Genomic DNA, 72,089 nt, shown 5'->3' on the forward strand with positions numbered 1-72,089 from the left:
ATCTTCCCAGGAGACTAATTAGCATGGGAAGAAAAATAAGCAGTGACATTGTTCATACAGTGGATCCAAACTCTGAAGTCAGTGAGGTGCTGCCAGTGTTTTTGACAGAGGAGTCCTATAAGATCTTGTGCAAAAGTTGCAGAGATGAGAGGTGAAGAGAGGTGTAAGGTGTTGCAGCAGAGCTGACCTGCTCTCAGGAGACAATGCTCATCGATGACACCTGCTGAGCAAGACAGTGATAACTGAAAGTATGAAGCGCCTAAATCACATAACATGATATGCTGATAGGAGATTAATAAGTATTACAACTTAGATCTGTTCCCTGTCCCCTTTATATTAGTAAAAAGTACAAATTCCTTTAAATTGGAACAATGGTGCAGTGATCGATATTCTGAGGTGTTTTCAAAATTAAATATTTATTTCAGACACTTTCCTACCTCCCCTGAACAGGGGTACTGGTTCCCTGGTCCTCTTTAGAAATTGGATTAACGCCATCCCAAGCGAAGAACCTACCCCCAAACCTTTATTTAATCTCATAGGAAAATATTAATCAGTGTCTTCCATAAGCTCATTCTGTTATCTCTCTAGTAGCCTTCTAGAAAATATTGGAAAGCACATCTACACATACCCTTCAAAACTCAAACCTAATGGTTGATTTAAAAAAAGAAAAAAAGAGGAGTTTGCAGAGAAAGAAAGAACATCTTTGTTTGTTGACAGCAATAAAATGTAACTTGTCACCAGAGTTGATATGCTGTATTAATGGCTCTTTTGTGAAAACACAGAGCTGAATGTTATAAATATTGATGTGAGCACACTGTTTTTGGAAGTGTGTGATAGATGAAACTTTTTAAGGTGAATACAAAACTGTCTTCAGTGTGTCTCCAACTTGAATTTCAAATATCCCCTTTTAATTGAAAGCCATTACTTTTACCACCAGGAACAATTTTTGCTGCTGCCACAGTAGATAGAGCAGGGAAAAATATTCCTACCTACATGTGATAGCCACAGCTGTCAATATCCATAAGGAACAAAACCGAGGGACAGATCCCCAGATGAGCTGGAGTGTTAATGTATGTTGTACTGTATTTGGGCTTTTTTATTTTTTCGTATGTAAATGTCTTGATGCTCACAGTGACAGCTTGGTTGCCATGGTTACTTGTGAGCCAGTCTCTACCTCAATCTGAGGAGCCAGAGTACGTTTTCTCCTCTATACTGGATGTGTCCACATGGGCATTGCCTTAAAACAACTCAGCAGAGGCTGTGGGATCAAGTGTCACAAGTCAGCATCCAGCACTCGGTACGTGTTTACAGGGAAAAGGATGTAACAGCATTCCTGATACTTCTACAGAAATAAAAAAAGGTATCACCTCACCCTAACCGGCCTTTAAGAGTTGCTCAAAATGTCCTTCTACATAGCAAATGTTAAATAAATTCTTTTGAGGAAGGTGAGGCTAGATAGACTCTCTTTGATGTAAACACTGAAGTCTCCCTCAAGAGCTCCCGAGCCTACATGCCACTTTCTGTGCCCAGCAGATGGCTGCTCCCCTATTCAGGGAGCTGAACCTGGTCCATTCCAGCACATGCTCTGGGATGACAGGTAAATAGGGCTTGCTGAAAAATATGCAAGTGCCAAAGAAAGAGAAGTCAATTTAAATCCAGGAGAGAGTGAGCTAAAAAGGTAATGCACGGCCACAAATAGCACCAGCTGCTGCCATAAAGGGGCTAAATTAAAAACAAATAAAATTAGTTTTAGATAGGATATAAAGCAGTGAGGGGTTTTCAACCACCCATTGTGCAGGGACTGCATTAAGACAGAGTGAGGGAGTCTTCCTCCTACAGTCCTGCATGGGCACAAGCCTCTCTATGAAACCATCACAAGCAAACACATCCCTGCCCAAATCTCAAACATTTGCAATTCTATCAAAGAATAGGGGGAAGAAACAATTTTCTACTCACTTTTCAGATGGGAACTATGGCACAGATAGCTGGTCATGACTTACCTCTCTTTCTGACAAAACCACGTTCTGTTCAGCACACCTGTGAATACTCTGAATTGAACGGTGGGGAGCAGAGACGTACAGCACTGTCCAGTGAAGCTGCAGAGTGGTGGCAGTAGCAGCAATACTGACCCACAGAACGCCCGGATATGATTTCCATTAGTTCTATCATTCATGAAAAACAAAGAAAAGAAAATAAAAAATAACCCAAGGAAGTAAATGTGGGAGTTAAATTTACAGGGAATTCTGCAAAAACAATGAGCAGTTTTGACCTGTCCCACTGCACTGTATTATAGCAGAATTTGAAGGTCACAACCACGGCTACTGTTTTTAAACAGATAAACTCCAGCTTATAATTTAGCAAAGGTAACACATGCTGTTTTGAAAAGGTAAAAAGCACAATGATAAAAAAGAGTCTTCCATTTGTCAGATGCCATTTCACAGCTTATAAATGGGACACTGAAAGATGAAGTCATTTGGCCAAGTTCACAGAGGACTTTGTAACAGAGCTGGAGACTGAGGCCACAGCATATGACTGCTTTGCTGATATTGGAGCTGCGAGAGCAAAAGCTCCACCTGAAGTGACTTGGAGAACAGGGCAAATAGCAGATCTGCAGTGGAACAAGCACATAGGGAAAATAAATGGCAAAATAGCTTTAAAAAGTATTTATAACTGTCATGGTTTAACCCCAGCCAGCAACTAAGCACCACGCAGCCGCTCGCTCACCGCCGTCGTCCTCCCCCCCCCCCCAGTGGGAAGGGGGAGAGAATCAGGGGGAAAAAAAGTAAAACTCATGGCTTGAGATAAAGACAGGTCAATAGGAGAGAAAAGGAAGGGAAAATACTACTGCTGCTGCTACTACTACTAGTATATACAAAACAAGTGATGCGTAATACACCCGCTGACCGATGCCTAGCCAATCCCTGAGCCACAGTGCCCCCCGGCCAACACCCCCCATTTTACATACTGGGCATGACATCATGCGGTATGGAATACACCTTTGGCCAGTTGGGGTCAGCTGTCCTGGCTGCGTCCCCTCCCAACTTCTTGCGCACCCCCGGCCTCCTCACTGGCAGGGCAGCATGAGAAACTGAAAAGTCCTTGACTTAGTGTAAGCACTGCTCAGCAGTGACTAAAACATCTGTGTGTTATCAACAGTGTTCTCATCCGAAATCCAAAACACAGCACTATACCAGCTACTAGGAAGAAAATTAACTCTATCCCAGCCAAAACCAGGACGATGACTCAAGAAAGAAGGGCAACACGTTTCAGGTGTTGATGGGCATCAGCTTTATACAGGGCATTGCTCGAGAATTTCTGAGAAATCTATATTAGGGAGTACAGCTAGCAGAAACAACAGATCATACAGATTGAACAGGCTTGGCATGTAAAGGGGATTCAACACCCAAACAGAAGGAAAAATGCAGAACCTAAGCCAAAAGTACTTGACAGACAGGGAAAGATAGTGTACAAAAGGTTTTAGCTTTTCTACATTTAGGACAGAGGAATGTGAAGAAGTTAAATACCAGCTACTCCTTGTCATGCTTTAGCTATAGTAACTTGCCATAGTTTATGCTCAAAACTAATATAATGCTATACATTATACAGCATATATATGGCATGGGAGAGACATGAACAAATAAACACTCACGCTTACATCACAGAAGAATTTGGAGATGGTGACCAAGATCAGGAGCCATGGTCTAGACTGTTCCAAATTAGCGAAAAGAAAGACTATAAACTGGTGTCAAACAGGTTTGAAAGAGCCAGTGTCATAATTTCACTGAAATCTAGAACATAGCATCCCTCTGAGGAAAATATATTTGGAATACTGGGAGGCAAAATCCAACCCTAGCGTATAAATAGGAAGATCCAGTTATTTTATCCTCTCCGTGAGCATCACAAAACATTTGTTAGCAAAATTAGGTGAATTTGCCTAAGAATCTGCTATTACTAGTATAAATGTTAACGTTTTGTTTAACTGCAAGACAAAAGTAAAAAACCAGCATTTACGGAACAGCAGCAGTAAAGAAAAAGGCATTCCAGGTCCAGAAAAACATGAGTTTTCTGAAGTTTGCCTTCAAGTGACATTATTGAAATATATATTCAGGACTTAATCCCCAAACCCTGTTTTCCAAATGTTGGTGTAGTATAAAAACAAAAGACCTGAATTTTTAATTGGCGTGTACTTTAAAGAAGAGTTTGACTGCAAAGATATAACAGATAGATACAGAGGGGGAAATGCCAGAAAACAAACTCCTTGACCTACTTCTGTAACAGAGAGAACAGGTACAACACAGTATTTTAAAAATGCAGGAATATTCCAACAAGGACTTACTCCTACCTGCAACTGTCCTCAATTCAGCTGTTGAGCCAGGTGCTGTAAATCTTGGCAGGGTTGTATTGTACAATTCTACAGTACTCAGATAAAGAAATCAATACATTTTATTCAGACAAAAGCCACGCCACACATTTATAGGACTGTTGCAGATTTGAGAATTGGACCCAGAGGTGAATAAATAACATAGCCCATGACGTTACTTGTGCAGCATATCTCCACTAGACCTGTACATTTAGCCAGTGGCAGTAAGGAAAGGAAGCCAGACAGAGATAAGCAAATCTTTATTTCATAATTTGCTCTGCCTTGCAGGTTGAAACAGCACCCAGGAGCTACAGTTAACTTTACAAGTCAATCCCTATTGCCCCAGGATTTTATCACTTGGTTCGTCAGACTCCAGGACATGGATTTTGATCTGACTCATGATGGGCAAGGACCAAGCTTACTGAGTGGTAAAGTAAAACAGCAGCTTTCAGAGTCAGAACCACTAAATTAGCTGTGCCAAATTATTTAAAACATAAATGTTTGCTTCCCCTAGGTTTAAGAGTTTGGGGGACAGGATGATCCCTGTAAATGTTCATTAGGAGACAGGAGGCTCAGTCCAGCAAGGCCCCCTCCCTTGTCCTGACTTTCAGTCCCTGATCCAAGAATTATTTCTTGAAACCTCCGCACAATTCTTCTTTCAGCGATCATTTCCTTAGTTCTTCCTGGTCCATGAAACTTTGATTTCTTTAACAGCCCTGCTCCCCAGCACTTTCCTGGGCATGTGAGTCCAAACCACATGGGCCCAAGAGGAAGCCAAATCCTGCCTTTCTGTGGCTTGAGTGGTTGCTCTAACCACTGCTCGCTGCAGAGAAAGCTGGGCACCCATCAACTTCCTCCCCCCTTTAAAAACTAAACCCCAAACAATTATACAAGTTTTTAAAAAGTGAGGTGGAATACCTTTCATGTAACACTGAGGAAACTGGCAGAAGTGAGCGAGTGTGCGAACTACGTGGTGAGGAGAGCTCAGACGGTTAATGGTTCAGCCTCTTCAGCTTTGACATTTATGGCTATAGACCTCATAAGGATCCTTGTGGCCATCACTCTGCAAACTTCTTATTCAGCTCTGATTTATAGGTTGAGTAAATCCAAGCAAAACAGAGCAGTAAAAGGAATCTGTGGGATAATTTACTGCTTCAGTTTAGGTTAGGGGTTTTAATAGTTATTTACCTTTGTACTTTAGATAAAGATTTGTGAGTAGCCAATTACCCAAGGCAGCATGAGTAGCTTTGACAGCCAACTTCAGTGCATGAGATACCCTTAGAAAGTACTGCCTTATTTTCTGATAGAAAATGCTACAGTTAAATATAGAGGCCAGAGCCTATATCTTAAAATGGGGAGAAAATGGTCAAGATAATCTGCGTGAAACATAGCTTTTGAGGATAAAAGCTTCCCAACAGAAGAGGGAGAGATCATTATTGTATATTTATATAAAGCCATGGCTAGGTTTTTTGTGGGTCCATTGACGCTGTGCCAATTTACACCAGCTGAAAAACCACCTCTAAAGAGTTCATTATACTGCCGTCTCGCTGGCGTATTGCTCCAGGATTTGAACGTTTGTTCATCCGAAAGATTCATCGTTCTCTTAATCCAAAATGGTACTGCAGATTTTAAGACTGGGTGCGAAGCATTGATGTTACCCGCACTAGCTCTTTTCCCCACATTTAAATACACTGCCGTATTCCCTGCAGAGCCCAGAAAATTGCAAACATCTAGCAGGAAGGTGGCTAGAACAAAGGGACCTGAGACACAAACTGGAAGAGGCTGCTCAGCAGTGCTTTCTACAGCACTGTTTGGTTTCTGGGGTCCTGAGCTGGGCGCTGCTGCCCCTCAGAACGAAGGGTCTTTTATAGCTGCCAGGTTGGGTTTTTTGCTAAACTCATAGTAAAGTCAGATGAATAATTTACACCAAGCTTTGATTGATTTTGTGTCTTTTTCAGTTTGCCAGGGAAGAAGGAACCAATTGCAGTTCCCCGTTACAAATCACTTCTGCTTAATTCCTGCAACTACTTTGAAAGCAACCCAAATTCTAGATGCTAAATCTCAAACATAAGCCTTGTTGATCAGATGCTCCTGTCACAAGATATACATCCAGCTGGGTGAGCGTAACTTTGCATTTTCCTTGTGGCTGGGGCTTGAGCAGTTACGAACTAGGAAGCAAGTGTCTAAATAATCTGCAATACTCAAACATTTGTTGTTTTAGGCCAGTGATGAAAAAGGGTTTAGTGTTACAATATAATAGACCTCACAAGGCAACCAGAAAAGGGACATGAACCCTTAGCCCTAGAAAGGGTCATGAATTTCCTCGTCTCTAGTCATTACCTTTCTCCAGCCCGTTTGTCTCCTTAGACCAGTGCCTAATACTCTCCCCGTTGCAGCCACAGTGTTTCTTGTCAGCCTGCAGTAGCTATAGAAAATAAAAGCTTTAAAATCTTTTAGGATTAAAGCATTAGGCATTTTATATGTTAGCATATGTTAGAATTAGTCACCAAGCATATGTGGCTGATGACGCGGAAGCTCCCAGAAGTTATACTGAAATTAGGCTCAATTATTTTGCAGATTACTGTTGTGACAATACACGTTTGCTGAGCAGACAGTCACAGTTTGTCAGGAACAGCATAGTCTAGCGCTTACATTTGCACATCTTGGTTGAAGATCCACAGCCACGCAAATGCTTTACTGGTGGATATTTAATATCACAGTCATAGATAAGGTTATTCTATATCCACACCCACAGTCTGAGTTTTCTTCCACACTCGAAAGGAATTTTTCTACTTTTGGTTTCACATATGGGCCAAATCCAGACATAACATTATGATAAAGTTAGGGAGGCTTTGGAGATTAGGGGCATAGTAAAACAACACATAAATATTAAGCCTGCATTTATAAAATACAGGTAACTATTACAGTAATGCTTTCTAGTCTTAAACTCTCCTATTTCTTCCAAGAGATTTAAATATATATTTCAAGTCAGAGTAATTAAAGGTTGAATATTCTTTGCCATATTTTTCTCTCCACATTTAGAAAAGGCTAACCTGCAAGTAAGTTGGATGAGATCTTTTGCCACACTTCTGTACCCTCCCTGATCTCAGCATGCGCTGCAGGAAATCCGCATCTTTGTACATTTTGAAATCTGGATTTACATTTTGTCTTCTATGTTGCTGGAAGTGGATCTCCCACCCCTGTGACAAAATGCAGTGCCATGCTTCAAAAGCAATGCCAGTGTTGCCACCACTGCAGTGCAGCTACCCCACCACGTTCTTCCTTCAACTTCACTTAAGAGTTCAGCCCGGGGATCAAAGGGGGTTGTACGTCTGCTCTGTCCTAGAGGAAGTTTCCTCCCAAACACTTGAAGTTCAGAGTTAAAGTTCAAGCTGATATGATACATTTTTTGTCTCTGTCAGTCAACTGTGGAAAGTATCTTCTGATCACCTGCTACAAAGATTAATACATTAATGACACGTTGTCTTCCCCCGAAGATGCCAAACTGACTTTCAAGTATTTATGACATATTATATGCAATATCGTCCAGTCTCAGAAATCAAGAATTTGTGCTACTGTAGAGTAAGCTATTGAATTCCACTTGGGGAAAGTTCTGCTGTACTGAAGTACAGAGAGGAAAAAGGGGAAAAAACACCCAAACCAAACACACTTTTCAAACAAGAAAGAATTTGATAGATATCCGCCAGAAAGCTTTTAGTCTTTCATATATATTATGACTTGGTATTTTGCTTGGCTTTTCTGTCATTATCTACAATATATTATTCAGGCAAAGGCTGTTCATTTTGGAAAAGCGAAATGCAATATTGAAAAGGTTAGAGACTTCTTCTAACTGTGCTATCCCCATTAGCTTACTATCTGAGTGCTAAGCATATGTTATAAATAATGCATAACTTAATCCCTCTGCATTTTTTGAAAAAAAAACCAAACCCAACGTACTACAAAATAACAGAAGGGAAAAGAAACACATTTCCGTAAATACATCCAACTACTATAAACTACCTAATCAATAACTTTTGTAATACACTGAGCTGAACAAATGATGGTTAGTGAATAATTTAATGAGTTTTGGCAGTTCTACTCCAGAACTGACCGTGAATAGTTTACATTTTCTCCAGCACATTTGTTCAACAAAATTTCTTCTAAATAATTTGTATGAACAATTATTGCTCTTTAGAGCATTTGTGAGCACTTCACTGTGTCTATGATTAAATTTGAGCCCTTTCAGACAGTTTTAATTGGGTGCATCAATCAAATAGCATAATTTCCTTTTCTTGACATAACCCTACCAACCAAGTATCTTTTTTTCTAATTTGTAATCCATCGCCTAATCCAGAGTGACAATTACTAATCTCTATGATTCGTACACTCTGATTTAGAAGAACATTTAGGGACATGTTAATCTCTAAACTGGTTAATTGCTTTCCTGAATAAAGATAGGTGTACTATTAGCTTTAATGAATCTCTGAATTAGTTTTTTTAGGTCATTAGAAAGTTACAGTGTTAATTTAAAAAGTTACTGCCCCCATCTGTCCACTTTCTTTACTCCAGTTAAAAAACAAGGGAGTCAGTGCAAACCAGCATTGATCATTGGTTTAAGGTAATATATGCATAAGTAAAGCTACTGATAATATAGGCACGTATCTGAATCTACCATCCAATTATAGCGCATACAATAACTGCTTTGTTACCATTCATAGTAGCAGGAACAGCAGGAATGCAGAGTTTTAACTTTACAGCTGAAGAGGCGAGAAGTCTCTCATACAAGTAACCCCTCTGAAATATTCAACCCGATTCAAAACCTCCCTCTCTTATTTCACTGTTACTCTAGTAAGGTCCCATTTGTAAGGGACAACAGCAGGTCAACAGCTTTTCAAGTGGGTGGGAAGTGCTCAAACCCCCTTAAATCAGGTTTTAGGAATGTAACAGGTTTTTTGCCTGTCCATAGTGTACTAAATCCCTTTTAAATCTGATCAAACCCTCTGTGGCAAGAGGCTCAGCAGCTGAGAAGCCAGTTGAGCATTGCTCACTGCCATATTACTTTTTCATCAAGTTGCCTTCTAGAGCTCTCCCAGAGATACCACGACAATCTAGTTCAAAATGTGACAGTATGATAGGTTGAAAGACTGCAAGATAACACAGAACTCAGCTTTTATCAATACAAGTAACGCAAGATGTAAAAACGTTCCTTTCCTAACACAAATGGAAATTCAATTTGATAGAGTGTTGGGTCACAGGTCAAGGAAAATGGTTCAGGAAAGGAAAGAACAAATCTTATATTACGGATAAAATCTGAAATTCTCTCCAGATGAATATTCGGAAAACGTGGCATTGAAACTCTGAATATGAGAATGGATGTTGTAATAGCGGCTTTTTGGAGGAGGAGAAATATTTGTTTATATTGTCAATGTGTATTTCACAAAAATATGCTACACTCCAACTGGCGAATTCAAAATAAAGCTACATTTTTAAAACTAGGCATTTTTTTGGCCAGCTATTACAGCACTTCTAATCTTCCCCCAGATTCACCATTAATAAATCGAGAATATTTGGAGTACACAGAACGATAGTGGTAGCTGGAAAGGAAAACTATGTCAAGTTTTCATTTGACTTTGGAAATCTTGTGCTCTTTAATTCAATAACATTCTGAGTCAACATCGAACGCATGAAATTCAGAACAGAGCTAAAAAGTAGCAAGATACTGAGTTTTCTCCTTTTATGTATGAATTCTGTTAAGGTCAGCAATGATGAAAAATTCTTCAAAGTGTTGCTTAAGTGCGGTAGGCACAGAGAAATGAGGCAGCAAGTGGATACCCACACGAATATTGACTTCTTTGTTGGCAGGCTCAGCAATGCGACAGCCCTTGAGACTGAACTAAGACAGCAGAGATATATATACACATACACACATATACATTTGCATTACTTTGCAAGTTTCTTGAAGCCAAAGTTAACATCAATTGATGGGCCAGCACAGGTCAGCTTGCAATACCCTCCTCTGATCTGTGAGAAGAACAAATATTTCTTGACCTGTGACCCTGGATATTTTACTGAATAAAGCACTCGCATTCAAGACATTCTCATCTAAACAGATTTACAGATCCTTTTCTCAGTTCTACAGAAGATGAACAAGTCGAGTGATGTTAATGATGTTACACAGGTATAAAACAATATAAACAAAACAGTGCAAAAAAAGGAATAAAGACTGTTTTGAGAGTGGGCCCTCTTGAAAAATCCCATTATATTTAAATTTTAATGTCTTAATGGTAATAGAAATTTATAGATTACTATTGCCCATTATCAACAGCTAAGAATATATTACTCAGACCTGCACATTAATAGGATCTCAATTTTAGTTTACTATAGACAATTGTCTCATTGCTCCTTTCAGCTTACATTTTAGTGCATTAGTACATCAAGTGTTTCTTATCTGCTACATTTGTTATTGTTTCCAATGATGTGTGAAATTGGAGACTGAAATTTTCTTCAGTAAACTTGCATTGTTGGAGGATCAAAATATTGACAGCCTGATTTTATAATTGTAACTCAATCTTGTTTCGTGCCTTAGGGCTGTCACTTAAATTTTACTTCTGGATTACAGTATACCATTTATGGCTTTTCTTCAGTAATACATTGACTGAAGTTGCCTTTGGACCCTGTTCACTAGAGCTGGCTGAAACTTTTCAGATTTAACGTTTTCCAACTTAATGTTTTTCACTGAAGAATGTCCCTGTCTCTAAATCTAAACTTTCCCCAGATTTATGCTTTTTTTTTAATGTACTCTTGCAGGAGACAAAACTTACACTCAAGTGTTTTGTTTAGGAAAAAAAATTCCTGTTTCTGTCTTACGGGAATGACAATGTAATGGTTCAATTATTCATTCCAAAGCAGCTCTTCCTTCTACAATTTGTAAACTACATTTCAGTGGAGAAGAAAAAAAACGGAATATATTTCTTGAACTAAAGTAACTGGAAGAAATTAGTATTATAGGGAGGAGTTTTGTTTGTTTTATCCCCATTTCAGGGCAGACACAATTTTTCAACGTGCTTTGCTGTTCATGCACCAGATGACTTTATTTTTCCAATACTTTATTTTCCTCACATACATTTGCACTGCAAGTATTTTGCACATGGAAGCAGGATGTGTATGCTTTTTATTAATCTGCAAGATATTCAACTATACACTAACTCATCCTGGCATCTGATCAAAATTTAGTGAACCAGATGATTCCATGTATATTCCTAGGAGGGAATTGCAGGAACAGCCAGATTATCCCTAGTCAGTAATTATCATTGCTACAAAAAGATCTGTTTGCCAGCTAAATACTTGCAAGAGAATTAAGTTCAATTAATCAATTAAAAATGGGTATCAGCATCATGCTGAATTCCTGGAGCAATTCCCATTTAGCGAGCAGTTCATTTTCATACTTTTAAGAATGCAGTGAGTTTGTAGGTTAGACAGATCAGTTTGGCTGAATTAAGCATTGCAGATAAACTATTCAGCTTTTACAATGGAGACAGATATATGCTAGTAAAAGTATAATATCCATACATGTTTGTGTATTTAGTTACCATTTGCAGAACTGCCTTCATTCTCAAACTTTATATGGAGAAACCATTTGAAAATAGCTCCAGGAAATCAAATGTTCTTAAGGTCTTGAAGGTATTCTTAATATTTATAATATACGAAGTTATGAGAAACCATCATGTATACATGCATCTGTTCATGTATACTGTGTTTGTTTAAAATCTGTTGAATCCCATTTTAAATTAGAGAGCAATGCAGCATATGTAGTGAAACTCATGGCACTCACCTAGGAAAATATTTTCTAAGACATAGCCTATCAGTTTTAAAAATACTTTGCAGCCTTTATTATCTATTATTTACATTTTGCTTTATAGCCTGGTTTTAAGAAGAGTTTATCTTCTTCCAGTTTGTTATAAAGAGAATGCTTCATTTCTCTCTCTCATACTTTCCCTCCCTTCTCTCTTTTTTGTACCTTTGAACTAAGATTTCTGCATGTGCAGACTCCTCTTGTCCTGACAGGGAAGCTCGGACGCGCAGCTACATGAGCTGCCACTCTGTCCGATAAAACTGCTACCAGGGAAGTCAAGAACCCCATTCCCAAAAGAGTCAACAAGAAATGGATAAAAGCAGATCTAGCAAGAAAGATCAATATGACTCTATGCAACGGGAGAAAAACCAAAGGGAAGCCACTCCAAGAAGCACGTGTGCCTGTCTGCTGCTTTTTGGGGAGTGATCCTCCAGGCTCAGGCGCAGCTTGGTGCCTCTTCAGGAGTGTCACCGTACTGCTGTGAGGGTGGCTGAAGCGAAGGGCTGGTGAGGGCTACCTCAAACATGAACAAGAGCTGGGGCTGGATGGAGTGGCTGAGGGCATCTTATCTCACAGCCTTTCGGTTTTAGGATTTCAGACTCCAAAGCAGGGAGACTGGACTGCCAACAACAGCAAATGTATTCTGTTTTCTGCACACAGTTTTAACAAAATCTACTTGAACCAGTTAGATTTTCAATAGTATTTGGGACAACTTCCTAGCTTGAAAATATCAAACGCTCACGATTCTTTTTTCCCCAGAAGGCTGGAGCTTTCAGAGATCACATCCCTCTGCTGCTTCTGTTATTTCACCCCATTCTGAGACTCCAATAGATGGTATCTTTCTATTTCAATCTCATTTCTAAAGGATGTTTTGTTTTGAAGAGTTGTTCCTTAAACCACTGTAGAGGGGAAACTAAAGAAACATCGTTGTTATTTTTCCAAGCTATGTTTACTACAGTCTGGCCAATTGTTTTATGAGTCATCTAAAATTATCCTCTTGATTAAACCAATATATTACCTACTCTCCACTTAAAATTGTTTCTACATCCTACTTGCAGGATACATTTCAGGATAGATTTTTACAAGAGAAGTAACTATTAGCACAATATATTGGAAGACCAAATTATGTTCATAACCACAGAAGTTAAGTAATGTTCTTCCTTTGAGGATTTTTCATTGAAATGTTTTGGAGGGAAGTTACAGTTCTGTCAATTTCCCATAAGAAGTTTTAATTTCCTCTAAATATTTCTGTCTAATAGGGAAAATAATAATAAAAAAAATAATTTTGGTAGTGTTCAATAGAATCACTTCATTTTAACTTGCCAGATCTCCCCTTGACACAGCTTTGGTCAGTCTGGTGTGCCACAGCATGGTCAGGCTGTGAACTACCTCTGGTTTCTTTGACATAGTCTAGCAGTGGACCTTATTTACATTGTGAGAAGATTTTTGACTCCTTTTAAAAAAATATTTTTGCTTAGGTTTTCATAACATGCCTTCAATATCCTTATTTCTTTAACATGTTAACCTTTCAAAAAATAATCCTATTTAAGGGAAAAAAGATAATTTTTTTTTTCCTCCTGGAATGGAAAAAAAAAACAACAAAAAAACAGTAGTCAAATGCTTGTACATTTCCAGAGACAAATTCTAATTCTGTGTGGTTGTTACATAAGAACTAAATAACTTCTAATTCTTTAGTAATGAAGACATAGCCTTTAAACTGATTACAAGCAAGTTTTCTTCCTTTACATCTGTTATCTTTGCGTTACCATAATGATGATTATGTGGAGCCCTAGTCATGGACTTAAGGCCCACCGTATTTCACATAAAAGAGCAAGATGATTTTTTTCACATTGAAGAGCAAAGGGTTTTCAGCAGAAGGAAATATTCTAATTGCTCACCTAATCCCAAAATCCACATCCCTGGACTTGCCTCTAGCTTTGCAGAAAAGTTGCATACTGCTATTGATCTTCTCCAGCCTCTTTCTCAGCTGACTACGGCAAAAGATCTCTCTCCTCATATTTTCACTTGATATATCGAGTTTTAACACAAACCCACAAGCTATAATGCTAGTCATAAACAAAGTCTTGTGGAAAGGAGATCAGTTAGAGTAACCTACTGATAACTGATTTTCAGAAAACTTTAGGGTTGCAACACAGTCCTGTGAAAAAACTCCCCAGCTGCAGAAATTAAGACAGCTTTTCCAGACATCTCCATTAGTGTAGGCAAAATTTGCTGTGCCTCAGCTTTCCATGCTTAGAAGAACTATTTTCCATCTTCCCTCTACCCAACACGGTCTAAGCCATTTAAGGTGCAGTTTTTTCTAGACACAAGTACCTCTTCCTTAAGCCAGTTGCCTGTCCGCTCCTGGTACAAACAAGTCCTGACCTTTGACAGAGCCTTTTGAGCACTACTTCAGCTCAAATTGAATTAAGACAAGACATGGCATCTCCCATCCCATTACTGGATACGGGCTTGGTTTCCTCAAGCCCTTACAGAATTGCCACATCAGTTAAATACAGACCTGGGGAACAGTGTGGTTTTGAAAAAGGAGACTCAGATCTTGCTGCCTCAGCGTTTCTAACCCTGCTTGCCATAAACAAGGGAGAACCTGACTTTAATGAGAACACTTAATGCCAAAATTGTCACAAGTGCTAATGTTTAATTATGTGATTACATTATTAAGAATTTATTCTATTTTGGATCCACAGTTTGACATTCTCAGAAGATATATCTGATATGATTACCTTCATTATGAGGCAGAGAAAGGCAGAAACTGAGCTTACAAATGAAATTTAATTTGTCACTGATATGTTAATATAGTAGCACATATTTAAATTGTGTCATCTGCCTGCTTGCTCTATGACTTCGAGGAGGTACAGCTTTTTAATGCATGGGAGCCATGTTTTGCTTTAGTCTTCCCTTGGCTTGTGGTTGTCCTGGTTTCAGCTGGGATAGAGTTAACCGTCTTCCTAGTAGCTGGTACAGTGCTATGTTTTGAGTTCAGTATGAGAAGAACGTTGATAACACTGATGTTTTCAGTTGTTGCTCAGTAGTGTTTAGACTAAAGTCAAGGATTTTTCAACTTTTCATGCCCAGCCAGCGAAAAAGCTGGAGGGGCACAAGAAGTTGGCACAGGACACAGCCAGGGCACCTGGATCGGGGGGGGGGGGGGGGGGAGTGAGCAGCTGCATGGTGCTTAGTGGCTGGCTGGGGCTAAACCACGACAGTGGTACATGAGTTTGTTGCTGTAGTAGCCAAATAACATCAGCATAAAACAGTATAGTGAAACAGAAGGAGAGCTGGATTTAAAAAAAAATAAAATAAAAAAATCATAAAAGCAGAATTGGCCCTTCCTACATTAGCAAGGGTATTTATACACTGAGCATAAAAACCACCATAGTGAACCAAATATTTCTCTATTGAATGCCCAGTAAAAAGGGATCACTTTTGCTCTCATTTTTAAGGTCTCTGGTTTCTAGTTTCTTGTTTTGAACAGGTATCGCACATGACTACGTCACAGGACAAAAATGTGCCTCAAGTCTCATTTTAATTTTGTGGTCACTCTTTTTCACTTTTTTTAATATGTTCTCCGTCTCACAGAACTCATTTCCCCAGCCTGGTGCTGGAGATTGCTTGTCTATAATGAGGCTCAGCCTTCAAAATGTCAAACATAATGAAAAAGAAAAAAGCCATAATGAAATCAGCAGTAGGGACTTCAGAGGGCCTTCTGGTTAAACTTCAGCAAGTCTGCCAGTGTTCCAGCTACAAAGACAAATAGGATCTCTGCCTACATCAGAAGGGCAGTTCAGCACTACCACAGGATGTGAATAACCCGAGCTGACAGCACGTACGCGGCGGAGTGGGCCGTATCTCCAGGTTACTGTCACTCAAGCAAAACGAGCAATGCCAGCTTGTCAGACTCCGCACCAAAAAAGAGTAAGAACCCAAGCTGTGAAAATCATGCTATACAACAAGGCCATGCATTTCCGATTTGGGCATTACAGACTACCTATTTAAAAAAAGGAAGAAAAACCAGAGTTCTCACGCGTAAGCTTGCAGAAATGCTCTAAGTTTTCTTCCTATTATTTTCTCTCTCTCTCCACAGACACCCGTCAAAGAGAGTTCAAAACAACCCCCCCCCCATCCCAGTCCTTTGCTGGTGTTAGGCTTCCCACTCCTGGGGCAGAGCAGCTCAGGGAGCTCAGAGCTGGCACAGATGATGGGGAAGCCGAGTGACACCAGCTGGCCCTTGCGCCCGCTGCTTCAGCTTCAGGACTGGCAGCCCACCCCCCAGGCGCCCTGAGGGATGGTGCTGCCATCCAGCTGGAAAGCAGGCTATATAGACCCAATTTACAAGTTCCTCGGGACATTTAGCACAGATAACGAATGGGTAATAATCTCTTGTGAGAGACACTAAGAGCTTGACAATTAACACTGGCGGTATGTAGGCTGATTGCAGAACCTCCCACTTTCCCAGTTGTACGGAACAGGAACAAGTCCAGTGTAAATTCTTACACTTCTTAGCCTTAGCAGGCAGTTTTGAAGAAAACTGAAACAAGCAGTCCGGTGTGGTTACTTTTCTTTCCATCATTTCCTTCGTACCTGTGCGCCATGAACAAAAATGCAAATGGCAAGTAAATGGCTCATTAATGAGCACGCTTGTGTTTGGGGCAGAATACAAAGATTATCTGACAATACAATCAGCTTTAAATATCTTATCACCTCCAGTACACAATGTCCTTGTTTGAGTGCCATGCTATTTAATACATAAGGATTCATTTGCTAAGACGTGAATGGGTACTGAGTGAAATAAAAGCCTTTGAGAGAGGAGATGCTCAAGAGCTGTGTGGTTGCAAGACACTTAGGTGTGGGCGTGGAAGTGGCTCTGGCTGGTGACTGTGGCTCAGAAGGATGAAAACACAGCGAACACAACAAAACGCAGGCTGATGGAAGAGAAGCCCAGTGATTAATGGGATGTGATGTACATTTGAATGATTTTAGTTCATATTTGGTACACTTTTCACAAATTATCTTAATTTTAAATTAATCATCAATACATTCAGCTTGACCAGAAAAGTATTTGTATTACTTATCACGACGGAGGAATTTTTCCAAAGGAAAGCTAATTTTACATATAATCCATCATTTGCAATTAGCCCCGTGTCCCTCCACCTTTTGCAGATATAATTAGTGGTAAACTGCAAGGAAAGTCTCCTCTTACAACCCCTAGTATCAGCTGCAAATGCTCAGCAACACTGAATTCCTAACTCTTTGCTGGCTACCTAGCTGCTGACTGCTCACTTGCTGAAAGTCAGTATGTGCTTAAGAATTAGCAAATGAAAACAATATTTTGAACTTAGTTTCAAGTACTGCGGTCAGACTCTACAAGAAAAATAATTTAACTGGGACTTGAGAAAGGATCCACTGATACAAAAACTCCCTTGAAAGCCAGTATCTATTAGCACTGTCTAAAATACCCCTGTTTCCCTCCTGATGTTCCTGTACTCAGTTAATGACCTCGATCAATGATTTATAAGAGGCTGAACTGGACTAGCACACATGGCAAGTGCTAAAACTGCTCTAGGGAAAGAAAGTGATCTTCCTGTTTGTCTAATTGTCAAAAGAGAAGAACTACAGAAGTGCAGAGAAGTTCCTGGAATGATTCACTTCAACAACCTCCGCCCTCCCCCCAAAAAAGGGAAAAAGGAAAAAAAAACCCACCCAAACAAACCACAAAGAAAAAGAAAGCTAATATCACAGAAAAAGGGGGAAAAAGTTGAATGCGTCAATTATACTGATGTTAAGATGGTCAATACTGTAACTGACAGCTTATCTGTCTAAACAAAAATTGAAAACATGCTGTGGTGGAAAAAGATGATCATTATTTTTAGCCACGGTGTCCTTCTATAGCCTTGCTGTAATCACATCTTCGATTTGGATAGATGAAGACTGTAAAATACAGCATGAATGGAAATGACTCCACATCCAGATGAAAGGAGTGTTCCCCCAGACAGACCTGCGGCACGTACGAACACAACCAAAGTGCTGGCGGCCCTGCCAGGTGAGGGCTTGACAGCCAAACGGGTGGTGGAGAAGGGACAGCCCCACCACCAAGCCCTGTGGGTCTGCTGCACTGTGACCCACTCAGGGGATCGTAGGGCAGTGCAAGATACCTGTCGTGGCTGAACTCTGCCATTTAAACGGAAAGAAAAAGTGCCAATCTAATGGTAGTGAGCGTGCAAGAAACTGATTCCTGGATTCAGCGAGGCCAACATTTCATGGCCTTTTCCCCATTAGAGAGTAAATGTGCTCCAAGCTCTAGCATTTTCTGGGTATGCTGATAATTTTCTGGGTACTCTGCTATTTTAAACACCGCCTTCTAGCTGAGGTAATCTAGATGACAATAAAAGTACACCTATTCATGCCAGCTGAAGAGCTACTCCCATAAACAAGCTAGATTACTGCTTGTAGTGAATTATGTATTCAGTGGATACATTTAAAGTATTAAGAATGAAATGTTGATTTTTTTAAATAATTAAAATTATGTAAACGATATTTTTGCTGCCATTGCTTGCATTTGTTCCTGGAACAAGTAAACAGATAGTGTTTGATCCTCCACTAAGGAGCAAAACAAGAGACTAGAAAGCTTTTCAAGCTGTAGCACAAGAGTTTCAAGCAGTTTTTTAACATTAAAAATTATTCAGTTCAATATGCAACGTTTCCCTCCCACAGTAATTAAGCCCACAGAGACTGCCGATAGCTTCTAATGCAATTAAGTATTAGTAACTGTACAAAATTGAAAGATAAAAGGTGATCTTACTCTTTATGAGATACACTGTGGTTTATTAATAATGTCAAAGGTGACCAAGTTCAGGCAATGTCACACTCTACTAATAGTCACACATCTCCACTTTACGGAGTTGGAAACCTTACTTTAAAATAACATGCCCCTGGAATATTTAACATGTTTATACTGTAAAACGATAACAGGTAACTCTTCAGGTGATTTGCTAGTGTCTTCAATGCTGCCTTGCAGTAACCTTGAACATCAGCTCATCAAAGCTTTTCCTGAACAAAGTGTTGATGTATTGATCTCAGTATGGTTTTACCTGAATCCAGTTCAATGGCTTTAATTTCATTTAGCAGATGATGTTAATATACCTTAATACTCAGAAGTGAACAAATTTGTTACTTCTAGGGGAAAAAAATTCTTTTAAATGGAGAAAACAGTAAGCAGGAAAATAACTTTCCTGTTTGACAATACTTATTTCCAGAGGGGGAAAAGGCAAATAGATATGTCTGTATGCAAATTTTAAAAAGGTTCTCAGAGAAGAATGAGGTTCAGGTTAAAAATAGGTGAAACACTTGGAGAAGGTTCCTATTTTCAGAGGAATATTTATTATTTTTTACTCATGAATCACCAGAATCATGGCCTGTCAAACTGGCCTTTAATTTTGAGAAACCAACCTTCATATTAATGATTTTCCTGCTGTAATGGGAATCTCTCCCGATTCTCACCTGTTAAAGAGCACCACAACTCCTGTTGGTGACTATTATTGTGCAATGGCAGCAATTAAATGAGTAACTATTCATCACAGGATATGAACATTTTAACTTTAAAAATTATTTGCTGCTCAGGAGTATTAAACAAATATGAATGACAGAGTGACAGCAAAAGGAATGGAACAAAAGTTGAAGTGAAAAATGGCTGAGAAGGAACTTTTCAAGACTTGAGGTTTTCAAACTGATGTTACTTTCTTTTTTTTAACCTCTGAAACAACCTAGCAATAACTCACGCTCAATAAAGATGCCCCAAAGGACTTCACTGCTCTTGTGCATGATGAAATACATTTTACCATACTTCTGAAGACCAAAACTAATTTCTTTCATGTCATATAGTCACAATGAAGAAAGAAAATAGAAACGAGAAGTTATTTTATGTGTAACTGCATGTGTCATACATACCAACACTGGCAATTTCACTGGCAACAGTGAAACTTCAGATCGGAGGGACTGCAGAATCCTTTTATCTACTTAAAATACGGATGGTTAAATTAAACCCTCAACTTCCAGTAACTGTGCCTCCATCTCAAATAACAGCTGTAGTACTCCCACAGTAAACTTTTCCAACAGTCAGCTAGCTATGTCCTGACTACACAACGTACAGTTTCACCCTGGGAATAGGTTTTTGTGGCTTCAACTTCTAGGCAGGCCTTTCCTTGTTAGACAAAGGAGCATTCTAGTATGAGTTATCTCCTGCGCAGGTGCTCCTATATCTAGGTTAAGGTATCTCTTAATCCACTTTTTGATAACATACACTGAGATATTAAATTGATTTTTAGGTATGTATTTCCTAAGTCAGCAAGGTATATCCTGACCACTGGTTTTAGTTTGCAATTTTTTCCCTGTATTTTTAGATGAAAACTCGTTCACCTACCATTGCATTTATTGTAAATTGCTGTAGAGTTTGTTGGCATCATAAAATCAACAGCAACAACAACAAAAAGAATATTGAATAAATTCATTTTGACTTGTGTTTTGAAAGCACTCTGGAATAAAAGCACCAAACATTTGGGGCTCATCTACAGCAGGTGGGGAATTCCACACTGAAAAATGTAACAGATGTTTGATTACCTATAACCATGGATGAGAAAAAGGATGTTGTATTATTATCAGTTTAATGTAATGTTTTCACACATTTCTGCATTGCATTTCAAGATATGCAAGGATTTGCTGAATAAAAGTTTGAGTTTTTTCTGTTCTCTGAAATATATCTTTGTTACTGCTTAGTGAAAAAGAATGGTCCCCCTATGGAATTGCTTAGTCACAAATTTCTTATATGTTTGATTCTAGTTTTTTGCCTCTACCCATTTCACACAAATAACAACTAAAGAGATTATTTGATGGAAGGTTTTTTGGAAGAGATTTAGTAAATCTGTAAATGACACTAATCTGTGAGCTGCATGGTTCCCCTATTATTTTAACTGCAACACATAAGGTCTCGTTTTATGGAAAATACACCTGGTGTGTCACACAGCCTACATACTGGTTGGAGGGACACATGGTATATAGATGCTGGATATAGCAGGTAATATTAGATTGGACCTACACTGAAGATGCAATTCTGCTTCAAGTTTTGCAAATGGAGACAATGAAGTATGAAAGAAGCGTACTTGGCAAAGCTCAGTGAAGAGCAAATCTCTCTCAAAATTCAGCTCTGTGTGTAAACATCAGTATTTTAAGCTAAACATTTCCAAAACTAATTTCATCTACTTTTTAAGTAGTTCATTTCCTTGGTGCAATTTGATTAGGCCTTAAATGCACTGCAAAAGCTGTGCATGACATTTTTTGAATATTTGTGTGACCTTTACCAGGAAAAGTATACCTAAGAATAGTTTCTTGTAGCTAGTCAAATACTGCGTACAAAGTAGGTTGATAAGAAAAGCTGGTCAGCATTCCTTAACGAAAAATCCTACTGTAGTGTACTTTTTTTTTTTTTTTTGAACAGCAGCAAAACATCTGACAGCAGCCCTTGCAAGAGGATTTCCAGTATGCATGGAATAACTTCTGTAAATTGTCCAGCATAACATATTGTTCTGCTTTGGTGTTTCAATATTTGCTTGCAGGAAGAAAGGAGGGTTTAACCTATTTAAGACTGAGGGAAGGAATTACTATTTAGGAAGGAAAAGAAAGATTTTGTGCAGAAAATCCAAACAATTTTATATCTTTCTTTCTTTTCAACTATATCTGCATTTAAGTGCCTTTAGCCCATAATAACAGTAATTAATTTCCTGACCTGCTCAGCTGAATGGGGAAAGAGAAGAAACACTTTCCAAGAGAGCAAGAGTGGGCCTGCTTAACCAAACAGAGGGAAAATGCTATAAGAGTTTGAACTTCTGAGTGAAACTCGTAAAATATTAATCTTCATTGTCAATACAACAAAGAAACATAATTCAAGAAACCATACAACATGGAAGGAAAAACTACTTTTTGTATCTAGCAACTGTAATATAAAAAATATTTCTCATTCACCAGGTGTGGAGCAAGTCCTCCCTGGCTAGGTGCCTGCCACGTATGCCCTCAGCAACACAAAATTTCTATTTTCTCCATACATTTTGCACATTCCATCCTCATGCCTTGGTGATTTGGAGAGGCAATTACATTGCATTCCTGTTATTCCAAGTAAGAGAATCAATACTAGTTCACTTAGCTTTATTTGATAAGTGGCTAAAGAGATGTAACAACTGCCTCCAAAGAGGGATAACAGTTCCTGCATGTGTAACAATACTAATAAGAATTGGCTCAAGGTAACCACCCAGCAAGACCTGTTTGCTAAAGCAAATTAATTAATAATCAGGAGCTTCCTCATCTTAAAATGTTTGACAATTTTAAAATACAAGGAAAAATATAGCCTGGAGAGTGATATCAAACCTAGACCCTACTGAAGTCACGCGAGAAAAAAAAAGTACATAGTATAGATTTTGTAACCTGAAACAGATAGTGAGGAGAAATTAATTCAAACCAGAACCTTCTCAAACTCTGAAGAAGCCTAAATCCACTTTGCAAACCGGGCTTTTCTCTATTCAACACCTGAACTTAAACTTTGGGCTCGGATATACTGCTATGGAATAAGCATGTTACAGACAGAAAAAATACAGAGGAAAACTCCTTTAACGATAGTGAGTTGGACTCCGACCCACTGTACATACAGACAAGTGACAAATCACTTGACAGGTTACACGTTTCAGATCAAAGGGCCATGGCTGGATGGAATAATACTCTGTATTTGCAGAAATACATACTTTACTTCCTCGGTTTCTTCTCTGAAGATCTCCAAGGGCTAAGAACTTAATACTGAATAACCTTTCCTGGAAACTCTTTGTAGCTGGTACAAGAGTCACTGAGAGAGACAGCCTGAACCACACATCCTTTATCTCCAGTCTCTGAGTTAGGAACTAACTTATTTCTAAATTCATTAGAAATCCATCAGTGTACTTATCTGTAGAGCAAATTCTTTTAGCATGAATATCCTCTAAAAGCAAACTCCTCTACTACTGCAACCACTGAGACCAACATTTGGTCCCAAAAGAACTACACACCAATTCAAGCCATGATTTTCAGGCTATTTTGCTTAGCATTAAGCAACACCTTGGTTGCAGTAATGTTCATTTCTTTCCCCGCCTGTCCCCTCCCTGCCCCAAAGCTGTTCTACAATATTCTTTCCTCAAACCCCAACACTTTTAGTTTTGTCAAGGACCGAGTTTTTTTACACAGATATTTCAGTTGGCTTAAACTATCAAGTTCCCAAGGATAAGAAATCAATAACCATTTAATATTTAAGCAGTTTACAAGCAACAATTGAGCTCTAGATGTGGCAGCAGTGTTCCAACTACAAAAAAGGAATCGAAAAAAATCAAAATATTAGAACTAGCTAGGTATTAGCATGTATTATGTTATCTCTGTTTGAGGACCAAGTATCTCAGTCACAGGATAAATACTGTTAATGATGCCTTCCAATGTTTACCCCCCCCCGACTGCATCCTATTTTGGTCTTTATGAGGTAAATCTGATTTGGAGCACATCACCAACAATATGGCTTTAAGAGAAAGACAACTCAAAAGTCAAGCAAAGCCCGAGTGGCAAGTGCTTCAATTACTTCTCCCTGTAAAGCAGGTGGTTTTGATCAATTAATCCCCAGCAGGCAATCCATATCTGTTTTGTTCTCTCAGGATACATTTTGCTGTGGGTCAGCTCCGGAGAGTATCTTTCATGACTCTGCTGAAACAGAGCACTTAAAAGAGAGTTTGTGTGCCAACCGTCTAAATGCAGCAAGACGTTATGGACAGGTTGGGAGTTCAGCACTAAGAAACCACATACTACATAAAAATATAAACTAGAGAGAGAGACTATATACAATACGCCTTCACACACAGATATATCCTCTGGTCTCAGAGGTATCACTAGCAGAAGACAGCTCAAAGTGCAGGTTAGCCAGGAAACAGAGCTTCAGCAAACCCCTATAATGACCCCAGCTTAGGGCCCTTCCTCCGCATCTAGTTATCTGCATTAACACATAGCGATATGAACAAGCAGTTTCCAAATACATTTTCACTTCCAGTTAGTAGCTGAGAAGTAATCCCTGTAGGAACAGGTTAAATATTTAAAATATAAAGATTTCAGACAGGAATTATATATAAGGTAACGGACAAATTTGGCAGAGTAGATATCTTTTCACATTGATACAGGAAGGCTTAAAAGCAAAATAATCCCTACTCTTTTATAAGCAGTGTGAATACTTCAACAGTGAACACATTCTTAAGTTTTAAGGGAAATCAATATGTTATTTATTCCAAGCCTTTAAGAAGAGGTAAGATACCTGAAACGAGGATTGTCTGGAGATAAGGAGCGTGGGTCCTTGTAATCCTCAGCTTGCCTTTTTATCCTGAGAAAATGTACTTATTTGTTGCAGATAGTTGGCTGCTCCATGAACATCACTAATCTGTTGACAGTGTGAATGATCAGTAATGTCTGAGTTTGCAAGCAATGCCGTTTCCCTGAAAACTCTCATTAGGAATAATTTTTGTCATCTACCACTGCAATGAAGATACTGCTGCAACACAATGCACTAATCAATTGGCATTGGCCTTTCCTGGGTGCTAATTTTGTTTATTTTCCTGTAGTCTCCTCATGGGAAAAGACAATTGAATTGAGAGTAAAGGAAACAGTCAGCTGTGATTCCTTGATGATTTCTGCATGTCTCTCCAGTTTGCTTTTTCTGTAATTTCTCACTACCTAGCTACTTGGGAGTGAGCTACTTAGAGCATGTTCTCTAAGATGTGCTCTGTTTGATGTCTGCCTATGAAAAAACCTTGAATTCTTATGAACTCTTGGGTTTTAAAATTGCTTGATAACTTTGATGAAGTGTTTGTCAGCTTTGAGTAGCTCCAGAACCAATTACGTTGCTCGTGATCTGCAGAGGACTGGGCACTCCCTACTGACTCTGCAACAGGATGGATTTTCCCAGTTGTAAAAGCAATCCCAGTGATTGCTCTAGGGCTCTGGGGATGTGGTATGATCTTCCAAGGCAGGTGAAATGGCAGCTTTATTTAGCATTTACAGAAGTTGACTAAGAGGTAGGTATCAGCAGTCTTTTACATGAGCAAATACCCAGTGACAAATAGTTCCTGGTAGTATCCAGCCTCTAACGTACATTCTTTAAGAAAGCCAAGCCTGACAGGTCATCTTTAACCTGGAATCGATCAATAGAACAGCAACAGCAGTTAATCACATGCGTTACTGAAAAAATGCTGGGGAACAAAACTTGGAGAGTCAGAGGGCCCTAATAGCCAAGATGCTTGCTCAGGAATCAGAAGTCTTCTGCTCGTAGACACTGTTTGTCTGATACTCCTTCCGTACATGCCAGCATACGATGGGAATAACAATGCTGTATACAAAGCCAGCAGCAGTCTCCAAGAAGGAAAGCCCTGTGTCCGGCCATTCGGTATCTTGAGTAATGCACTCCAATTTCCAGCTATCCCAGATGTAGAAAACAGATCCAGACCCAATTTTGTATTTCTTGCAGAACAGCCAAAGTCATAATAAAAACAGTTTAGATGAGACATACCAATAAAAATCCGTTTCCTTGATAACACTGCCTGCTCTCCCTCAGGATTTAAGGGGTGTTACTTCTGACTGTACATCTGTATGTTACATGTGTACCGGCAGGAGATGGGGCTGACTGCTACTTGCTCTGTGTCTAAGCAGGGATGAGGATTTGAGCTTTGATGAGTAATTTGGGGCATGCTAAGCCTCTGCCTTTGCTGCTGAACTGTGTAGGCTGCCAGCTCTCAAAACTACGCATAAAGAAAGAGTAAAACCCCAGGTTTGTGGGTTGGGTTTTTTTTTGGGGGGGTGGGGGTGGGGGAGGTGGGGAGGGGTGGGATGGGGGGGTTTGTTTGGTGGTTTTTTTTTTTGTTTTTTTTTTTTAAAAGGACACTATGGCAGCTGCCTGAACATCTCTGCTCTGGACATATTTGTGTCTCTAAGCATTTAGTACCTGTACTCATGGTATTATCAGCAGAAATATTTCCTCTAATCCCCTGCTGCCTCACGAAGCACAAGTGAAAGATATTTGAAGCAGGATGATCTATGCTACTTTTTCCAAATTTAGAGCACGACTTACTTAACTAAACCTTCTTCAGTTGCTAGGGTATTATAAAGATGTCTAAGCACAGCTTGGGGAGTGCATTTCTGAGCTAACACTTGGATCTCTGCAACCTACAGCATTAAGACACTGACACACAAGGACCTGCAGTTTATAATTAGTAATGGATGCATTATGTTAAGGATAGTTAGTCTCAGGGATGGTACATTTGAGATCCATTCCGCATGGTATTTTTGGTCAGAGCTCTTAACTACAGAGACTTACTAGCAGAGTTTTCCAAGAGAAAATATGTTACTATCATGTTTACTCATCAATTACTGCTAATGAAAACAAATAACTTGCTTACTTAAAGTAATTATAAACCTCACACTAGGAAACAAAAATTAAGTTAAGCAAGCACAACTCATTTCTTCACCATTTCCCCACTGGCAAAATAATTAAATTACATTTTGCAATTTTTAAGTATGCTTAGAATAAATTATTGATTTTATTATAATATCATTATTGAATAGTCTACAGGTTTTTTAGGAGTTGCAAAAGCTTTCACAACTCCAGATTCTCACTACATCTGATTTAAAAGCAGATGAACATATGAAAATGGTTTTACTTGAAACTTCCTTTGTGAACAGTTTTACTTGAAACTTCTTCATATCCCCACTAGCTACAGAAGTATTTTGCAGATGTTTTCTTTTATACAGGTATTTGCCAGTTTTGTCAGGAATAAAATGACAGTGAGGAATGCAAACCTACCTCAGCATGGTGGATAACTTTATTTTATTTTTCTCTGACCATGACAGCCTTTCCAGAGGAACATGAAAGAGGACATTTTTAACACAGGGCTTCCTTTTTGCAAGTTATTATTTTCCTGTTACCATTAAAAGAACTTGATGACCAGCTCTGTATCTTCTGAAATTCTATCCTTATTTACTTTAATATGATTCCTTTCAGAATTTTCTGAAATCTTTCAGATTTCTTTCTAAACTTTTCTCTTTGATGCCCACTTGGAACTTTAAATGCTTTTTATACTGTAATGACTCTCTTCAGAAGTTTCTGGGTCCTTAGGAAAGCACAGAGCTGTGTACGTATACAAGTTACATAAAGTCCTGTCACCTGAGCTCCCCACACTCCAACAGGTTTGAGTTGGTTCAGTGCTACAAGAATCATACAGCTGCATACGTTTAACCTCTCTTTTCTATCTTCTTCCTCAAATGATTTAACTGCTGGGTCATCTAAATGATTAACTCCAGCTATATTCTTGTAATTGAACTTTAAATCAGAGCCTGTGACCATTTGCACTTGGGTTGGATTTACTGCTGTTTGGATTTGTATTATATTTAGCTTTTCCAAAATAACTGTGGTGTTGTATGTTTTTGACATAACACAGACACCGGGATGCCTTTTTTCATCATCTCTCGAGTATATCAACTATTCAGCATTTCTATTTCATGGTTACAGTCTCCTAGCAACAAAACTTTATCTTAAACTGACCCTTGTTGTTTTGGAGACCCTGTGCCCAGAGCATGTTGCATCTCTTCTTTTTCTCAAACACGCTTAGTACTTTTTCTTGTTCTCATTTTGATTACCTATCAGGTTTATGTTCATCATCTTGCCTGAAATAAAGCATCAGGAATAAGCTAACATTTAGACTGGTGCTACTTCTACTTCTGGTTGTTCCCCTACAAATGATCCAGGATTCTGTCACTTACCAAACCCTTCCCATAAGAAAAAAGAAAAAAAACAAACCCAAACCAAACAAACAAAACAAGGCTTTGGAGGCTCCATTGCACTTTTCTGAGTGCCTCACAAAGAGCATTCGTGTCCCAGCTGTCCCAATCTTACAAGCCTGTGGGAAGAGGCTTATAAATTGCCACAGCCAGAATATTGGTTTCCTCGGGACAAGGGGTCCTTTGCTCCTCAGGAACTTGCAACCTCTCCCTCTTCCAATGACCAAAGGGGAGAGAAACACCCAAAGGAGAACCTGACAATCACAGTGCAAGGAAACAGCAGCAGCCAAAAGCTGCTTTGGGCACAATCCTCTAGACCCCAGGACTCTCAAAAACCCCTGTACACATACTCATAGCTCCTGCCCGAGTTGCATGTGAAGGACCAACACAGCTAAAGCTCTCTTCTGGTCAAGTTAATGGTCCTTCTAGGCCACCCTAACAGTGAAGTCAAACACTTAAGTATTCACAGAGATGAAAGACATGGAAATTATTATTTAGGGGAATCTGGTTCCAGCAGAATTCAGTGAATATGGCATATATACAGCTTGAGACTGGCTCACAATTTCTCTTTGATTTTAATGATGTGCATGGAAACTTTTACAGCATCCTGTCAGAGATCTCTCTGTCCCTCTGCTCCCTTTACCTCCTTGTTTCTAGCTGGGCAAAGAGAAAGGCAGATCCACCTGCTTTGCATCCAGTGAGAAAATCAGATGCTGAAGAGATGGGGAGGCTTTGCAAATATCGCAATTAGTGCAAAGGAAAAATGGGCAGGAACCTCAATAAATAAATAAATAAATATTTAAAAAACATATATATAAATTCAAACTTTATAATGCTGACAGCTTCACGGAGGATGCCTGCACCTCACCATAAGTCAGAGCAGCCTACTTCACTTAATCGTTTGTAGCCCTGATTGCCAGGATTTCGGATCATGTCAGTTCAGCCAGAAGTAGAGAATAGCTTTGACCTGCCTCTCTCGCAGTCCAAGGCATATAACACACACATGCTTTTTGGTTGGCGGGGGGGAGGCATTAGCTTCACCTGGATGCTACACACACACACACATTTAGGCTTACAGATGTTTCTTGAGCCCTGTTTCTTCAGACTGTCATGCAAAAAAAAAAAAAAAAAAAAAAAAGTTGTTTGTGTAAAAGCTAGACAGATAAAGTGAAAGACTTGTATGGTAGCAAGTGGCTTAGGTAGTCATGACAACCACATCAATGCTTATAAAACTTCCCTTCTTCATAATCTTTTTTGCAGTTTAGATAACGCACATGCAAGCTGTAAAAAACGAATATCTGATCTACAGCAATAAAATGAAAAGTAAAATACTCCTAACATCCAAAATAGTGGCAGCTGAAACACTGACAATTGTTTGGTGTCATTAACAACAACAGTTTTGTCCAGTTTCCATAGGGGCTCCTCAATGTGTCCGGGTTTAAGAGAGACCAACAGCCTTACCCTAGATTTGGGGGTGAGCAGGGAAGGGAAGGAGGGAAAGGGTTAACACTGCTTTTAAGGGAAGATGATCAGGCACTAAATACACCTAAGCACATTACAAATACATTCAAATTCTCATGTACTTATTATTTCCTTCAGAACCTGATACCAGAAGGGCTCTGCTGCTTCAGTCCCAACACAAGGGACACCTCCTGCATGATTTGTGGGTTACCACAAACCATCCTTACTTTAGCAAGAATCAACATCCATATTTTTCTTTCAATCTTCTATGCTCATCACTTTTTCACTTGGTTTTCAATGTGGAAATTTAAAAACCCTCTCAAGTCTTACCATTCACAGGTGGAAACCAAAATACACCAGAAATAAATACCCCTGTCTACCTCAGAAAGGAGTTAATGGATTTGCTTCCAGCAAAAAAGGAAGTGACTGCTGTCAATAAGACAAATCACCATCTTTCTAATCAAGTGATAAACTCAAGAAAATTGCAAAGTTTATATACCCAAATCTGCCAAGGAGTCATATGTTGCTTCAAAGGAAAAAAAAAGTTTGGCATCTGGACTCTTTAATAACTGAATTTACTTTCATGTACTATAATTATAGTTAAGAAGTATCACTTACTGAGGGAAAAAAAAAAGAAATAAGACTTTTCTTTTATAATAAAATATCTATGGACAACATGTTCATTTTCTCTTCTTTCTCTCAGCCAAGAAGAATAATTTGCTGACATCCATAAGAATTCCCAAATTTTATATGGTACTGAACTTACAAGGTCTCTGTCACCAGTCTCAGGGAAAGAGCTCCATCTTCTGGGAAACAGCCCTTCAGTAGTCAGGGAAGGACAGGTTCTGATGGATCATCTTGTCTCTTCTCCAGGATCACACAGCAAATATCAGAGTTTTATCAGAGATGTTTATCAGTGCAGGATGGTTCACCCCAGAAATCAATCTCCTGTGAGCTGGTTTGTAGATGGCAGGACTGTTAACGCAAAGAAGAGGGGCTGAGTAAATTAGAGACTTACCACCTAATCCACTGCAATAAAAGCATCTCAAAAACATCAGTGGGCACAGCAAAAGGAGCATTTTACCCAGAAGCTCAATGTTGAGGCAGCTGAGTAACCCAAATCCATGATTAAGCTGGTATAAAATACAAACATCATCCTTAGGATGATCTCTGTCACAAGCGAGTTCCATAGTTCATGTGATGGAAATAATAAGAAATTCTTGAAATGCCTCTAAACCTCCAAAATAAGTGATACCAAATATAAAAATATTTACCAAGCTTAATACAGTATAGCAAATACCTGAGAAGGCATCTTCTCCAACAGGTAAAGACTGGAAGTTAGCTACCAGGTTCTACATACTGGAAAAAATTGTCTTATGATTTGGGGTACTGTATTTAACATGTATATAAAATGGCAGTTTTAAATGGAAACGTTGCATTTCTTTTCAACTCAAAAGCATCCACATAGCGAATTTTCTTGTTCCTGTTAATCACAAATACTGTGTTATACAAAGGCTGTGCGTATGTTCCACACTCTAGCAATGCTAAGAAAACTTGTTAGGTAGAAATCAGTGACTTAAAGTTGTGTTATTTCATCAGATGCAATACTGCTTCAGCCATGTAAAATTTGACTAAAGTCAGGTAAGCAAATAAATAGCCAAATCATCTACCTATGAACATTAATACCAATTGTTGAGAATTTTCTGTTCATTATATACAATATAGTTACTTTTAGTGTTAGTCATTTTATGTAGCTTTCAACGGCACTGGGATAACTAGCTTCATCTTTAGATTCTTCTCTACTTGCTCATTAGCTACAGAAAGAAGATCTTAAAATACCTTCAATCGTAACTGATCTTATTAAATGTCTCCACACAACCCCCCCCGAAAATAATGGGCCTGGAACTAATACAAGGACAAGTTCATTCCCTGGTTGATCCCAGGGAGCTGTGCATCGTGCTTCTGGACTGACCTGTAGGGAAGGGGACTCCTATCAGGCAACAAATGAGGACAAATAATAATTCTTAGAGGATGCTCATGACAAAAACCTATCTGTACCACCACCTAGTATCATTTAAAGGTGGGAGTTCTGTAAGGAGACCAGCAAGAGTATATTTACCATTACTTCTGGGTTGGGTTTTTTTTTGGGGTGGTGGGGGTGGTGTTTTGGGGGTTTTGTGGTTTTTCTTCAGCGATACTGACTTTAAGACTTTTATGTGTAGTTTCTCTTTTAGCACATTGATTTACCTCATGCTGAAAAAACCCCCAAGTTGCTTGTACAGCAAAGAACCTATTTGAAGATGTTCACTTTTTTTCTGATTGCAGAATGTCTGTGAGCAGAACATGTCACCAGATTGACTTAATTGCAGGTGATATTTCATGATTTTTCTTTTTCTGCTGTGTGAATTGAATGAATTGTGTTGATCTCTTAAATCACATAGAATATTTTCTCTCAGCTGAAGCCAGAAGACAAACACTTCAAGAGCAACTATAAATCCTAGTTGGACTGAGATAGTCATAGAGGGTCTATCAGAGACGTTGTCTAGAGGCCCTACTCAAAGCAAGAAATGAACAACAGAGCAGCTTCACTCTACAAAGGAATTTCCAGTCTTCATAAAATGCTTTCATGCTCTTTTTTGTCCCTCTCCTTGTCTGCCCCTCCAGCTTATAAACAGAATCAGTGTCAGAGATTTATCTTTAGTTTAAATGTTTTCTCTCCTAGCTCCTACTCAAAACGTTATTCTCAACTTTTGCTGAATTTGGTACAATGCATCTAACTTGTGGCAGCTGGCACCAGCTTTTAACACCTGTGAATTTCAGACAGATTCTGCCTTTCTACAGGAGCTCTCCAGTTTCTCTTTTACCACAGCAACCACACTGTCCATGAAGTCTAATGGAGCCTAATATATTAAATCACTTTTTCTCCCCCCACCATTCCTTTACCCAGGGACCTCAAAAAGAGGAAGAGCAAAAGGGAGATCTACTTAGGTGCCTGCGCAGACTTCCCTCCCCGTTTACTCCTCCTGATATTTGGTTATGGGAAGGTCAGTCTCAATGACTGTTCAGGAAGAATATGGGAGCTGCTCCCTATGCCCAGAGCTGTAGCAAGGGCAAGGAGGAAAAGGGCATCGAATATCTGCCAGCCCCCTTGGGAATTGCAGCCCGCCGTGAAAGACCACTGGCTTGTTGTTGAGATGCATGCCAAGTGATGAGAAATTCCCCTGGAGAGGAGAGGGAAGACAAGGGAGACGGATAAGGGAAGGAGACACACGGACAGTACATGCCGCGAGTGCCAAAGAACCTCCCTTCAGCACCGCCTGCGCTGGCTGAGACTTTGCCTCCTTCTGCGAGGTGCTGGCAGCCTGCTGTTCCTGCACAGAACACCAAGGCCCATATCTCTCTGCTCCAGAAATAGTCTCCCGGTACTTGCAACAGATGTGTGTCACCCAGTGTCCTCCCTGCCTGCCAACCCAGCCTCACCTGGGAGGCAAAACACCATGCTCATTTGCTATTTGGTACAAAATCAAGTGCTGTGTCACGCAAAAGCTTTAGGTTTCTTTAAGCTTTCTCTGCAAAGTCAAGGAGAGGTCAGAACTGCCTCATTTGCCATCCAAGAATAACTTTTTGCCGAGCTTTAATCAATGGACTTGAAAAGATTTGCTGATCCAGACTATAAAATACAATTTTAGCTCCTCATCTGTGGTGCAATCAGTTCTTTGTAGCACAGATCAACAGGGAAACCCTCACTCCAATGTAATGTACATAGAGAACCCCACTAAGAAGTATTTTATTAGTACTCCGTAGTAATGCTAGTGGTTTTGCTGTTTCTAGAAGTCATATATTTGCATGAGGAGGCAACAGTTTGCTTTCTCTATGTTTATTACCCCTATCCCTATTATCTCCATGTTTATTATAGAAAAAGAAGTTGAAGAAAAAAAGAAAAACAACCCAGTCACTACTAGAGCAGCTACATTGCTGTGTTATAGGCTGAGTTGCAATGTTTTCCTGTACCTTTTTATGACACAACTTCTTGGACAATGCAACTCCTGAGACATTGCATTTAATTTAACAGCCTATGTAATGGTTGGGACATTGTCATATAAATAGTGAACAGAAATTGAGCTTTTAAAATGACAAATCACCCTATTCCTAGGGATTTAGGGCAGAATTCTTTTCCTCTCTCAAAGGCAAAAATCGCTTTAATTAACTTTTTCTCCCTACCGGTTCATGTAATTTGTTCTTGGTGAAGTGTATTATGGTCAAGGACAGCATTACCTCCAGCCTACAGCCATCACACACACACAATCACATTTACAACAGCGTGTACCAGGCCTGATTTTGAGTCTTCTGTTTTCCAGGGGTGCCCCACGGGAAATTTCTACCTGCCCTGTGCCTGCTGGAGCCACAGCTGTTCTCTGCCATGAGAATTGCTCAGGGGCCTCTCAGCAGGCTCTGCTGCCTATTTTCTAGATAGTGTAAATGACTTGGAGCACACCGAAGCACTCAGCAGCCATGGGCTTGATGCTGCCAGGGAGTAAGCACCTGTATGTTCAGCACCAAACATGTCAGGAGAAAATATTTGAGGAGAACTGAGCCAATGCCCTGCTGAGAACAGCCATACATTTTTTTCTGTCAGCTCCTGCATCTCCTCTACTCAGCAGATGTTAATGTCAGGCGATCAATTATGAATAATAAAAATTCAAATGTTTAGCCTGCAATTGCAAGCTCTGCAAGGGCCTGAGCATATAATTGTAAAATAAGAAATTAATGCTAAAATGAAAAAGGCAGTACAATATTGTTACAGTTGTCTCAGACACCTATCAAATGCTGGGGCTTTGCTGTGGGAAGTGCAAGGTGTTCTGCAATACCTCAGCAAAAATACCACATTGAAAAAACCAAAGGTGGCACCCCATTGGCTTTAAGGTGCAGCTGACATAAGGTATATTTTGCCTCGTCTGCGAGTAATTTTATTGCCTGTTTTTGCCTAGCTGTTCTTTTTTCAACGTGACTTCAGAAGAATGATAATTAATTTTAAAATAACCATGGGCTCCTTTTCAACTTTTCCAGACTAACACAAGAGGCCCATAGTGAAGTACATCCACTAGAGTAAAATATAATTAGGCACATTTTACCACCTCCCTTTCCCAACCTCTAAAAACGGTTTTCCTCAGAGGATGGAAAATTTAATGAAATGGAAGGTCCCACGTCATATGTACGTTATTATTTCTCTTATACTGACGCCTCTGCACTTCACATCCCACAGTGACAGGCTAAAGGCACTCACACTCCCCAGAGCTTCCTTTTTACAGACAACAGAGATATGCTGAAAGGGGAAACTGAGGCATGGAGAGGCAACTTGACCCGCCCAAAATGTAGCAATTGAACAGAACAAAATGTAGGTTATAAATCTTCAAGCCCCACTGCCTTGCTAGCTTGTTTTCTCTGAATCTCTAAGCATCAGAAGAGGGCATAATAACTTGTTTTCCACTTTATTGAGGAAACACTTGACTTTAAACCTCTGCTAGTGTAAGATACATATCCCATGGCGTTGCTCCCATCAGAAAGATTTGCCTGACCAAAACACGAAGTGTGTGAAATACTAGGATTTGGAATACAAGTCTGAAGGCCTAAATTCTCTGGGCCATGCCCTGACCGTTATGAATTCTCTGGTATTTCTTATCTGTGATGTGTTCCAAAACATGGATATTTTATTGACAACTTTGCAAAATCTAGGATCACAAAATGTGCAGGAATGCAACTGACCAATTTATCTTTTTTTTAAAGGTTCTTAGAAAATCAGCTCCCTAAGCTACTGCCCTCTAAAACCAGGCATCCTTTTTAGATCTTCTACTGCTGGACGAGGGTTCCTCAGTAGAAATTAAAACACAGAGGCAAAGGTGCACCGCAATCTGCAACGCCAACATCAGGTATTTAAGCTTTGCAGGAGTTCGAGGCAGTGGTGCTTCCTATCCAAGAATTCAAGGGGGAAGAGAGACATTGAGCAAGGGCTTCTGAAAGAGAACACCACGTGAACAAGGCACCATACCAAATGAGACCGGCAGTCAGGGCAGAGTGGCTGAGTTGTCCATGGCCAAGGAAATCTCAGCAACTGAGGTAGATGATGTGTCAGCCAGGCTGACCAAAACAAGGAAGACGCTGCTTCTGTCATGTGGGTAGCAAATTTTTAGGAATGCATGTGGAAATATCCTCATGCTTTTCTCCCAATTCCTCCAATCCAGTAATACGTTTATTCTCTTACAATATTTCTGCTGACCCGTAAGCTACTTCTCACCTGAGACATGACGCAACGAATGTTAAAACAGAGATGATGATCTCTGAAGTTCCTGAAGATTCCCTCAGTTCCACCCTGCAAGAATTAGATATTAAAACCCCCTCCTTTCCTGCTCACAGAAAGACATACTACTCCGACTTAAGAATTCAGATCATAGTGTGATTTAAAGTCAGAGGCACATACAAGGCACTAAATTCCCAGAAAGGCCTATGGCTGGGGTCACCCAGAAAAGGATCAGGCATTTCCAATGCCAACCTGTGTACAGTGATCTGACAGCTCTCACTGCAACACCAGTGACTCTGCTCTGAAGGGTTTCCTTGCAGGACCAGATGCTGTGCTTTTAGATTGAGCATTATAGATTGAATCGTGTGCCTCTGAGACTGGTAAAAATATTATTGACTCTGAGGGCTACAGGGTCAGACCTTATATTCAGTATCACACATGGATGGAAACTTACCTTGCAACCATGGGAATCAACAGTAAGCTTTTCCCTTTCTCCTCTACTCCATTTCCCCACAAAAATTGATGACTACAGAATGATGGTTTTAGAATTCAAAATATAGGATCTTCTTTGTTGTCAGATAAGAGAATGACAACACAAAAATCAGAGAAGCTATCCCTTAAATTTATCAAAAGGCTATTTATAATCATTTGAGGTTGTTAGCAGGTTGACACGATTGATTCATATAGGCTTCACTGCAGCCATCCCTCTATACTCATTAAAATCATCTAATTCTGTCAGAATTTCAACAAACTCTGGCCCAAACAATTATATGCTTTTCCATAGCAATTTTGAAATTCTGAAATACCTGGAGATAAGTGGAAAAACTCCTAGCTGGCTATCAGCAGAGCTCTTCTAGAGATGGAATAGCACTGTCTGTCTTCCCATTTCTTTGAGAAAAACTACTGAAGTACAATAATACAAAGTGCACAGTATTAGAAATAGCAAAAGCAAAGACTTCATACCGAATGACTGCTTTTGGGCAATTGACGTTCTGCAGGCTACTGAGGCTCTGTGAGGTTTAAATACCCACCGATTTTTGCAGTTAAGAAAGTAGGTATTTTGCTTCTGGGGAAAATGCTCTCAGTGGCTATAAGTGACGCACCAGAGGAAAGAATTAATCATGCACAGTTGAATGCATTTCGTTAAAGAAAAAGGATGGCCATTGTACAACCCATGTGCAGCCGAGCTCTGTGGCTCCTTTTGTGCTCTGCTAATGAATCGAAGAATAGAAATGCTGTTGGCTTTCTGAGAGCAGTGGGGAGATATGTTGTTCCCTGCCTCGCAGCAGCTCTCAGGAAAGGTTACCTGGGCACAGTCCCCTATATGTTATCTTCAGCATTTTCTCCCCTGCCTTTCCCATTTTTGAATCTGTAGAATGTTTAAGTAAAGCTTGGGGAGAGTTTGCTGCCAAGCTCCAGGTATTTATTTGTGAATGTATTTTGGGCACTTCCCATAAAATGTTGCTGTGGATACTAACCAATAATGGATCCCAAACCCTTCTTAAAAGGTAGTGGCCAAAGGATCTTAAAGTCACTGACACAACTACAATATTTGGAAAAGGGAAGGAAAAAATGAAGAACATTGCAGTTTGGTCACATCTCCCTCCTTAATATTCATACCTGCTTGCTAAGCCAAACTGAAGAGAAGCAGGACCCACATTTTACAATAAGATCCTGTAAATAAGGCACTTTCAAATATGGGTTGTTTCACTACCATTTTGTTCATGTGGAAAGTAAATAGTTTGTAAAAAGTAACTTCACTACCTTCATTCTGGATGTATGTAAACAAACTGTAGAGTGGCATGCTCTGAAGACCTGTAACTGGCATTATTGCTATCCCATTCAACAGTTTAAGGGAGAAGAGACTTTATCTCACTTTTTAAAGGCAATACAATTTGAGGGCCACTTACCTCCCTCTGTAACCTTTATCTGTACATACATTTCTCCAGGGAAGTATAAATCAAAACCTTTATGTGTCAAATAGCTTAGTGTCAAAATACCAATGAGTCACATACTGTAAACCATAGAGAATCCCAGAAGCTTTGTGGAATTGGAACAGTAGCAGCATGCAAACAATAAAGCATAAAACCACCCAGAATGTGCTTTTCCTGTTCAAAGAGTTCATTTTGATCATCAAATGGCCACACTGCAGCTCTCATCTCCTTTTTGCATTCACTTCTTATGAGCATTCTGACAGCAGAGGTTTATTGTCAGGTGTGCAAGACCACTAAGTGAATACTGGAACAGATTTAGAAAAATTGCGTTTTGCATGGTTGTAACATGTACTAGCACCAGAGAGGCAATTTTGAAGACACATTTATGTGGTTCATGCAGAAAACCTAGCAAGTAACCTCTGTATTCAGGGAAACCAGCTGGACTGTTGAAATTCTTGACTGAACTACTTCTGAGTGACATGCCCCTTCTAGATGATTCTTGGTCTGTCTTTGGTGAATAATTCTGAACAACGAAATGTTATAGCAGTGGTTAGCCACTTGCAAACAATTTAGAGTAGTGAAGGGTAGATCTGAAAAGTCAGTTTTCTCCTATGCTTACTTATTTACCCACTACTGCTTAAAAGGAAGTACTTTAGATTTGCACAGTCTGTAGCACTCGCTGAAGTCAACTAGGCTTTTAAGTTATTTTCACTCTTTATAGTGTTTTGGGTAAAAATGAGGAGACCCATTACCATTGCTTTAACTTGCCACAAGACAACAATAAAAACAGAAAGATAAGAATGGGATATATTTCTCAGGCTACTATCTACGCTTACTGAGTATGATTTTGACAAAGCATTTCCATCAGGAGAGCCCTGTGTACCATGAGCTCACTGCTGCAGATTGTAGGATTTTTGCAGGAATAAACCATGGTTGTTCACAGTAAGTAAACCAAAATTCTGGCAGCAGCTATACCGGTAACTCAAAAGTCACTCTGGGTTTATAAAGATGTAAGCCAAGCCATAACTAATGCTAGCTATAGCCTAGATAACCTTACAGCCTTACAGCTTCTGTTTCCAGGGAAATACTATCCACAAGGGATCTTTTCTGGGCTAGCGTACAGTTTGACTTCCACACATGCGTATATAGTCTACAAGAGCACCACAGACAAATCCACCTCAGCAACGCTGGGGAATTACCTACAGGATTAATCACAGTTTCTAAATGTTTTATTTAAAAAAAAAAAGTATCATGCTATTCTGATGTTCTATGTATCTTTTCATAATAATTTATCTTTTAAGAATAAATGGCACTAGAAACATGTAAAAGCTGAAAACGTCAGTATACAGTTTCCCCAGGCCCTTGTCCTTTAAGACTGCTCAATTAACAGAAAGTTTTGATAGATAATAACAATCAGAGACTTTGCATGAAAGCAGAGAAACAAATGCAGATCACAGTGGAAGCAGATAGTTAAGACTTGTTTCAATTTTTCAAAAACAATTTTTTTTGTTTAAAACAGGAAAAAAAAAAAGACGTGTTTCAAAACTTTGGATTTCCATACCCCACACCCATTTGTCTTGTACCACGGTGCTGAGGTCATTTACTTGTGCCACAAACACACGTTAACTTGAGCAACATGGGGAAATACCTGTGATCAATAATACAGACCCTGTGGGCACAAATCCAGAAACTCAGCAACACAAACTGGCTGTACCTGAAGGAAAGAGGAAAGTGCTACGTATACTTTTAATAACTAGTAAAACATTCTCACCAGCATGGAAGTAATGTTACTTAACACCATGATTTAGGTTAAGTCAAAAAAAAAAAAAAGCGTCCAGCATTCTCACATTAGTGACCTAAAAACCATGAAATGCCAGATATGAGCTCTGTGACACCAACACACCAGAAATGCAGATGACTTACCCAACTGAAAATTCAAAGTCAAATCCTAATTTGTCTTTAAATAAATCATGATTATATACTATTAAGTCAATTACACAGATGGTCAAGTCACCAATTACAGTCCAATTAATCTTAACTTATTCTAGTAGAATTTAAGTTGCCCAGATCCCACAGTTAACTCCCAAGATGTCCCGAGGCAGAATGGCTCTAGCAACTCCAGCAGCCCCTGAATGCTTCAAAGTATGGCTCAAACTAGATTTCAGTAGCATACAGTGCTGACCTCCTACATGCAGGTGTGGTGAACAGTTATGCAGGCTGTTCACAGGCTGATCAGAAACAGAAAAACCATTCATTGCAAGTTATTCACCTAGTCTGTAAAACAGGGACGCATATAACTCCCGAGGAGGCTGCAGTAGGTGAAAACGAGTCCTCTGCCATACGTACATCTGTAATTGAGGGATATCTTTACATCTTTTACTGGAAAATACAATTCCCCACAGACACGTGAATTCAATTTCAACAACAGCTTTTTGTCATCTCGGCCCAGTTATGCAACCTCCTCTCTCTGCAAGCAGAGCTGTCAGCTGTGTGCACATGTAATTTTCCTCTGTTTCTTAATGGTCTTGAAAGTACAGCTTGTGACCAATAATTAAAAGCACAGTTCCCAAGGCTAACGTTCACAAACTAAACATTACAGCCACTCTCCCTGTTCTCATTCCTGTGAAGTCCATTAAAGAAATAAAACCTAAAATCAGCAAGTTTCCTTATGTTCCACCTTCTTTGGGCTAAACAAGAGGTGATGATAGGACATGAAAAGTGCATTTATCAGATTAAAAAAAAAATAAATATATATATACACTTGCCAAGAAGTTGTCACTACTACTGCTATTCTAAGCCCAAATGCTACAGAGTGTCTCCAAGAATCAAAATAATAAATTCCTCCCATTTAAGTGTCACAGTTCCATCAGATTTGAATTAAGTCAAAATAGGTCAGCTGAGCTATTGAGCAAGACACCAAAATACGGAGTTACCTGGAACTGAAAAAATGAAAGACCATATTCTCCCATCTAAAAACCCAATGACCCTCTATGCTCCCAGTTACTTTTCAAAACCTCTTTGAAAGGGCAGTACCACTTTGGAGAAGGATGCTCCAGGCCCTGTGTGGATGATCACATCGGTGCAGTATACCTGCCATTTCTGCAGCTGAGTGTAGTTCTAGCTTGTTGACTGGTTGAAAAAGCTACAGCAAGTATGCGTTTGCACCTTTCTCTCAAGCCTTCTCTACCATTTTCCTGACTCCACCAAAATCAATATGTATTAGGAGTATCAATAGGAAAAGTCCCAATTATTTCCTTGTGCTGCCCTTCCAGCCCTGGAAACCTGAGAGCTGCTGGGGCTGTGCGAGGTCCTGATGGCTCCTGTGGCCACACACTGGCAGAGATCACAACTACCGTCATGCTTATGATAGCATTACGACCATCACTATTTTAGAGATTGGATTATGGTTTATGCTACAGAAGTCCCACACTTCACCTGCTGGTAACTAGCTCCCCCGACACATCCACATGGTTTTCACGTTCTTCAATTTATTCCTTACCATCTGCTAGTCAGATGCTCCAACTAAATAAAATTTTACTATTCCAGTTCTCTTTGAAATAAGCTACTTTGCCCTTTTGTAGCTCCTCTGATCCACTTCAGAGCATTTACTTTGCATGCAAACACTCACCTTGTTATTTAGAGCAGTTGCTCTGATTTATGCGAATGCCACAGAAAAGTCAGTGCATCTTTGACTGGAGAAGGGGAAACCCAGGCAGCGCTCACACAGGCTATTGATCAAGTGTCAGATTCACAGACTTCAAAACAGCTAACATAACTGGCATTTCCCCCCCTTACTTGTTACTGAGCAAAGAAACACTCCTGGACATCATCCTTTCTCCTTCAGATTTACTTTCACAGTGCAAAAAGGAACCTAATTTACCTTTGGGAGAGAACTATCAACTGCTACAGCATCAGAGTTATCATTGCAACATATATAACACTGACACATAAATTTAACCCTGCGGGACACATCCTTAGCTGGTGGGTGCTACTCTTTGATTTCAATAGCCTGCGCTGATAAGGCATATTCTTGCCAGAAGTACATCCTGAAGAGGAGAACTGGCTCTCGACTACAAGGACGACCTCTGAAGTCCTTTGTGGTTTGTGGAGATTGCCCAGACCCAAAGCAGCAGATTTTGGGGCTGACCGCAAACAAGGAACGCAACAGCGTTTTCTTAAAATACAGGGCCAAATCCAGCTTTTACATATGCTGCTTGTCACCTTTGTGCTGTGAGGATCTTCTAGACTTGGACCACTGCAGATAAAGGTCTGATTTGATAGCTAGAGCAACCCTTTAAAACTATCCACTGAGGATCTTAATATTCAACAGTTTTGAAAGGTGCGCATTCATGCTGCACTTCAGATGCAGCATGAACTGAAAGCAACCAGAACACTAGCAACTGTCACAACTCCTCTGCCAAATCTGTAGGTTTCTCATGCAATTAATTTTCATGTACTCATTTCCATCCCTTCAGGAAACTGAACCTAAAGCCCACCCAGGAATATTTACATTTTGCATCTTTGCTTGTTGTATTCACTTCAAGTGATTTAAAATAGCACTTTGCAAAATAACAGCTTATGCCATCATCTAAAAACACTCCACAAACCAATAAAGGATTAGGGCCACAAAGTCTTCTAACATGGGTTTGTCTAAACGGCATCATCTATCAATGTTCATCTGTCAAACCTGGCTCCACTTGAGCTGCTAGCTCAGCGCAGGTAGGGCACGTAGTATGGCTATGGGCTCCAGCCTTATAGGGGGTTGGGAAATAAACAAGAAAGCAAACAAAAGCATTAACCTCACTGGAAACAAGCAGGCAAACATTTCTTAAGCAAGAACATCTCACTGTTTCCTGAAGGGCCCTTGATATATTTTCCCCAAAAGCCTCTTTTATCACTAGTTGCTGCTTCATTTCCTGCTTGCTGTCCTGAATAGACTTTTCTTGGTGTAATTCAATAGTAAAAGACTAAAACCAAGCAGGTAAATCAAAGGCACATGACATTCATTATAGTAATCTTTCCCTCATGCCCTCACATATAACAAATAACCTTTACAAAGTTTGAAAGAAAAATTCCACTCTGCAGTTGTTTAATTTCCTTTTCCTTTTTTTTTTTTTTTTTTTTTTTTAAATAGTTGTGATATGTCTCAGTTAGAAAAAAAACACCCTTAAAATACCATAGTATTCCCAGGGTTTCAGGAGAGTAGCTGGTCCATGGGGAGCTTACTTTTTGGGCCTTAGATCAGCATGCTGAATGCATGCAGGAATGGCAGAATGGTGTCAGAATTGGAGCATGATGCCAGACTTGGATGAACTGGACACAGCAACTTAGAGATACAAGACTGTAAAATTTACAAATACTTCTTTGATTAAAGAGTTTTTGCTGTACAGTTTTTAATCCCATCAACTGTGCATAAAGGTGAGAGCTGGTACCTCCAAAAGCAGCTTTTTACATTCTGGCAAACCAGGGTGTCCTTTGGTATTTTCAAGAGATAGGATACTGTATTTTAAAAAGGCTTTAATTTCTGAAAAAAATAATTAAAAAACCAGTTTTCACTGATATTTTGCAAGCTCTGAAGGCCTGGTATCAACTCGAGTGTAGCACAGACATATTCCTGTACAGAGTGACCTTTGTCAGGTCCGTAAAACCACTCTTTTCTTTCAGAAATGAAGCAGTTTCTAGCATACAGGAAAGAAGCAGACAAGTCTTCAATGCCAAACTAATTTACAACCAATGTCCTTCATGAAGTCCAGTTTTTCCGACATCCCTATGTCATGTCATTTGGGTTAAATCCATTCATCTGGAATTTCCCATCCATGTGTCTATCTTGACTGAAAATATGTAAATCAAATTTGATATTTAGGCAAATCATTTGTTAAACAGCACTTGGAAACATGTAAAGTTTTCAATTTTACTGCCATTTAGAAAGCTCATTGCAAGAGCAGCTTGTATTAGACTAAGCATACTTCACAGGATAGAGATGAATTTATATAATTGAGTATAAGCACCTTTGGACAGTTGGATCACTTGCTTTGAAAAAACTGTATTTGACCCAACCGATGCTTATTAACTAATGTTCCTACTGTGAGGGGCTGGAATGTGGGGGTCAACGTCCACTCCCAGGCACAGCTCAGGTGCTCCACTTCTTGCAAGTCCCCAAATTAAGTTCCCACAAATGCAAAAGTTAACGTCCATGGAAAAAATTGTGCAAATACAGAGTTAAAGAGAGGTGACTTAGAATTGTAAACATATGGCTGAACTACATGAATTAGAAGCCCTATTAAATAGGGTTTCCAGATTGCGTGCTCTCTCTCCCCTGCAGTTGTACAGTCTGTCATGACAGCAGTTTGGGAACTTGATCTCTCTGCAAGGGTATAATTAACTATTCATTCCTCCTTCATATTAATCTGACCAGTTGGAAAATGGTAATGTATTTCCTAAGCCACAGAGCTGACCCTTTTGTAGATCATAATTGTAAAGAGCTTTGAGAATGCACAATCACAATTGCTTTTACTGTTATTATATTATTCCTCAGACTGGATTGCAAGATGTGTCAACCTTATCTTCCCATTTATAAACTGATGACGTATAAGCAGAAATCTTATAGGGTAGCTAATTGGTTTGTATGGGCAAAGGTGGTTCTCAAGGAGAAAAAGGCCATGAGAAATTCAGAGGGATGTCTGGAAAAATGAGGATGCCTTATACAAAATTTTGGTCTTGGAGACAGTGCTGTCAGCAAGTCAGCCATATGCATATGGAAAGCGGACTCTGGGTGACAGATACCAGCAGGCAGGTGCATGCAGCTTTGTTTAAAGATTTAATTAGCATCTGTAATGCATCTAATTACTTGCGATTAATTTAAAGGTGGTTTGATTCTGGTATTAATTCAATGGCCTTTAATGATTTTCAGAAGTATCTGTCTAGATATGCATGCTATGCAAAAATAATACAAAGCAAACTTAACCTACTGTCTTCAGAAAGGCACACAGGTCTATCTGTACATTCATCCTGGTTTGTATGCAATTCAATAGCAAAAGGTACTGTTTGGGAATTTCAGATTACATACAGGAGGCACTGACTCATGCAGTCCTGTGTTTGGGCAGAAGAGAGAGGAAAATGGTCTGGAGGTTTTACAAGAACACTTCAGATGAAGTTCAGTCAATTTATTTAATCTTAAATTTCTCAAACTCAAAGATCTATAAAATTCACTCCTAAAAGTTAATCTAATATTTGCATTGCTGCATGGGGAGTAATTACCAGAACACATTTATTTTAAGTTAATTGGTCATCTAGACCATACCCTGTTGCATGTTAATTATCCCGCCTATGTTGAATATAGCATAAATAATTAGAAAGGATTCATTTCTTCATGTTAATGCTACACGTCTTCTCCTGCCAGGAAACAAGCAGTCATTATAGAATATCAAGGGCACCATTTATGTGCTTGAGCATGATGGAAGTGGGATGCACGACAAATCTGCTGTATTAATGAAGCTGAATTATGCTTTAAGATTTACTGTAAGCACAAAGATATTAATTCATCATTACAGTGAAATGCGTTAGGCAGACCTCTTGAAAACAGAATTTTCGCATGCCAGGAAACATCTTTGGCCATTCAAAAACCGATCAAAAGAATCTGGCTCGCAAAAATTGCTCCAAAATAACTATTCTTCCAACCCCAGTTGAGGACCTGGCTCCTATTTTGGTATTTCTTGTTTCAAAAACTACAGCTTAGACTTAACATGTACTCATGGATGCAAAGACGACTTTCTCACCCAGAAAGTCCCATTGCAATTAACACACTGAACGTTCATTGAGAACGTGGTCTAAAGTCATCCAAAATTAATAACCACTTATGATAATGGCAGGTCTTAAATTACACTGGGCTTTGTGGTCCAGATACATCTCATTTGTAACCAGCTAAGTAATATGTCTTTGCAGCACCATCATCCATGAGGACCTTCTTTCTTAAAGTGACTTTAGGCATCATACACAACCAATTGTATTCAAAACTGTAATTGGAATTTTAATTGTGCTGTGGGGAAGCATGGCCAGAGGCCATTTCTGGTGGGCAGATGCTCCTCCTTAGCTCTGAGCTTCTATCAGCAACCTCAGGGCCATGTTTTCTAATTCTGCCATGGCTCAGAAGTCAGGTACTGGTGAACTCCTGGGCTGGAGTGGGGATGAGAAATGGAGAGGTGAAGAACAGAACAATAGTTTACTGAGGAGGAAAAGACAACGATACAACATCACATCTAGCCTGCGGAAGACTGTTGGGATGAGGCCAGGAGGAGGCGTTAGGCGCTACGTGTAACAGTATTTTCCCACCCTCCCCCAGAAAATGTTAAGAACAAATATCTTTTTCCTTAGAAAATAAAGTTAGTTACCTCTAATATGAGTAGATGAAGTTCTGGAAAAGAAAGGGCTTGCTGTTTTGTTGCTGGTTTTTTTCTTGCTCTGCACAACGTAAACGTTCCCTCCTCCCCTTGCCTTTTTTTTCCCCTTTCACTTTAAAAAGAACCACTTTCAGTTAAAAAGTATGTGTGACAGAAAAAGTTCACAAAATAAAATCTTTGAGATGAAGTCTCAGCTACTCTAAATAAGAATAGGCTATATAAGTCAAAGTTATGTCTATTTATACCAGCCCAGAACCTAGGAGGAAATTTTCTCTTCTGTGTTATTAAATCAGATAGTCCAAAAGGATTTTGCTCAAGTGCAAAGTTCTTGTTATCCCTTTTGCACTCTGTTGGCTGTACAGCACATGTGGAAATTAAATTTTAAGTTATCTCCTGCAACATCTATGCTGTGCAGAAGACAAAACAGGAGTACGTGGTCTATCACTATTTTATCTAAAGCTAATTTATGTAAACTAAACCTCAACCCTCAACTGCTGGATAATGTGGTAAGTACAAAGTTCAGCTGTCCCTATTAAATTCATCTACTTGTCTCTACAGAATTATTTCTTCTAATATTAATTCTGTTTGGCTGACATGCAAGAACAATCAAGGTCTCAGCAGATATATCACAATCTGTATATTGCTTAAGTAGTTTATAAATATCAGGACTTTCTTCTGCACATACTCTGCTCACTCCCATATCTTTCTGACATGAAATCAACTTCAGAGATTATTTACTGTAAAAAAAATATTAAAAAAACAAAGTGGGCTTTATTAAAAACAATGACATGCAGTTTTCCTGATATATGCTACAGTACAAGTGTCTGATGTCTTCTCAGCAGCACCCAAATTTGAGTATTTTGCTTTGGGGACCATGTCTGAGTTGTAGCAGTAACGACCAAATTTTGGATTTAAACCTGCAGGCTATGTTTTGGGATGAATTCTGCCTCAGAGGGAATTCCATGGGAAGCTCAGGTAAAATTGGTAGGAAAGAGGCAAAGCCAAACCCCGAACATGAAAAAACTCCAAGCTTGTAAGACTGATCTCACTTGATTAAATGTAGTTACACAATTCAGGGTTATCACAGTGGTTTTAAAATAATGCCTATGGGATTTAACTATGTAGATGATGGAAGTCTAATACCAAATTTCAGCCAGAATGCTGAAAAAACCACACAACCCCAAACCCAACCAACCAACCAACAACAAAAACCACAAAAAAGGAAAAACCTACCCCAAACAACCCAAGGAAAAACAAAACATAATCCACAAACCACTGCAAACACCCCAATTCTCCCCTCTTTTGTTACACACCTTATGCAGGCCTACCCAGAATAATTCGTTTTATACCTCTCAAACTGAGCAAATAGCTGGTCCTAAAGAATCTATTCAAAGCAGTAAATAACTGTATGCCAAGTAATTAACTTCACTACTAGAGAAACTGGTGGGACCTTCACTGTGTTTAAAGTTTAGTTGATTTGCAGGGTGGAAGCCAAAGTGTTATTATTCCTAAATCAATTTGGAAAAGTGGCTTTTTATATATGGTTAATGTAGTCCAGAAGCTTAGTGTTTTCATCTCTGTCCTGCCCCCCCCCCCCCCCCGCTTTGTAGTAGAAAATAAGCGTAAAATAATCACAGAAAATGTTTTTCAAAATAAAATATAAAAATCTACTCTCCGATTTATCTGGTTTATCTATTTTTGTTACCCTGGATTATTGAAAGAGTGCTCTCTTCTGAACTGCTCTCAACATGCTTTTACTAGCAATAGTTGCCAACTGCCGACTTTCTTTACTCAAACCCAAGTTTATGAATGACAAAGGAAACCAGAATGGGGTAAAACTCAGCAGTATGAGATGTGAACTCAGGCTCGGGAAGTAGCAAAGTTTTTTGATGTAAGCTTGTCAAACAGAAAACTATTTGAAGAACAACCAAGGTGATCTCAGACTGACTTTAAGCTGCTATGCAGTGACAAAAAAGAGGAAAAAATTTAATGTATAAGAATTATTGTCAACATACAAGCTGCTGTACAGGGCCTTGAAATGCTGAGCAAAGGCTACTAGAGCTGTATAGAGGTCAGAAGCAAAAACTGTGTTGAAAAGGACTACCAGAGTAATTGGGGAACAGAAGGAAATCGGGAACTGAGAGACTTTGGCTTGATTAAACAAAATAAAGAGTGAATAGGATTGCTGCTGTAAGTGTGACTGAGGTAAGGCCCAAGAAGGGCAAACAGCTCCATAACCTGAAGTATGAGAGCTACAAAACTTCCCAAGAGTGAATACTCCTAACTGCCATTACAGCAATTGGATTGTGAAATGGCCTCCCGGGGAGCTATGTAGGAAGAAAGGAGAAAAGAAAAAAAGGGGGGACGACGACGACGACGACCCCCCCAATCCCCCCTAGAGCACAACCTCCTCCCATTAACTGCTTTTAAAAAGTCATCCACTTAAAAAGGATGCTAGCTGCAGCAGCAGGAAATTGAAGGTGCTGATCCACGAAGTCCCTGGAACACAGCACATCGCTAACAGCTCCCAGGAAGCACAACTGAAACACACCAAGTTCAGGGTGACAGCATCAGACGCTTGGCTCTACGCTGTCAAAATGCCTTCAATGTCATTAATCAGAGGCTGGCGTTCTTCATTTTTTCCCATGACCGGGCATGTATTTGCAGAGTATTTAAATCTCCCCAGATTCAATATTTCAGGATGACAAAGGCTGAGCTTGCAGTAGGAAACTAGTGCATGGTTGATTACTGCTTTGATAAATGATTCAGAAGTCAGCATCCTCCCACCTGCTGCACAGCATAGCTCTTCAGAAAACCCATACTGTATAGGTACCATCACAGTTCACATGGCTTCACTGAGTAGAGGCTCTTTTTTGGTTGGATGAATATAAAAGAAAGAAGTCAAGATCAATGAAATGAATTCATGGGTTTTGAATTATCTAAAAGAGTAGATGTGCTCCTGAAGCAGTGGCGAAGTTGGTAAGATAATGATTCAGAAAGCACACCACAGAGCACGCAAGTGGTGAGGCTGCACAGGCACTTGCACGCAGCAGTTGCTCATGAAGCAGGAGGTCTCGAGGTGGGTGTCTTGCACGACACCTAGCATTTGTAGTTGGTGTTAAGCATGTGCCCATGAGAAACCCCTTGCAGGATGTGACATTAATTTTTCACTGACACCAGAAAAGCCATTAAAACACTAGTAGATGAGGCTGAAGACTGTGTAGTGTGTAAGTTTTATAAAGGCATTCACGGCACTTCTTTGTGCCCACCTTAGCAGTTACTACCTTCAACATTGACTTGTCTATCTTTTTAAGGGTTTTGAGCATTATTTTCCATACAACTACCGATCTCAAGGTCACTCCAGGTCAAAGGGACAGATACCTGATTTGGCTGTCCTTTGCTTTGGCCTCAGGTGTTAGCTCATGCAAATTAAACATGCATCTTTGTACTTGCTTTCCAAAGAAGCAGAATGGATTTTTCACATGAACAAATCTCTTTAATCAATTTTCCTCTATTATGAACACGCTTGCAGGCAGAGGGTGAGGCCCTATTAGACTAGTAAATACAGCTTTCCAGCACACAATTCTTTCTTCTGTCTGATAAAGCAATAGCAAACTTCAAGCAAAATGTGAGTTAGAGACAGTTACTCCTAGCTAAAGATGTCAGCATATTACACTACCGCTACTAAAACAATAAGACAGTAACAACACTACCAGTTACAAATGACCAATAGCAATCACTGGCCTGTCACAGGCTTCCTTTCTGCCATCATTCCCTATCTTCTCTAGGGCTGGTTATGAGCAAACTAAACCAAAGAGCACTTTCTTCCTTCTTTTCTGCCAAGAGACCCTCATGTCATGCCCAGCTAATAGACAGGGTGGGATCCATTAGTACAAAAAAATTACCATTATTAATTACCATAATAATTACTAATAATTATGCTGACTCTAGTGACTACATTTCTCAGTCCTTTATAATGTAAATTGCTTGCTCACAATCCCACCAGATTATGGGAAAACCAACAAAACTAGCATTGTTGTGAATTATCTAGGAACAATTTCTATAGTTGTCTAAATCAGTCCTTGAGGGATGCATCTAATTATTCATTACATTTATCATACATTTATAATGCTCTGCAATCACTCTCTCCCACCCCTGATGTATTGGGTTCCACCAAGTGCCAATTCACTATATGCTCTAATGTAAATCCATACAGCCCACATCACTGCTGTTTGTAACACTAACACCAGTCTGGTTCACGCCTAGAGGGAATACCACTCATTTGCAACTCTAAGTGGTTAGGAAGGTGCAGTACTCCCTGATTGCTCACAGTTGACATTTTTTTTAATCTCACTGAAGTCCCAGGAATGTATTTCATGCCTAACATCAAAATGAGCGCATTTGTTTTACCAGTTGAATGATCAAGGCCTACAGGGACACCATTACTGAAGACAATTACAAAATTACAGTAGTCTCAGAGTAATATTAAAGAGTCGTAATTGATCATCTGCAAACCAATTTTACTTCCAAAGTGAAATGAAAATAATTTTGAGTAGGAGACAGACTTCTCTGTTTAGTTTTGGCATGAAGAGCCTGTGGTTACATTTTAAGAACGCTTTTTTGAGTGAAAAAACCCTTAAACTCATATTAACAGGGCCTAGATTCTTTCCTCTCTTGTTTTTTTTTGTAAAAAAAAAAAATTGTTTTGTTTTTAAATGTCATGTAAAGGATTAAATTGTGAGCACCGAATTCAGTTTCCTCAGAGAGGTGCCAAAAGTGTTTCTGTAGTATGACACCAGGAAGATTTATTCAGTAAACAACAAATAAAGCTTCATTTCTTCATAGTTATTTCAGAGTATGTGATCTAATTCCCATAGATTAAGCTGCAAAGAGAACACCTCTCTAAAGAATTTATTTCCAGCATTATCAAGCCAATAGGTTAAACAGAAAGAACAAAGTTTAAAAGATCTTTGACCTGTTGTCAGGTAAATCCCATTAATTTTCACTGTCCCTTTTACAGAGAACAGCTATAATTGGCAAGAACCTCTCATTATATTCTGGAAGAATGCATGGCTGGAAAGCAACAGAGTGTAACGTGGCTCTTTGGACTCTGCCCATATGCCATTAAGGAGGTCCAAAAGCAATCAGTGGCAACACTATGGGAGTCTCACTGGTGAGTCCTTCGCTCAGCTTATGGCAAGTATTGTATAACAAATGCATATCATAGACTTATGCACAAAACCAAAGTAAGGAGGGATGCAAACAAGATGGGAATTTGTAAAAAAACCCAGTGAACCATCTCAGAAGCCTTTAGCATATTTGATGTCTTTATAAAGAAAAGTAACTGCAGTTTTAAGATCCATTATTTACACTGACATTCCTTAATATAGCATCTATTATTTTCTGCTCCTGTATCTGTAATTACATGTTGCCTGGTTAATGCTTATTAAAATAAGAATTTACTTTTTAAGTAGTCAGCTATTTTGGCTACCAAATCAGACGAATGAACCAGAGAATGGGATCAAGGGGTGGACATCAAGCTAACAATTCTGCTGTCAGCTCACATTTCCTTTTGCCAACTTTTATCAACTTGAGAAGTCTCTAACTGAGCTCCAGGTTAGGTTTATTTTGAAAAGCAACACAGAAAATAACCAAAAATGAGACGGAGAGTTTAGTTTTTGACCAGATTTTAAAAATTGCTGCCTCCTAAGAATCAAAAATTGCCTAAAAATGAAGGCATAAAGCCGGTGAAACCCTGTACTCAGGGCCAGATTCAAGATAGACAGCAGACTTGGATTTGAAAACTCAAGTCTGAAATTGTCTGTATGCTGGCAAGCTCACTGCAGGAGACTGTGCATTGAAAGGCACCTGGTAAGCAGTTAGACCTTCACAAATTGGCTTAGATGCGAAGTGCCTGAATAAGACTAGAAAGAAAAAATGTAAAAAAACCCAACCAAACAAAAAATCATACAAGATCTTTTAGATATCTCTTTCAGAAATTCAAGCAGAATTGCTCAAGGGGTGGATTATAAGAAGTGTGTTGAGCAGTTGAATCCTGCTTCCTTCTCATACATTTGTCCAAGTAATCCCACCTATGATATTCCTAACTGTGCATGGCTGTGAAATGGAACTGCTTGATTGACTCAGGCAAGCAGGGTTTGGCTGCAGTCCTTGCTATGGATTAGCTCAGATACAAGAGGGGGGAAAATGCTGAAAGTTAATGAAAGGATTTAACACAGCTGCTTTCAAAAAAGAAAAAAAAAAAAGAACAAAATGGGAGGCAATAGAGCTAACAATGCAACTTGAGACAATAAAACCTATACAAAAGGTTTAGTGTTTTTTTTCTAATAAGACAATATCAGGATATTGGATCCATTATTTTACCACAATTATTCTACAGTATTTGTCCTGTAAAATGAACCTGCTGTTGGATCTGCTAATTGTTTGCTTAGAGATTGGCATTAAACAGAGCTAAGGCTGTGCTGTTTAGTTCTGAGCCTTCAAAGACAGGTTAGCCAATAGTGTTTTCTACCTCTGGTTGGGATGACAAGAATATCTGAACATCTGCAGTAAAGTTTGTTTCCATGGATACTTCTACCTCTAACTGGAACACAGGTTCACAGAAGTGTTAAAGTCCCTCTTGTGTTTGGCAGAAGCTGAACATTTTTATAAAAATAAATCAATAACAGCTGATATTTGTGGAAGTGTTTTGCAGTGCTCAATCCTGAGTAATATAAGTTCAAAGCGAAGCAAATGTGGCAACAACCCAAATTGCTTTATTTGGCAAAAAATACAAATGAGGAAAAAAATTGCTTGATGGGGTGGGCAGGGGCAGGAAGTGATAGAACAGTTTTGCTGAGCACCTGGCACCCAGCCAGGGTCAACCCATCACAAGGGGAAAGAGGGAGGAGGAGAAAGATGCCCTTAATTTGATTAAAATTTAAGCAGCTGCTTATAACCATGAAATTTTAAAGTAAGGTATCTGGCAAGATGATACCTGATCAATGTACTAGTATGTTGTAGAAAAATATTTGGAAGTTTTTAATTAAAAAGGAAAAGAAGGGTATAGACTTTAAGCGGGAAGAATAGATGCAGCAATGTTTTTTGCCATGTTGGCTGGTACAATTTAGTGTCTTTAATAATGATCTGAAGAAAAAATCAAATTATATATTGATGAAACAGAGATGATCCCAACTATAAAGCATGGAAAAAAAATGATTGGAAAGTGGATAATCATTCTCAGACATGAAAATAAAGATGTGCATTAACTAGAGCTGAGACTACAGACAAGAATTAGTGTCTTAAGAAGAACAAGTTGCTTGGCAGACCTGTTGCTAAAATACTGACCAAAACACAGGTAACTGCCCTGAGGTAGGTTACATTCATACCTTACACAGATGTTGGAGACGTGGTGAGGAGGGATCATAAAAGCAATTCTACTGCACTATGCAAGACAGCTTTTCACATTGTAGTCTCAGACTCTCCCCCAGCACACTACATGGTTGCTAGCAAAGCAACAAACCTAATATTCAAGCATTTACTGATTTTGTGAGTCAGGTGATGTCATATTTAATGGTGAAGACAATACAAAAAAAAAGATACCTACCTCCAAATTTTTGCCAATTTGATAGTCTGCCCAACTGATGAGCTTCCCAATGCACAGTGTAGCAGAAAAACATGCAGCATTTCAGCTCAGGGGAATTCCAGAGCAATGAGACAGGACAGAGACTATGAAGAGAATGACAGCCATGACACATTATTTTGGACCACTGTAAAGTTAGAAAATGCTTTTGTCAGAAATAAGTGCTCAAGAAGTCCTGCAGTATACGCACACATCATCATTATCACCATTCAGCCTTTGTATCTCACTGTATGGACTCTCAAGACACCTGCAGCCTGCACATTATTTTCGCTGTGCATTAGACTGAGCACTGCCGTTTTGATCACTTTTTATGTATGCTGGATATTCCCAAGTGATTTAAACACTTAGATCTAGACTTTAAGGCAATATTAAGAAAATTAAAGAGTAAAGGAAAAAAAGATTAGACACTAAGTCTGCTTAAAATATAGGCTATGAAATGAAGGAGTTTTTTGTGATAGAGAAGAGCTCGGAACTTGGAGAAACGGCTGTTAGACAAAAGAAATCACTTCTACTGGCAACAATTAGACCATAAAATAGCTGCATGGAAATTTAAGCAAAAAAGCAGAAAGGCCAACCTACAAGAAAAGCTTCTTCCATAAAGGATGTGACTCTGTCTAGTCTTCTATTCAAGGGACATTTCAAGACTCATATCAACCATTTAGAACTTTGATTTTACTGTCTGTCTAGGTCAAAGATGCCATTTAAGACTATTTTGTTTCTTTTCATTCTCACGCAATCAATCTTTTTAACATTAAGTAGAATAAACCTGCCAGAAACAGCTACAGGAGAAAACAGGTCTTCAGCCACTGTAAAGAAAAGCATAAACTAACTACAATTAATTTCAGCCTACCACTGAAGTTATTAAAAAAAAAATAATCCACCTGATTTGTTTAAAAAAAAAAAAAGGGGGCGGGGAGAGAGAGGGAAAGAATCGATCACCTTTATTTATTCAAAAACCTTGGATCAGCTCTCAAAACATAGAATATACAAGATTGTATCATTCTTCCTAGCTGTTAAAGTAAAGCTGTATGAGAGAGTCTGAAATGCAGCAAGACCTTCAAATCCTCATCCTACTGGCAGGCTTCTCAGTAACATGAAGCTGCCTTTCGAAACAAAGTTAACAACATAAATACACAGACAAGAAATGCAGTAAAAAGTAAATTCATACCCTGAAAAGTTTTCCAGAAGCAAACTCCCATCCTTCCATAGAGTAGGATGATAAATCCTGTGAAGACAAATACTGGGGGAGCCTTACCCACTGCTTAGGATTATCAGTAACAAGTGTAAATACAAATAGTGGAGGAGACAGTCCATGGCTCTCAGGACCTCTGCTAGCACGTGTTGGCTTAAAACGTATGAAAATACAGACAGGACATGGCTCTGTGTCAGATCTGGAGGTTCCAAGTTAACTGGTCTCCGAGAGCTGAGAAGATGAAATCTGCAATTTAACCTCATAAAGTGTAAGAGAAAATGCAATTTTTATGATGGACATGACTCAAAAGAAGCCAAGGCTTTTTTTTTTTTTTTAAACCATGCATAAAGCTAAATAACAAAACCCAAGAAATCTGCTTTGGGCATAGATCAAAACCAAAAAAAAAATCTACGCTGACAGTGAAAGTTTTGAGTGTTTGCTAACAGGAAAGTTTAATAGAAACCATTCTGCAGCTTTTATTGCTACAAGGCATTCATTAAAATACATTAGCCTTAAATTATTGCTATATTATAATATCACATAAGGTGTAAAAATACATACAAGTATCAAAACATTTAAAGGACACTGCCTGTTACTTAACCATGTCACTTCCAACCACACAGACCAGGTTCGTGTCTATGCCATTCTAACCTGATACCACTCTAACCATACCAGGCGGTGCCTCTTGCTTGCCAGAATCAGGGTGACCCGAGACACACATCTGTACAACAAGGGACAGCAGCAATTTATTCTTTCACAACAGAGGAAGGAGAAGGGGAATTCTAATTCCTGTCCAGAAAAGAAGGGAGATGCCAAAAAGGGAGATCTGAAAACTTTGTTAGCAGCCGGCTGCCAGCTATGTTCATCGCTTGCCTGGCACTGGCCACAATCCACACCAGCAACCACATGGTCACATCCCCCTATTTACACTTTTGTACATGTTAAAGTTCAGAAACAGACTGTCTGACGACATACAAAGCATGTAAACATGTATTGATTTATACTGAATACAATCTGTAAGTTCACAGCAGTGCATTCATGTGTGCCCATAGTCCTATTTTTGCATGTGCATGACCATGCACACTTCTAACACCATCAGAAGTGGTCAGAATTTTTTTCAGGTTTGTTTTTTTGTTGTTGTTGTTTTTGTCAAGAAAAGCTAGTTTACTGAAATTGAAAACTTTTCTAGGAAAAGAAGAATGAGAAAAATTCCAGCCTTGTTTAAAAAAAGAGCTTGGAAATGAGAATGTTTTATTCTGACATCTGAAATTAATTTAATTTAGAAATACTCCATTAAAAGCAACGTTAAAGATGCAACATGCAGGCAATAAATAACTGATCTTGTCTGCATTTTTCATTTTTTGCTTCAGTTTATGACAGTATTGGAGATGACTGCTTTTTTGTTGGAATTCAGGATAGAAGAAAATGTGGGGAACCAGGGGGAAAAAAACCCCCAAACAATCACCACAACCTCTCACTGGACAGGAAGATTGACTCCCCTCCCAATCCATTAACTGCAGAGCTATTTTATTCTGCAGACACAGATTTGAAGTTAGCAGGTGAACCTCAGCATGGGCACAGCCCTGCAGAGAATTTCCCATGTTGAGGGTGGAAGGGTACACGGCTTTTCCCCTGTGATGCTGAGAGAGGGCTCCAACTCAGTTAATAAGAACAGGAGGGGAAAGATGTGAGGGGTGATTATAACAGCACCCTTTAAAGCTGATTATCGCTTATTTTGAAATTTATTAAGTGAACACTGATGCTGCCACCTCCAGAAATGGTCATCAAAACCAGTGATAACTGAACACCTGAAATAAAAGGCAAAGAAATGCTTTCTGATGATAAAGTGTTATAACAAACCTGGCAAAATGTTGGCACTTTGAATAGTTAGACCTGACAGCAAAATATGCAGAGCAGGAATTGCCTTCAGTAGTTCTGAGGAGCTATGTCTAGGAAGAGATCTTCCTCGATATTTTGCAGGATTTTGATTAAGAAAATCCCCAATCCTGCTATCTAATGAATCTTGGTTTTCAAATATCTTACTGTAGGCCATATAGAACTCTGAATTGCACAGTTATGCTTTTTCAAGTTGCCATATTAATTTGACTAGATCCTTTGGGGTTTTTCTTTGTTTTTCCATCTTAATTGCCTTAAATTTATTTATTTTGGTTTTTTATGCTGTGCTTCTCATTGCTATTTCTGAGACAAGAAAACATAATGATTTTGTGCTTTTCCAGAGAACTTAGTGAGATGAAACACATTGGCTGGGAGCATATAGAACAAAATTGCAAGTGAGATGATGGATATCTACTGAAGAGCTAAAAAGCAGATGGCTTTTGTTCTTATTCCAAGTGTAACAGCAGATAAAACTCAAATTACAATATTCAGCAATCCTAAGGTTATTCTAAAAAACCGTGATCTCCATTTGGATGATTAGCCTATAAAATAAGACTTTTTTAAAAAACTGAGTTCATCTAGTAATCAGACAACTAAACAAAATGACACCAATCTAAAATTTAGCCAGTAAAAACCAGGAGACTCAGTACTACACCAGCCATGGGGTGGGCCGACAGTTTGTTATATTTTTATGGTCACAGGACCCACATGAACAGGCTGCAAAAAATCCCTCCAATAGTCCCCAGAACACAAAGCTTATAATGCACTTTGAAAAAAAATATACTGTATATTAATAGAAAGGAATCAAAAGTATATGCTAGCTGCCCCCTCCCCCCCCCCCCTTGATTTTTGAACAACAACAAAAAAATCTATCAAGGAATCCTTACCTAAGAGATGACCTCTCAGCTCTTAAATCCCATCTCTAAATAGGAGGACTGTGGTCTCAAACATTTTCTTAACAATTTCTTGCACTGAAGAAGGGTCTAAAGTTTTCAAATAATAAGACAAATTTAAAGGAGTTTGAACAACAAATGACAACATGCCATGAAAAATAGTGGGGAGGAAATAGGTACTTTAGTTATTTTGTATATAAAGGTCAGTGATTCTGATGTTTGGAGACTAAAAGACCCTGTTGTACCCAAACAAATCAAGAAATTAATGAGGGTTTCAAGGGAAAGGAATGTATCTGCTTATGTCCAGTTAGAGTATCAGGGAGCTAGCTATCCTATTCACATTCCGTCTTTCTTTCAGCAACTACTGAATTAGTATACTGGTCCACTAATAGCTCTTGAAGATTTATGTGCCTCAGATATGGAAGGAATGTGGTGGTGGTGTCCACAAAGCTAACAGTATGAGTAAGTGTCCTGGTTTCAGCTGGGATAGAGTTAATTGTCTTTCTAGTAGCTGGTACAGTGCTATGTTTTGAGTTCAGTATGAGAAGAATGTTGATAACACACTGATGTTTTCAGTTGTTGCTCAGTACTGTTTAGTCTAAAGTCAAGGATTTTTCAGCTTCTCATGCCCAGCCAGCGAGAAAGCTGGAGGGGCACAAGAAGTTGGCAGGGGACGCAGCCAGGACAGCTGACCCAAACTGGCCAACGGGGTATTCCATACCATGGGACATCCCGTCTAGTATAGGAACTGGGGGGTGTGAGGGGTGGGGGCAGGCGATTGCTGCTCGGGGGTTAACTGGGCATTGGTCGGCAGGTGGTGAGCAATCGCACTGTGCATCATTTGTATATTCCAATCCTTTTATCATTACTGCTGTCACTTTATTAGTGTTATCATTATTAGTTTCTTCTTTTTATATTCTATTAAACCATTCTTATCTCAACCCATGAGTTTTCCTTCTTTTCCTGATTATCTCCCCCACCCCACTGGTGGGGGGGGAGGGAAATGAGTGAGTGGCTGTGTGGTGCTTAGTTGCTGGCTGGGGTTAAACCACAGCAATAAGCTTCAGAAAAATCCCTGGAGTGGACAAAGATTACTACTTTTGTATCTTCAAAGACAAATGTGAAAACAGCGCAGTTCATGTCATTTTCTGAATAAAATGGTAAAAAGCTTACTCGTGACGCCATATGAATTCTCTCTACAACATGTGGCTTCTGGTAGACACAATTTAGATGCCAGCCTGGGAGACACCCACACTTAGGTAGCTGCCTTCTGTATATACGTTTCCATCCAGCGCACCTCTCAGCCCGTCTCTGCACATGGGTGTTTGTGGTATGGGAGTTCTAGGCTGTTCCTATTCACTACAGAGGCAGAGAAAAAGGTGGTGAAGAAAGATTAGTCTGCAAGTTTTCTGTTGCTTTATGATTCAAACTTTTTTTTCCTGCAGCATAACACTATTGATCTAATCTCTTTGCCTATTGAGCAGAGAGCATTTGGATCTGATTGCACATGCCTGTTTTCTAATCAGTCTTTGTTCTATTTTGCTTGATTATTTGGAGCCCTTGTACTCTAAATTCAGCACATTCAAATTCAACTTGGCATAAACTGCTTATTTTTATATGACTCCAAAGACCGCTGTTGGCAGCCAAGCAGGTATCACTTGTTTATAAAATGCCTCCAAAAAGTGTGGCTGGAGGGTGCTTCTACATTACTACAAATAGTAAGGGATATCTTCCTAGGTAGTTACAATTCAGGGAAAGCTGGAAATCATTTGTGTGCTCCCTTGCACAGTCCCTGACCCAAGCTTTGCAACTCTGCCTTAATTCACACATGACCTAACCCTGCAAGCTTTCAGGATGAAACTTTCAATACTGTTCGACTTAAGTCAAGTTCAACCTGAGCAAATCGCCTTCGGGATAAATTTGGCCATACCTCTCTACTGCAGCAGCAATACTGGCAGCCTGCAAAGACAGCTGAGAGTGGAGATTCCCCACCAGCAATGAGACCAGGCAATAACCCAGGGCTTACTGTCTTGTGCAAAGGGAGAACATTTCATTTCCTTTCCAGCCTTAGCACTCAGCACCGAAGGAAGACAGGATTCTTTTTTCCTTCACACTTGCAGAAAATTGGTTTTGCCAGCTGCAAAAGTTAAACTTATACAACATTCTGAACCCACCTATAATGGAAACCATTTCTTGGTATCTCCCATAAAAGCTACAGGTAGAAGTTGTGTCTTTATGTATGCAAATACAACATTCTTGAAGAAATCTGAGAGCTGATTGGCTTTTTTTTCTCTAGATGATCACACTTTTACATAAGATGAAAGCAACCACTACAAAGCAATTACATTTACAATGTACATATTCTTTGGTAGATACTTTCAAAAAAGAAGCTGGGATTTTTACTCCTAAACTCATATACAATTATTTTATCAGAAGCACTCGAATCACTTCAAATGCATATATATCACTCAAACTATTTATGCACCCTGCATCCCTGTACATTTGTTTGTTCTACAGGAGTTCTGTGTTTAAACAGGTGAGCACACAGAGCAGCTGTGCATTATGCACTGAGCAGTGACAACATTGGAAACTCTGGGGTTTGATACAGTACGAGTAATAAAATTGGAAAGCTAATATAACTGATTTATCGATTCTTGCCACTTGATATATGAAGTACTTTTCATATTAGAAATCCATGCATCTTCACTACCTTGCAATTACACCATACACTATAATAATTCTCAACTACATGTTAAACTCTTTAGCTACATGAATAAGTACTTATCACACCTTTTCCACACTTAACTAAGAGGTAATTGCAGTTACATCACCCTTATCACAAAAGGGGGTTTGAGGAGTAATTAATAATCTGGATTAAAGTATAACCATGCTGCCTGGATTAGCCATTTTATTGACAGTTGAGGACTAAAGAGTGTGTCAAAAATCTATGGTATGGGTAGTTATAAAATATGAAACCATATGGCACTATAGGAATGCTTACAAAGTAACACAGACAAACTACTTGTGAAATACACTTGTATATAAATGGGGCTGATGCAGAACAGAGACTAGCCTTTCTAGTAACTCTGGATGCAACATAAATTTTTTATAATTACTCAAATATAAAATGAAGTAATTAACAAGACCATTTCCTGTATACTCCATACAATCTACATTATGATTCTTTGATTTTTTCTTAAGAAAGTTCCACACAAATGAGATAACTGCTTTACATAATTTTTTCCAAACAGCTTGAATAAATTGTGTGGAAATTAAACTGTTTATGATTAGTGAATGTCAATCAAAGTCATGTAGGGTTAGCACTCTCAGTCCTTACGGCTCCCTAAGTCCTTGGCATTAACCACTCACACATGCTTAGCTCACATGTACTCACTGTTGTGCTGACTTATTATTTGGGCAAAGCTGCATTTATTCTGTATATAAATACATCTCCATCTTTATTGATATAGGAACCATTCAATATCTGGCTAATTTTAATCCCCCTCAGAAGACTAATAATGAAAAGAACTAGACCAATCAAAAATAACAGTAATTGAGATATCTATAGCTAAATAATGGATCTATTTTATCAGTACAATAGCATGATTGGCTGACCAGGGGGGATTTCAGGGCAGAAGAAAGGAAATTTGGCATTTTGAGAGCAAGAGCTATGCAGCACTGGGGTATAAATAAAGTGGGAAACCAGTTCACTGAACTTTGCTCAGAGAATTTAACTGCCCTTACACGAAATACTGCATTTCACCATCACAGCAGAAGGACGCTTATTCTGGCATATCAAAGTGAACTGCAGGAGGAGGATCAATCTAGTGGCATCATTCAACAGAAGACAGCAATGGGAACATGACATCCTTAAAATTAAGGCTAAGTGCCCTGTAGGAAGAGGCACTCAGTGAAGCACCAGCCATTTCCCGTCTCTGCTGGACCCCTATCTAGCCACAAGTACCTTATCTAACCTCCTACAGCCCCAAGGCATGCCCTAACTAGAAAGGTATCGTAGGCTCACAAGTCATAATTTATGAGCAGTGTTTCTCTTGGACACATTGAGATTAATTCCATCCTGTAGTTCTGCTTACACCATATTTCCAGGCAAGAGACAGAACACAAATACCCTTTGAAGCTATAAAATACCTGTTCCTGGCGTTTACTCACAGACGTACTATTCATTCTGTTGAGATTGTGTAATCGCTAAGATTTCCATGACTACATCTAACTGATTTTCAAAAAGGTTTAAGCCTTTGGAAAAAGTCACTTTTAAATCAAGTGCAGTGTCAGAACTGGCTCTTTTGGGGAAAATTCTGCAAATAAACATACAGCTATCTTTCTTGAATTAGCTATCTTTCTTGAATTACCTTCACAGAAAGTAGAATATGATCCTTTGAGAGAAGCCTTGCGATTGCAGTATCTAGATAATGTTACCTCCTTCTTCATAAGTGGTGAAAAATCGATGAGCTTGACTAAATTAATTTACTTCAACCTCAGCACTTGTCAATAGCAAACAAATTATTCTAGCTGGAGCTCTATTCAGTGAGGTATAGATACAGTCAATAACTCATCAGTAAATGCTAGCTCAAAAGTGAAGCTTCTTAGTTGTCTAAATCACTGTCTCAAACTATGCGTATTTTGTATGTAACACAAATGTCCGTTTTGGGAGGGGGTCCAGAGTTGCTAGCATCAATGTAACTTTACCTCCACTCCTGTCATTCCAGTTTTAACACAGGTTTCTCTGTAAGTACACTTAGGCTAATGCTAGCTGTTATGAGTCCAGAACCCAGGACTACCTCCCTCCTGGCAAGTACCTTTGTCATAGGAATATAGAGTTATACTCCTGTATTCTTATTCCAGCTCTCTCATTTGTCCTCTTTAGTCTTGTACTCCTTGCAGCATGGTGGCAAGAGGTGATTTAGTATGGTGCCTGTAAGTCACACTTCTCAGATGGAAAAAAGAGAGACAGCTTCGAGTCTCCTGCTTTCTCAGTGCATCCTTTAGGTCATTGTATAAAAGTAGACAATACCATTGCCTGCTTTAAGAGAGAGTAATCCAATTGCCCATAACCAGAAAGACAAATGAGGTGTTAAGCAATAGCTCTAGACTGTAATTCTCCAACTCTAAGTCAAGCTGCAGGCAAGTACTTCGAGCTGGGAGAGAGGTAAGACTTCATATATCCTCTTTCTGGAGTACTTTCTTTAGGTTAACGGAAGAATGCTGGCATTTGCATCATCCTCCATGCTTAGGACACACCTCATGCCTCTGGATTTCAAACACATTTGTGAGTCTTATTGCCACCAAAACCAACATTTCCAAGTCAGGAAACATAGGTGCCCAACTTGGTATTGTGACTAAGATAGCAACAGCTGAGTCAGTGGCACTGGTTGATACAACAAGAAGTGGACTGCAGATGTCCCAAGTCCCCTGTTTGGTTCTTGGACAACACTCCCCCACCCCCTTACTCAGCCCTGGGACGGGGGGGGGGGGGGGGGAGGGAGGGGGGGGGGGGGGTTGTGGTGTGTGCTGTCAGCAGTTCATGGGCTGTTGTCTATGCCAGCGGCATAACTCAGCCTCTGCTGTTCCCATTGATTGCTCCAGGAAGCTTTTGCGAATAATAAGCAGCAGAGGGGCAGGGGAAAATTCGGAAGATTATCTTGTCCTCCAGCAAACCGGCACAGGCCCATTGAAATCAATGAAACAAAGCTCATTTACAGCACCAAAGGCTTGTACCTACTGTTTGCTGAATGAATATGCATAATCTTTTAAGATATCAAACTACAAAAATTCTTTTCCCTCCAAATAGCTCAGAGTGTAGATAAATCTCTCCACATATGAGCCAGTTTACAACACAAAGTACACTTCTACCAACGTGATACATTTAGTCTGCTGTTTGGCAAGGAACGCTAGTGCATGCAATGGATGATACACTGCCTGTGCTGAAGGAACCAGAGCTCAATGATATTGACTTCTGAGGAGTAATGATTTTGTCCGAGGTGTTTAAGGTTAGTCACGTGTGTAAGTGCCTTGCTGAACTAAAGCATTGGAGATGAAAATCATCTATCATTTATGTGTCTCAGGCTTTCAGATCAACTAATCTTTCTGTGCAGCTCATGTCCTGCAAACAAACCAACCTACGTGCTAGCCACCTTGTGCTATTTTCTTCTTATGAAAGTGGCAGCAAAAGCAATGGTTTTGTTTGGTTTGTTGCCATTTAATTATTAAAATGAGGGAGCTCTATTTTCTGAGATCTCCACCAAGTTTAACATTTTAGCAAATGCTGAGGAACTGCTTTAAAATAATGTGATGCAAAATCCAAGTCTAGTAACTCAGACAAAACACAATCATTAAGTCATGGGGTTTGGAAAATTACACAGCTTTTTAAAAATTATTATTATTTTTAAATCCTTCCCTTCTAGCTGACAAGAGAGCAAAATGGAGGGTGGGGGAAGTTGAGGAGAAAGAAGAGTATCCTTATATTTTCAGCATTAGAAGGAAATGAAAGGATAGCAGTGGCATGGGGCTGCCAGACAAAGCAGAGTAAGCTCTGGCCATCTCTGCTGTGCAGTTGTGGGACATGGATGAAGAGGGGCAAATCGCTACCAAACTGCAAAGAGTCTCAATATTTCTATTTTCAGTCTGTCCCAGTAAAAGAGCGGAAATTACTACTTCAACATTAGCCAGATTCAAGTGACACTAAATGTCACTGTCAGATGTTATTTTTCTTCCTTGCCAGAAATATGCCCAATTAACATAAAACCCAGACATTTAACATGTGGATTAATTAAATAATTAGCTAGCTAATGCAAATATCAACTTGACACTATTAACACTGCAGCAACTAGATACTGGTTTGAACCACAAAATTTAGGACACCCCCCCCTTCAGATTAGGGCTTTTGGATAGTTTATGTTTAGAGGTGTTTATCACAAATGTCTGACCTGTCTTCCAAATACAAACTCTGCCATGATTTGTCTAAAAACCCCCTCCTTTTCCTGGGGTCACTAGTCCCCACAGAGGCTATGATTAAGCATCTCCTGAACTGACTGCAGCTCTACAGCCATATAAATCACAGCTGCAAAGTCATGACCTCATTGGGATAAGAGATTCAGGATGGGATAGTTTGCAGAGATGATAACAAGAAGTATAGCGAGAAGTTAAGGAGAGGCAAGGGAGCTACCAACAATAAACTCATCTTGCATCTGAAAAATTGAAATTACACCTTATTTCAAGAGTGGCTTGCTTTTTACTGCCAACTGAAACAACTTCATTGCCTAGGCAGAAGGGGTCACAGCCTATTAAAAGGTGTCCTGAACACCCTGCAGATGCATCTGTAATTGATAGTGTTCAAGCCTTGTTTACTGTGAACAAACCACAGTAGATACTAGACCTAGCAATTGCTATGTAATTTGCTAGGTCTGTGCTTTGTCTCCTGCTGATGGTAGTCTCTCTCCTAAATAATTAAAGATGAAGAATAGGTCTCTGATATCGTTTCTCTGTTGGTAATTACTTTTAAAAAATGGGAGATTTGGAAGTGTAGTCCTTGAAAGCATGCCTTCCTTATTACTTGAGAAAAGATGACACCGGATGGAGTCTGAAGCACTGCAAATGACTCATTCTTCCTACAATTTCCTTAAAAAGATGCTACCTAAGGATTTTGAAAGTTACTTGGGAGCTGAAAGATGGTTGAAATTGAACTTTTGTTTAAGGCAGCGCAAATGTAGCCACATAAATTAGTGCAAGATGGAAAATAAGTATTTAGAAATTGAACTGATTTCTTTGGGGGCTGATTTTGTGTGGTTTTATCCTAACATGGAAAATGTGAATACCGTGCACTAAAGAGCTGCTATATTTAGGCAGAACCCTGCCTAGGTATCTCTGCCAGTTATTAATGCTGTTGGGCATGATGAAGTGCAGTATCAGATTTGTCTACGTTTGCTATTCTCCTCATTTAAGTCATTTGGGCTGAAAATTCTCACATGGAGTTTCTGCCTCAAGCTTGATCAGTTAGAAACATTTAGGCAAGAGGATAGCTGCTGTTACCAATGAAAGAGCTCAGTGGCTATAAGCTGCTTCCAACCTCTGCCACAACTTCTCTCCCAAAATTAACTTGAATTTTCTCCCTTACTTATCTTATACATATTTTGGAGAAAGATCTTCAAGTTTTGCATGGAGGATCACTGGATATCGAAAATGCCATTCCCTTGAAAAAAACATCCAAATTTTGGCTTTGATTTTTTTATTTTGCAAACATAAGGGCAAATTATGAGCTTCATTAGACTGATCTTGCTCTTACTAATGCCAACAGAAAGACTTTCATTCATTTCCATGGGAGCAGACTCTCAAGCTTCATCAATACCATCATCTCACATCCAGAATAGTCTTTCATATGAAATAATTTACTGTAAAAAGATCACAGCCACAGGTATTTCATACTGAAGACAAGGTGTCATGGTTTAACCCCAGCCAGCAACTAAGCACCATGCAGCCGCTGACGCACTTTCCCCCCACCCAGCAGGATGGAGGAGAGAATTATGGGGGGGAAGGGCGGGGAATAGTAAAACTTGTGGCATGAGATCAGAACAGTTTAGTAGAACAGCAAGGAAGAAACTAATAATGATAATAACAACAATAATAAAATGATAATACTAATAAAAGGATTGGAATATACAAAACAAGTGATGCACAATGCGATTGCTCACCACCTGCCAATTAATGCCCAGTTAGTTCCCGAGCAGCAAACCCTCCCAGGCCAACTCCCCCCAGTTTATATACTGGGCATGACATTACATGGTACGGAATACCCCTTTGGCCAGTTTGGGTCAGCTGCCCTCCCGAGTTCTTGTGCCCCTCCAGCCTTCTCACTGGCTGGGCATGAGAAGCTGAAAAATCCTTGACTTAGTCTAAACACTACTGAGCAACAACTGAAAACATCAGTGTGTTATCAACATTCTTCTCATAGTGAATCCAAGACAACACTCTACCAGCTACTAGCAAGAAAATTAACTCTATCCCAGCCGTAACCAGGACACAAAGGAAATCTTCCTTTTGTTCCAGTGCATTTTAACAAGCCGAGATTACCCTGTTAGTTCTGTAAAATCCAAGGACCAGAAGTTTTAAGAGAACCTTAAAATCAACAATGCCTTTAACAGAAACTGCTACAATCTATCCACCTTTTATGTTGATGTCTCCCTCTCTTCTGCAAAGGGCCTTGACTTCAAGACTACACATTCCCAGAAATCCCAAGCCAACAGGCTGCTTTCATTAAACACTTACAAGTAAGACTTTCCCACCTGCTGTATTGCCCTTGTTTTATAAAGCCACAGAACTGTTATGAAGATTCATGCTTAGATTTTTTGCAGCTCCAAATGTGAAGGGGTGTTTATGACTTCTGTGAGTTAAACTGTAAAATCTCAACCTGCTAATGACTTTTTTTTTTTAAGACCCCAAACTTCCTCAGGCTTTAGGATGAAAGCCACTCCTTTACCCTCTATGTCCTTCCAATAGCAGTGAAAGAAATCGGTCTCTTTGCTATTTCAGAGACATGTGAGGCCAAGTCCTCCTGCTGAAAAGGCATCTCCATGGAAACAAGTAGCCACTGTTCCCCTCCAGCCTAAGGCAAGCAGGACTGGGAAAAATTACTATAGTCCTGCTGTTCATCACTTAAGAAGTTCAGCCATGGCTTCACAATGTTTGATTACGCCCCACATTGTTGTTCTTGTACCACAGACAGAAATTTCATGTACGCTTTTGTGGAAGAGGCTACGGAGATGGCAGTGCTCTCAGCCCCCCTAACTTTTGAGTTTTGGGTGTTTGTTTTGGTTTAGTTTTCTAATGGTTGCCAGGATGAGCTCAGCTTCTCCAGCCAGACTTCACGTTTCTCCCTGACGGTTCTGACAGTTCAATGGTAGGCAAGGTTGAGTATTAAACATGATTAACTGTTCCACATAGAAATTAATACCAGCTATCTTCCATTTAGTGGAAGCGCCTCACAATTAAGAAGCACTTCTGAATGAAAGGACTTGCAGCCAGGAATAAAAATTTCTCTTATTGTTGTTATCAAGGGACACATTCAAATCTAGTACTATGTAGACAAAATGTGAACAGCAGGAATTCAAAAGCAATTTGCAAGGCAAATCAAAGTAATTTTTACCACCACAAAGAGAAACAAACCAAACCAAAACCCATCCAAAGCTGTTATTTCATTTTAGAGTAACTCTTTGGAAAACAAAAAGTTGAGGAGTACAGGGATCTTGTTAGGTCATGCAGAGAGGAAATTAGAAAGGCAAAAGCTCAGCTAGAACTCAATCTGGCCACTATTGTAAGAGACAACAAAAAATGTTTTTACAAATATGTTAACAATAAAAAGAAAGCCAAGGAGAATATCTATCCTTTAACGGATACAAAAGGGAACATTGCCACCACAGATGAGGAAAAGGCTGAGGTACTTAATGCCTTCTTTGCCTCAGTCTTTAATAGAGAGAACAGTTATCCTGAGGGTACACTGCCCCCTGAGCTGGAAGGCAAGAACAAAGAGCAGAACACCCCCCCCCCCCCCCCCCCCCTTAATCCAGGAGGAAATAGTGACCTACTACACTGTCTGGACTCTCACAAATCTATGGGACCAGATGGGATCCATCCAAGAGTACTGAGGGAGCTGGTGGAGGTGCTTGCCAAGCCACTCTCCATCATCTATCAGTAATCCTGGTCAACAGGGAGGTCCCAGACAACTGGAGGCTTGACAGCATGACTCCCATTTACAAGAAGGGTTGGAGGGAAGATCCGGGGAACTACAGGCCCGTCAGCTTGACTTCGGTACTGGGGAAGATTATGGAACGGTTCATCTTGAGTGTGCTTACATGGCATGTGCAGGACAACCAGGGGATCAGGCCCAGTCAGCATGGGTTTACGAAAGGCAGGTCCTGCTTGACCAACCTGATCTCCTTCTATGACCAGGTGACCCGCCTAGTGGATGAGGGAAAGGCAGTGGATGTTATCTACCTTGACTTCAGCAAGGCCTTTGACACTGTCTCTCACGGCATACTCCTTGAGAAGCTAGTGGCGCATGGCTTGGACAAGTGCCCTCTTTGCTGGGTGAAAAACTGGCTGGCTGGCTGAGCCCAGAGGGTTGTGGTGAATGGAGTTAAATCCAGTTGGCAGCAGGTCACGAGTGGTGTTCCCCAGGGCTCAGTGTTGGGGATGGTTCTGTTCAATATCTTGATCAATGATCTGGATGAGGGGATCAAGCGCACCCTCAGCAAGTTTGCAGACGACACCAAGTTGGGAGGCAGGGTTGATCTGCTCAAGGGTAGGAAGGCTCTACAGAGAGATCTGGACAGGCTGGATCAATGGGCCAAGGCCAATTGTATGAGGTTCAACAAGGCCAAGTGCCAGGTCCTGCACTGCAGTCACAGCGACCCCATGCAGCACTACAGGCTTGGGGAAGAGTGGCTGGAAAGCCACCCGGCAGAGAAAGACCTGGGGGTGCTGGTTGACAGCCGGCTGACTATGAGCCAGCAGTGTGCCCCGGTGGCCATGAAGGCCAGCAGTATCCTGGCCTGTGTCAGAAATAGTGTGGCCAGCAGGTTCAGGGAGGTGGATGTTCCCCTGTATTTGCCACTGGTGAGGCCGCACCTCGAGTACTGTGTTCAGTTTTGGGCCCCTCACTACAGGAAAGACGTGGAGGTGCTGGAGCGTGTCCAGAGAAGGGCAACCAAGTTGTTGAGGGGCCTGGAGCACAAGTCTTATGGACAGCACAAGCAGCTGAGGGAACTGGGGTTGTTTAGTCTGGTGAAAAGGAGGCTGAGGGGAGACCTTATCGCCCTCTACAACTACCTGAAAGTAGGTGGTAGTGAGGTGGGTGCTGGTCTCTTCTATCAAGTAACTAGTGATAGAATGAGAGGAAATGGCCTCCAGTTGCAGCAGGGGAGGTTTAGATTGGATGTTAGGAAAAATTTCTTTACTGAAAGGGTTGTCAGACATTGGAACAGGCTGCGCAGGGAAGTGGTGGAGTCACCATCCCTGGAGGTATTCAAAAAGCACGTAGACAAGGCACTTCAGGACGTGGCTTAGCGGGCATGGTTGGTGGTTGGAGTCAATCTTGAAGGTCTTTTCCAACCTAAATTCTATGATTCTATGAAAAACAAAAAACCCAAAAGCTTTTGGGTTAGGGGCAAGCAGGTCTCTGCTAGAGTTAATCACAATCCCCTCCACTCCTTGAAAAATTGCATTAAGTTTTTCCATGATTTAAGGAACATTCAAAGATATTTCTAGCTAGATAAAACCAACCAGCCAGCACTGAGAAGTTTCAGGCTTCCAGCTCAACAGATACTGGTTGACAAGGTTTCTACAGAAAAGCTGAAGGTTCAGGGGTTTTTTTGGAGCCTCCCTGCAACCCACCTGAAAACTATATTTTTGGCTGTAAACCTTGCTCAAGCACAGATTATATAGAAGTGTTTGGTTCAACTTTTTATGTCTCCCAACATCTGATAAGATTTGGGGGCTAAATTATGGCTTGACATTGTTCAGCCATCTGAGTTGAAAGTTATTGTGAGTTCCTGGCATGATGCGTTTCTGTATCATTTACCGTACATGGCCAATTGATTTCCTGTCCCTCCCGCAAGCATTCATTAACTTAAGTTAAATGTTTATGAAGAATGCTTGCATGTTCCTTGATCTGCTTCCTGTTTGGGGGGAAACAGTGATTCTTTAAAAAATATTCTTTAATCAATTCATTTCTATATAGGCAATGCGATAGCTGTCTTTAAAATAAAAAATAAAGCTCCTGCTCTCCATGGAAAGGCAGAAAGGTAGAGAGAATTTATGATGAGATTTTGTAAGGAAAAAAACCCTTGAAACTGGAAATGGGAGGTAAAAAAATTTAGATACTTCAGCAGCAAATCTTGATCAGAAGACAGATTTTTTGTTTATCATCTAAGGCCAGGTATCAGTTTGCAGACATCTGTAGAGTCCTGGTGAAATAAATGTAGCTGAATCAAATTATACCAGCTGATGATAAAATCTCAGGTGCTGACACAGCACAACACCCTCTGAATGCTACAGCTCAGCTGCAATAACCCTGAAGGCCTCTTTAGTCTGGACATCCATGCTCCAGGCCTTAATTAGACCAGGTAGTTCATTCACATCTTTCATGTAGAAATAGAAGCAAGTGAATCAGACTGCAAATCACATCACAAGGTGAGCTCAACAAGTAGTTGCCCCACTCTTAAGACAAAAATGCACTAAAAATTGTGTCCTGTCTATGTCATTAGAGGGGAAAAAAGGGGGGGGGGGAATAAAGGCAAGCAGCATCATTCATTTATTGCCTTTCGATGAGACAGTGGTGGACACAGGGAAAGGTGGCCTGCCTCTGGCCAGGTGCTGAGTGACCTGATGATCGCTGTGGTTCATGTTAGTGTCTCAGGAGAGAAAGATAACAGCTTGCAGGATCAGGCTGGTGCTTGTGGGCATAGTGTAGTGCTATTGTCGGGTGAGATGCTGTTTTGTGCTCATTTTGCTTGTCAGTTATCATGTCTGGTACATTTACGGGGAACATTAAAACAGATAATGAGCAATACAGATCACTGTGATGGTGCTACTGCAATCCAATGCCAAAGATCTTTCCCTTTCATATTCATGAGAGCTGCTCTTGCTAGTGTTAGTGCTATGCAGAGTTGTCACATAACCCTTGCCTTGCAAAGCCTGAGATTTGTTAGTGTTGGGGGGGGGGGGGGGGGGAACCCCCACCACACCCAAACCGGGGGGGGGGGGGGGACGACGACACCACTACACCCAAACCAAAAAAAAACCACAAAAACCAAAACCTATTTTGATTTAAGATTTAAACGTGACAGCCTATCAGACAAGCTTGACAAATGATTAAATGTCTAGCTGTTCTTCACATGGTGTTCTGATTGGAGTTGTATGGAAAATGCTTTTCTTTTAGGATCACATTCTGTCACATTGTATTGTACAACCCTCCTCAGGGAAACAGCTGAGAAAGGAAGGTATTCCTCAGAAGGCAAATGAACCCAGCTTATTTGGATATGAACCCACACATGCTGGATGTGCCATATGAGTGTACAAGCTAGGAGAAGTATAGGTTTGGGAGAAAAGATGGCATGGTGTGGATGGCACTTCATGATATATAATTCACATTACTTACAGTATTTTTTCCTGCATTTGCTTTAAAGTGGTTGAAACCCCCTCTTCTGAGCAACTTTAGAATGAAAAAGTGTATGCATTTTCCTCCCCAAAGTGGCTTTCTTCCCACTCTAC

The sequence above is a fragment of the Accipiter gentilis genome, chromosome 5 (assembly GCF_929443795.1).
Source record: "Accipiter gentilis chromosome 5, bAccGen1.1, whole genome shotgun sequence".
In the NCBI taxonomy this organism is placed as follows: domain Eukaryota; kingdom Metazoa; phylum Chordata; class Aves; order Accipitriformes; family Accipitridae; genus Astur; species Astur gentilis.